This window comes from Panthera tigris, chromosome B2, assembly GCF_018350195.1.
Source record: "Panthera tigris isolate Pti1 chromosome B2, P.tigris_Pti1_mat1.1, whole genome shotgun sequence".
Taxonomy (NCBI): domain Eukaryota; kingdom Metazoa; phylum Chordata; class Mammalia; order Carnivora; family Felidae; genus Panthera; species Panthera tigris.
The window spans coordinates 31,820,414-31,889,920 of NC_056664.1; the positions used below are offsets into that span (position 1 = coordinate 31,820,414).

The 69,507-nt window shown below is 44.5% G+C and overlaps 5 protein-coding genes across 13 annotated transcripts in view; 2 read left to right on the plus strand and 3 right to left on the minus strand.

Annotated features, from left to right (window-relative positions):
* LOC102956510 (HLA class II histocompatibility antigen, DM beta chain) overlaps positions 1-4,969 on the minus strand; it is a 5,964-nt gene extending 995 nt beyond the window's left edge. Inside the window, exons 1-6 of the mRNA XM_007093246.2 lie at positions 4,682-4,969; positions 3,723-4,004; positions 2,175-2,459; positions 599-715; positions 404-439; positions 1-33 (exon numbers count right to left, since the gene is read on the minus strand). The exon at positions 1-33 is cut by the window's left edge and continues 995 nt beyond it. Of these exons, the coding sequence (XP_007093308.1) occupies positions 17-33; positions 404-439; positions 599-715; positions 2,175-2,459; positions 3,723-4,004; positions 4,682-4,736 (792 nt within the window). The 5' untranslated portion in view covers positions 4,737-4,969 and the 3' untranslated portion in view covers positions 1-16. The remainder of the gene's footprint in view (positions 34-403; positions 440-598; positions 716-2,174; positions 2,460-3,722; positions 4,005-4,681) is intronic.
* An 8,480-nt stretch (positions 4,970-13,449) lies between these two features.
* On the minus strand, positions 13,450-17,288 carry LOC102956041 (HLA class II histocompatibility antigen, DM alpha chain). 2 transcript variants are annotated; one of them, XM_015542510.2, is made up of 5 exons: positions 17,128-17,288; positions 15,328-15,612; positions 14,439-14,717; positions 14,081-14,206; positions 13,450-13,717 (listed from the first exon to the last, which is right to left on the minus strand). In XM_015542510.2, exons 1-5 carry the CDS (start codon positions 17,213-17,215, stop codon positions 13,713-13,715), a joined length of 783 nt encoding a protein of 260 aa, XP_015397996.1. In that variant the 5' UTR covers positions 17,216-17,288; the 3' UTR covers positions 13,450-13,712. The 2 variants fall into 2 exon arrangements, with proteins under 2 accessions (XP_015397996.1, XP_007093305.1); XM_007093243.2 differs by having other exon boundaries at positions 14,078-14,206.
* A 13,284-nt stretch (positions 17,289-30,572) lies between these two features.
* Positions 30,573-34,574, plus strand: LOC122238595. 6 transcript variants are annotated; one of them, XM_042986099.1, is made up of 4 exons: positions 30,573-31,045; positions 31,506-31,666; positions 32,580-32,656; positions 33,612-34,574. In XM_042986099.1, exons 2-4 carry the CDS (start codon positions 31,572-31,574, stop codon positions 34,220-34,222), a joined length of 783 nt encoding a protein of 260 aa, XP_042842033.1. In that variant the 5' UTR covers positions 30,573-31,045; positions 31,506-31,571; the 3' UTR covers positions 34,223-34,574. The 6 variants fall into 6 exon arrangements, with proteins under 6 accessions (XP_042842033.1, XP_042842034.1, XP_042842032.1 ...); XM_042986098.1 differs by lacking the exon at positions 30,573-31,045 and adding an exon at positions 31,210-31,354 and having other exon boundaries at positions 31,508-31,666; XM_042986100.1 differs by lacking the exon at positions 32,580-32,656 and having other exon boundaries at positions 30,575-31,045.
* A 270-nt stretch (positions 34,575-34,844) lies between these two features.
* BRD2 (bromodomain containing 2) lies at positions 34,845-42,689 on the plus strand. Of its 3 annotated transcripts, none has more exons than XM_007093239.3 (12): positions 34,845-34,933; positions 36,567-36,870; positions 37,483-37,620; positions 38,142-38,280; positions 38,394-38,608; positions 38,712-39,086; positions 39,602-39,730; positions 40,032-40,283; positions 40,413-40,678; positions 41,188-41,492; positions 41,715-41,837; positions 41,942-42,689. In XM_007093239.3, exons 1-12 carry the CDS (start codon positions 34,905-34,907, stop codon positions 42,079-42,081), a joined length of 2,415 nt encoding a protein of 804 aa, XP_007093301.1. In that variant the 5' UTR covers positions 34,845-34,904; the 3' UTR covers positions 42,082-42,689. The 3 variants fall into 3 exon arrangements, with proteins under 3 accessions (XP_007093301.1, XP_042842031.1, XP_007093304.1); XM_042986097.1 differs by lacking the exon at positions 34,845-34,933 and adding an exon at positions 35,116-35,204; XM_007093242.2 differs by lacking the exon at positions 34,845-34,933 and adding an exon at positions 37,130-37,221 and having other exon boundaries at positions 36,779-36,870.
* A 20,245-nt stretch (positions 42,690-62,934) lies between these two features.
* LOC102954602 (HLA class II histocompatibility antigen, DO alpha chain) lies at positions 62,935-67,632 on the minus strand. The gene is made up of 5 exons (XM_007093237.3): positions 67,503-67,632; positions 66,085-66,333; positions 65,389-65,670; positions 65,153-65,288; positions 62,935-64,914 (listed from the first exon to the last, which is right to left on the minus strand). The coding sequence occupies exons 1-5, from the start codon at positions 67,582-67,584 to the stop codon at positions 64,911-64,913; spliced, it is 753 nt and encodes a 250-aa protein (XP_007093299.1). The 5' UTR covers positions 67,585-67,632; the 3' UTR covers positions 62,935-64,910.
* Between the last annotated feature and the right edge of the window lie 1,875 nt (positions 67,633-69,507).

The window sequence follows — 69,507 nt, forward strand, 5'->3', positions numbered from 1 at the left end:
TTGTAGGACCCTGCCCCTAGGAGATGTGTTGACCTGCAGAAGAAATAAAAAGGACATAATAAGACTTTAAACCAACTTGACCCCATCATCGGTCTCTATAACCATCCATGCCAGAGCCCATAATACAGTGATACTGAAAATTCTAGATCACCAAGGACTAATACCACAAAGCCACTTTCAGTCATGTCCCCATAGATGCTCCACTGGATAGAAGACAGGGGTGTAGGCATTCCTCTTTCCTGTTCCCAATCCTAACAATGGCAGTTTAAATTATGCTCTTGGCAACATGCTGGTGGAATTTCAACCCTATGATAAGCACCATTAGCTGAGCCCAAAAGCTGAGCCCAGTGAACTCTCACCCCTCCAAAGGACCAGTAGGCAAACAGACCAATAGAGATGTTACCTTCTGGATAAATGGACCCAGGGAGGAAAATGTAGCCTAGGAGAAGAAAATATCTGATTAGAGGTCAGTCTGTGGATAAAAGTCTCTGGCAATACTCACAGCAAATGGGGTAGCAATGGGAGGACCAGTCACAAACGGAGAGTGAGCAGAAATTGGGAGCAAGACTGGCAACAGGAGATTAGGTGCAGCACTCACCAGAGGAGCTAGCTTTCCGCCAGCTGAGCAAACCAAGAGACAAAATGATGAGGCCCAGGCCCAGAGTCACTGCAGCCACCGAAACCTTCAGTGTCTGCATCGGGGACAGCCCAGGTGCTGCAAAAAATAGAAACTTACTAGAACCAATCTGTCGCTCATTCCCAGAGCAAACTTAATTTAGTGCGACCTATACCTAGTAGGTTCAAAGGTGCTTTATCCCAATGCCAAGGATCTAGCTCACACCAACCTACTCCCAAGGAAACAGACCTTCCTCAAAACCCCCATCCTGTAGCTCTCCACTCCTAGAGTAGCCCTGGGGGACCCCTGTCGCCAGAGTTATCACTCTAGCTACTCGGTCCTCTCTAATACAGTGGGACCTCTCAAGGCATCTTTTTTCCTTCCTTCACCCCCACAGGCCCTCTCACCAAAGAATAAAGGATTCCTCAGTCCCTTCTCCATTTACCCCATGGTGACAACGTTTACTCCCTTATGTGTTCTACCTGAGTATTTGTCTATTAAAATGTCTTTCCACCTTTGTTAACTCTCAATGATCCCATTCCATGAGTTATCTGATACCGATGTGTCTCCTCCTGTCCACATCCAGATTTCCAGAACATGTCTCCATCCCACTCCGTAGCTCCTGCCTCCTGGAACCCATCATACTCTGAATCTCATCACACCCAGTTTCCTTCCCCATGCTAGAATGAACATTCCATCGCCAAAGGAAACTCAGGTGCATGTTAGGAAGGAGACTTTCCCAGGAGAGCTGAGGTGTGCCTGTGGGTTCTTCTCTCTGCTCCTCATGCCCTTCTCAGCTGCCCAGCAAGACAGCACTCCCCAAAGGGGGAACCCAGTCTCAGCAGCCAGTCTGGGACTCTGTTCCCTGGCCCTTTGTAGATACCCTTCCTCTTCCTTTTCCTCATTTCTTCCTCTTCTCCTTCCCCAAATCTGTATACCAAATCTCTTGGTACCTTTAACTACTTCCAATCCTGGGCTTGCAATCCAGTGGCGATTGGTTCCTGTTCATTAGGCCCCAAGCATGTAAACCAAAGTGCCTGCCAGCCATGGCTTTTTCTTCCCTGTCAGAGCAGCCCAAATTCAGTACTCCCCCCACACCAACAGAAATTTCTCTTTCTCCTGAAACCTTTTTGATTTCCTCAATTCCCATTCCTGACCCGACAACAGAATAGTTGAAATTTGAGGATCCTAAAATATTGCATCACGATTTGGGGTCCTGAAAACATGGTTACCAAATCCACATCCTCTTTTTCAGGACAGTCACGCTGTTCCCTCCCACCCTCAGACATATGCACCACAACATCAACCATACCACCATGGCAACAACTACAGTCACTCTTTCCATTCCTGTCTCCCATTGCTCCATCTCTGGCCATCAGTCCTCCACCAGTTCCTCCAGACTCGCTCCTCATTCATAGCATCTCCCTTCCCTGCCATATACCATGGACCCGTCCACATGTCACTCCCTGTGCCAAAATGTTGCTGTTCCTTTTTCAACCATCCACTCACAATAGCTCTCTGCTTCAACCCTAATTCCTCTCACCCGCCATGCACTTACTCCAGTCCTCGCAGATGGGCTCAAGAGCCCCGATGTGATCCACCACGCAGGTGTAGGTGTCCCCGAAAGAGGGAGTTGTGGCTAAATGAGAGACGGTCTGATACGTCCAGTCTCCATTGGGCTGAGCCATCTTAGGGGCACTTCTGTGAGGGAGGACAGGCTGCCCATTCTTCCTCCATGAGATATTCACATCAGCTGGATAGAAGCCCCACACGTAGCAGGCCAGCATCACACGCTCCTTCGTGTTAAAAGGAGTGGTTTTGGCTACCTGCACAGTTGGTGGCCCTGCATAGGAGGAAAATGTGGTCGTGAAAGAGGGCCACAGACTGGCTTCTTCTCCAACCTGGTTTCTTTCCTACTTCAATTTTTCGTGGTTTTGCCAACCTGCCCTCCCCGCCCCCACTCCATGTCACCACATATCCCTTTGAAAATGAGGAGTTAGAATTTCCTCCTGCTTTGCTCTTTCTCTTCTCCCATTCCTTCACTGCCCCTTCCTTTCCTTCCTCCTCCAAAATTACATTTGATCACATTGAGTAGAAGCCAGATCTGGACTGCAAGCTGTCTCAGAAGTTGTCGTATTTATTTCAAGCATATAAGCTAACTGTTGTCGAGAGTTGTAAGTTGGGGTTTGTAAAGGTAGGAAAAGATGTCTGCCCTCAAATCTCATTTAACAAATTAAGTGGCTAAATCAAGCAACATATTTCCTTGGAGAGTTTAAGGAAACAAGCCTAACTCGCATCTAATTCTCTTAAATTTGGATTAGTCTAGTACAAATTAATGAGATTACTAATATTTCCATTCTCTACTAGTTTGTTGTCCTAGGCAACTCCCCTGCTTGCCTCTACCTTGGTGCTTTTCAAACAAAATCTTAAATAAATACCCAAGAAACTGTTAAAACTCAGATTCCCTAGGTTGCATCCTCAGATATTTTCACTGAGAGGATGTGTAGTGGCCCTCAAGGGTTTGTATTTTTAACAAGCACCTTCCCCAGGCAATTCTGAGAAAAGTGGTCCAGAGATCACATGTTAAGACATATTACTCTCTCCTATGAAGATCTTCATATTTTCTTTTACCAATCTCAAGTCATTCTCAGGGCAAGGGCTTTGGGGCAAGAAAGCATATTGAAATCCTCTGGGAGGCTTTCTAAATATCCCCATGACCAGGCCCATCCCAGACCTAGAACATCAGAACCTAGCATAAAGAGGCATGCGCATTTTGGGAAAAGGCATTCTGGTTGTTCTGACACGCTCCTGGCTGAACTTGGCTCTGCATCTTTGAGATGCCCTGCATTGGAGGAAAGCATGTTTACTTTCTCCTCAATAGCTCCCCATTGGCTCAAACATCACCTCCCCTTCTTTATCTCTGCTCCACTCCCATCAACAACCCTTTGAAGGTCAACACTCACTCTTTCTACATTTCAGGTCCACACATTTTCTGCTTCTTTCCTGCCCAAATCTCAAACCCCTTGCCTACAGAGGGATACTCCCTGGACTCCCCCCTCCTAATTGTGCTTCTTAAAATAGCCCCTTTACACCCCTCTCTTCTTACGTGTCCTGTGGGTCAGTGATCCCCAGAAGGACTGGGTATGTGTGGCACAGTCCTGGAGCCCATTAGACAAGCGCTGGAGTAGGCTTTCCTGTTGATTGAGGTAATCTGAGAAGTAATTTGCCAAGACACTCAGTACCCCAAATTCACAAGGGACCATTTTGGATGTTTGGGGATCCCAGCAGGTCAGCAAATCCTTGTTGAAGGAGACACAATATGTGAAATCCTTTGGAGTCCCATCATCATCCAACAGACAGGTGCTTTCCACATGGGCTAAAAAGCCACCTACAGAAGCCAGAGAAGGGGAGCAGCTCAGAGACGTCTTCAGGGAGCCCCAACTCCAGTTTCATCCTGTGAGTGGGGCGTAGCTTTCCCACCTCAGGAAGCAGCTACAGACCAAGCTCCTGACTGGAGTGTCTGAGAGCACTGAGTAAGGGAATAGAGGGTAGTAGCAGAGAAGATTTTAGATGCCATTTCCTCTTTACATGAGACTAAGTACGGAAACAGGAATTGCCCAAAATTATTTGCAAGTTTAAATGCAACAATTTACCCAGGACAAGACTTTCAGTGAGGCAAATTATTGAGTGAGAAAAGGGGTCAAGGGAAAGAGTCAGCTTTGTTGTATGCTGGATATTTTATTAAATATTAACTCCATATATATTTATGAAGCATACACACATATTATGTGCCACTGTGCTAGCAGCTGAGAATGCAGCAGGAAACAAGACAGATGTTGCCCTTGCCTACATTCCAGTAAGAGATCTATGTTACACAAATAATTATACAGCTAAATTATTTTAAAATTGTCATAAAGATACAAAAGGACAAAGTGCTATCAGAGTATATACCAGGGAGACAAACTGTAGCCTGGGGTGTCCAAATCCAAATGAACCCCCTTGCAGAGGAAAGGAGGAGAGGAAAGGAGCAGAGGAAAGGAAGGTCCCAAGAAAGAATGTCCTTACCTGCTCTGGTGGAGCCCAGGCTGAGGCCTAGCAGCAATGGCAGGAGTGTGTTCATGCTCTGCTCTAGGAACACACTGGGAATTCAGTCCCCTGGACCAGTTCTTCCAGGGGCCCTGGGTCCTCACCTGCTCCAGAAGCCCCAGCCTGGATAGATGATCTCCAGATCCTGCGTGGAATACAGTATTGCCCCAGTTCCTTGATCCCCACTAAATTAGTGATTTGGAGTCACCCAGCCCCTAGATACTAAACCTGTTCCTACCAGCTCTTCTAAGTCAGAGTTTCAAACTAAGAGTTGTCAGATCGGTGAAGTAGGCGGGGACAAACGTAGAGACAAATGGCTCAGTGCTTCAGCCTAGCATCATCAGTTACCAGGTAAATCTTATCCTGCCCTAGGCTTTAAACCACTCCATCTTTTAACTCTTTGCCGGTGGGAAAGACCAGTCTGTAGGTAGATTTCCCTAGATCAGTGGAGAGAATAATCCCAATATTCCCAAAACATATGTAGCCTGGAGTGCCCATTGGTTTAACAGTTTCCTTTCAAAATCCTTCCAAAAGACTGGCACTAGATAACTTCTCATGTCCCTTAGAGGGAGGTTACTTAGAAAGATGTTACAAACCCTCAGTCTGTCCCGTCATTTGGAGATGGAGATGGGATGATGGAAGGCCCTTCTAGAGCAAGTGGCTGCTGTGATGAAGGAGGCACAGGAAGAATGCAGCGTTATCTGGCATCAAACCAAGACAGTTCCACCTTAGAGGTCAGAGACAGAGCCTGGAAAATCCCTCCCTGGGATTCCATTGCTTCTTTTGTTCTAGCCAGCAAAGCTTCCTCTCATCTTTTCTGCTTTTTGGAGCCAGGAAATCCTCTCCTCCACCACTCTGAGCCATCTCTGGGCAGACTGCAGGACAACTCCCCTTAACCCTTGATAAACAGCTCATGGTGGACCAGTTCCCAAAGCTCACCTGCCTCCCCCAAATGCCACTTCTCATGTATTTTTCTCCCTCTGGTCCTACCTGTCCCCAAGCAGGTCCCTGCATTATGAAGCCACTAGAAAAATATAATAAAGCTTCTCTCCTCTTCTTCCCCAGGAAAAGACGGATTTTAAATTTCAATTCGTGCTCCTATCCCACTGTGAACTATGCAATTGGTGGCTTTTTCCATCACAATTTAAAACCCTAAATTAGCTTCTCTCTGCTCCCCATCAGGCTTCAGGGCTGTGTCTCTCCACCTCTGAGTTTCTGCAAGCTCTTGGACTTGATTTAGTAATGAGCTAAATGAGAGAGGATTAAGAGACAGCCCCTTGACACCACACTTATCTATCAATATTTGTGAAGAAAAAAGAAGCATGTGCCAAAAGTGAAGACAAAGATGAATATTAGAAACAAAAGACTTGTTTCATGTAATGAGTTGAGATTAATTGAAGTTCTGCCCATGTTTCCCAGCCACCCTTACTCTCAACCCCACCCTGATTATAAGATGCTTCTATACTCTACCTCCTCTAATGGGCCATCAGGTGAGCTGGAATGGGCAGAAAATCGGGCAGTAAGTCCAAAATTTGTTGATCTTCTGCTTTGAAAGAGATACTATACTAGGTAGGCCCTTTCCATGGTATCTCATATAATCTTAAAAGACCTGTTAAGTGTCCTCATTTTACAGTTTTGAAAACAGATCCAAATATTCACACCCAAGATCTAGAGGTACACACACACATACACACACACACGCACGCGCGCGCGCGCACGCACACACACATCATATACACAAACATAGACACAGGTGCACACGTGCACACACGAGCCTGTCCGCACCCTCACTACATCCTGGGGCTGAGATGACCCACAGAAAGGTAGCTAGTGGCGGCCTCTGTTGAAAAAAAGATAAAGGGAAGAACCAATCCATCCATCCAAGTCTTAGCTTCCCTGTTCTCAGAACTCCTTCTGTTCTTAGAACCTGTGTCTCCTTGCTTTCTTTTTTTTAAATTTTTTTAATGTTTATTTATTTTTGAGACAGAGACAGAGCATGAGTGGGGGAGGGGCAGAGAGCGAAGGAGGGACAGAATCTGAATGAGCCTCCAGGCTCTGAGCTGTCAGCACAGAGCCCAACGCGGGGCTTGAACTCACGGACCATGAAATCAGGACCTGAGCCAAAGTCGGACACTTAAAGGACTAAGCCACACAGGTGCCCCTCCTTGCTTTCTCTTTTGACAGTTTCAAAACTGTAAACTCTCTGCCACACACACACACACACACACACACACACACACACTTCCCCTTTACATCCTTCCCCTTTCCCCTACGTAGGTAGTGAGCCTAACCTTGTAGGCACCAGGGCTTGGGATCCTCTTCAATGTCTACAAAGCCTGCCTGGGCACAGGAACGGTGGCGGTGTGGTCACGTGCCTGTGCAGGGGTGGTGGCCGCCAGCGTGCTGAGCCCCCCGCCCCACGGAGTTCCCTCTCGTGTCTGGGCCTGTACTCTGGCAGCCAAAGGAGACGTGAAACCCCCCGTGAGGCAGCAGCAGGAAATGCAGAAAATTTCACTTCTCTATTAATGAGAAGACTGAAGGTGCTTTTTAGACTAAAGCAGGACAGAAAACCCAGAAACCTGTGCTCAGCGAAGAGGCTTCTTCCTTCCCCTCCCCTCCTAATTTTACATAGAGCTGTGTCCCCCACCTCCCATCAACCCAAAAGAACATTTTAAGTGCACTGTCCATTGTGATTGTATAACTATTTCTGTAGCACCAGGACTGAAGGAGTGAGGGAGTCACAGCCACATACCCACATGCTGTCCCTTTTTTTACTGCCACTACCCAAGCCCAGAGCACAAGTCCTCTCCTTCCACACTGCCTCTCCCTCTAGGCTGGCCACCATGCACCACAAGTAGACTGACCACAGCATTTCCGTGCAGACTATTACAGGCAATGCCCAGCTAGAAGATAAGGATTCAGCCCCCATGTCATTTGATTTTAGGTCAGTTGGGGAGTGAGAACAAACATCTGTAAAGAGAAGAATTTATGTTAAATCAAGTAAGCAATAAGGCCATTGTACTTCAAAGAGAAAAGAGAAATCATTGAGGGCATGGTGGACAAGGAGTCCTCCCCATCTGAGGACGCCTGGAGGTGAGCACTGAATACTGGTCTGGAGTCATGTTCAGAAGAGCAAGGCAGTTGGCACCACAGTCCTGGCATATAACTCCACAAGTTTGGTAATGTTATGAGGTGCTGTTGGGGGTCTATCAGGAGCCCGACCTGGCTAAAACAAAAACAGACCACAATAACATCGCTGTCATCACACACTGAAGGAAGTCACAAATGTGGTCTCACGCTGTTCCTGAGAGTATGACCATAATAATAAATCACATCTTGGTACTTCCTTATGTTGCTCCCTGTAAGCTCTCAGGTTCCTCTTCTGGACAGATGTTTTAACTCAAGCCTCAATTTTATAAACTCAAAAATTGCGCAACCCACCAATCATTTGCAATAGAAAACCAAAAGCATGAGACCACATTTGTGACGTCTTTCAATGTCTTCTCAAAACTACACACACCTGCACCCTGCCAGGATTGCTAATATTACTTCCCAGTCTGTCCAACCTCGCCTCTACCCAGCCCCACCTCACCTCTGCCCTCCTACTCCATCTTCGACCTTAAATTCACTGCTCCAGACCCTAACCTTGGGGTTACTGTTGCTGTACCTAGCCCATCATCTTTTCATCCTGCGGCCAAATTACTTGAACAGCTAGGGGATATTCTATGTCATTTGTCACCACAGCTCCTGAAAAATGTTACTATCTCCATCTTAACAATGAGAAAATGGAGGCAGAGGGAGGCTGGTGACGGTCCAGATTTACCCAAAACCGTGACTTGAATGGAGGATTTATGATTCTAAATCCTATACTCCTCCTAATCAGTTAGAAAATAATTGAACATTGCTAACCATTTATAATAGCGATAAAAACTGTAACGTGTAACAGTTACCATTAAAAAGTATAAGAACTTTATGGATAAAAGGGAAAACTTTATTAAGATCCATATGAACACCTCAGAAAATGAAAAGACATATTCACAGATGGGGCATCCTAACTTAATGAAGAAGCCAATTTCTCCCCATATCACTAACCTAAATGCTGTCCTAACCAAATCATAGCAGGATTTGGGGAGAATTTGATAAAGTGATTCTAAAAGTACACAGAAATCAAACCATGAGCATCTTAGACAATTTTAGTAAAGAAGAGCAAAATGGGGTTTTTAGAGAGGTGAAGTTATAAAGAAATGGAAAACAGCCCTGCCAAATATTAAGACATATGAAAAGCCATAATAATTAAAACAATATGATACTGACATAGGAACTGACAAACCAGTGGACCAAATAATTCAGAGACAAATCCATGAACATAGGGAAACTTGGAATAAAATCCCCGGGAATAAATAGAATGTTTAGTAAATGATATTAAGAAGATCAATTTACTCTTTGGAGGAAAAGAAAGTTGTATCCTTATTCACATCATATAGAAAAATTCCAGATCAGTAAAGATATAAATGTTAAAGGAAAACAATAACACTAATAGAAGAAAGCATAGTGAAATTCATACATGGCCAGATAAATATAAGGCAAGTTTTTCTACCCAAAATTACTCATCAGGTAAAAGGGAATTACTTTATACACAAGTCCTTAGGTTCTTTTGTTTTCAAATTATGGCCACTCTTTCAAAGCTGTTTGGAGAAGATACATTATCCCAAAATGAGGTTAATAAATACAAGGGCCTCCATACTGTTTTCAATAGTGGCTACACCAATTTACTGTCCTGCCAGCAGTGCACCACCAGTGTGGAGGTTGCTCAAAAAGTTAAAAATAGAACTACCATTTGATCCACCAACTCCACTTTTGAGTATTTATCCAAAGAAAATGAAAACACTAACTCAAAAAGATATATGCACCCCATGTTGATTCAGCATTGTTTACAATAGCCAAGGCATGGAAACAACCCAAGTGTCCATTAATGGCTGGATGGGTAAAGAAATTGTGGTTGGGGTGTGTGTGTGTGTGTGTGTGTGTGTGTGTGTGTACAATGAAATGTTAATATTATTCAGCTATTAAAAAAAAAAGGAAACCTTTCCATTTGTGGCAACATGAATAGATCCCAAGGGCATTATGCAAAGTGAAATAAGTCAGACAGAGAAAGAAAGATAACATATAATCTCTCTTATATGTGGAATCTAAAAAAGTAAAACATAAAAATAAAAAAAAGTATTCATAGACACAGAGAACAGATTGGTGGTTGAGAGATTGGAGGAAGAAATTAATGAAATGTTTTTGATGTCTATTTTAGTTTAAATAGATCATTTTTTAAAATAAACAAAAGAATTTGGAAGTCATTCACATAATCAAAAAATACATTAAAAATAAATTTAAAATTGTTTTATAAAATGTTAATGATGGCTGCAGCAACTTTCTACTCAACACGTCTCTGGAGGTAAGGGAAACAAAAGCAAAAATGAACTATTGGGACCTCATCAAAATAAAAAGCTTCTGCACAGTGAAGGAAACAATCAGCAAAACTAAAAGGCAACCGACAGAATGGGAGAAGATATTTGCAAATGATACATTAGATAAAGGGTTAGTATCCAAAATGTATAAAGAACTTATCAAACTCAACACCCAAAAAACAAATAATCTAGTGAAGAAATTGCAAAAGACATGAATAAACACTTCTCCAAAGAAGACATCCAGATGGCCAACCGACACATGAAAAAATGCTCAACATCACTCATCAAGGAAATACAAATCAAAACCACACTGAGATACCACCTCACACCTGTCAGAAACATTAACAACTCAGGCAACAACAGATGTTGGCGAGGATGCAGAAAGAGAGGATCACTTTTGCACTGCTGGCGGGAATGCAAACTGGTGTAGCCACTCTGGAAAACAGTACAAAGGTCCCTAAAAAATTAAAAATAGAACTACCCTATGACCCAGCAATTGCACTACTAGGTATTTATCCAAGGGATACAGGTGTGCTGTTTTGAAGGGGCACATGCACCCCAAAGGTTATAGCAGCACTATCAACAATAGCCAAAGTATGGAAAGAGCCCAAATTTCCATCCACAGATGAATGGATAAAGACGATGTGGTATGTATATACAATGGAGTATTACTCGGCAATCAAAAAGAATGAAATCTTGCCATTTGCAACTACAAGGATGGACCTAGAGGGTATTATGCTAAGTGAAATTAGTCAGTCAGAGGGGCGCCTGGGTGGCTCAGTCGGTGAAGCGTCCGATTTCGGCTCAGGTCATGATCTCGCGGTCCATGATTTCGAGCCCGACTGTGCTGACAGCTCAGAGCTTGGAGTCTGTTTCGGATTCTGTGTCTCCCCCTCTCTCTCTGACCCTCCCCCATGCATGCTCTGTCTCTCTCTGTCTCAAAAATAAAAAAATAAATAAACGTTAAAAAAATAATTAAAAAAAAAAGAAATTAGTCAGAGAAAAAAAAATATCATATGACTTCACTCATATGAGGACTTTAAGAGACAAAACAGATGAACATAAGGGAAGGGAAGCAAAAATAATATAAAAACAGGGAGGGGGACAAAACAGAAGAGACTCTTAAATGTGGAAAACAAACAAAGGGTTACTGGAGGGGTTGTGGGAGGGGGGATGGGCTAAATGGGTAAGGGGCATTAAGGAATCTACTCCTGAAGTCATTGTTGCACTATGTGCTAACCAACTTGGATGTAAATTTAAATAAATAAATAAATAAATAAATAAATAAATAAATAAAATGTGAATGGAAACAGTTAATATCCCTACATTAATATATCATGTTATAAAACATGTTATTTTAATTTTGTGAGTTAGTAACTAAATAAAGGTAGCTAGCAGACATTTGACTATTTCCCTATAACTTTTATATCCCTCAAACTTTATATATTGAAATTGGTCAAAAACTTCTAAAATATTCCAATCAAGAAAACTGAGTATCATTTTATCACTTTACATTCCAGTGAAAATTGTGACTTTACTGCCTTGGGGTTGGAAAGAATTTCTTAAGATCACAAAACACAAACCATGAGGGTTCTGACTGTCAAAATTAAATAATTCTATTCAGGGAAAGAATATATACGAATTTAACTGAAGAGCAGCAAACTAGAAGGCATTGCAATATTTATACTGACGTAAAATTATTACATAGACTATATAAGAAATCCCCACAAATTCACAAGAAGACAATGCAATTTTAAAAATAGACAAAAGATATGAATCAGCAATTCACAGAGAGAAACCTATGAAAAGATGACCAACTTCAGTAGTAACACGAGAAAGGCAAATTAAAAGGAAATACCACTTTACATCCACCCTATTGCCAACATTTGAAAGTCTCGTAATTTCAAGTGTTAGTGATGATAAAGGAAAATGAGAACCACCTTGCTACATTGTCTCAAAAATAAATAAACGTTAAAAAAAAAAGAAATGAGATGGTTTAGGGGCACCTGGGTGGCTCAGTTGGTTGAGCATCTGACTCCGGCTCAGGTCACAATCTCATGGTTCATGGGTTTGAGCCCCACGTAGGTCTCTGTGCTGGGAGCTTAGAGCCTGCTTCAGATTCTGTGTCTCCCGCTCTCTCTCTGCCTCTCCTCTGCTCACTCTGTTTCTCTCTCTCTCTCTCTCTCTCTCTCTCTCTCTCTCTCTCTCTCTCAAAAATAAAATAAACATTTTTAAAAATTTTTTAAAGAAGTGAGATGGTTTAGGGACGCCTGGGTGGCTCAGTCAGTTAAGCGTCCAACTCTTGATTTCAGCTCAGGTCATGATCTCACGGTTTGTGAGTTCGAGCCCCTTGTCAAGCTCTGTGCTGACAGCACTGAGCCTGCTTGAGATTCTCTCTCTCTCCCTCTCTCCCTGCCCCTCCCCTACTCATACACACACTCTCTCAAAATAAATAAATAAACTTTTGTTAAAAAAAAAAAGGAAAAAAGAAAAGAAAGAAATGAGATGATTTAGAGGAGGTGCCAACTCCTGGGAATTGGATATTTTCCCCTAGATTAGATGCTGGTACAATGTGAAGAAGAGACTCTCTCACCAATACCAAAGTAATTTCACTCTTGACTTTCATGCCACCCCCTCGTCCAAAGCAACTCCCAGACCCTAAGGAAAGCAAGATGCAAAGTCTTATGACAGTAAGAAAGCATATGCAAAGGAATTTACCACCAGTAGTCACGTGTCCCTCGCCCCCACTACCTGCTCAGGGCAGCACTACCACAGTTCTCCTTGGATGATCCACTCAGGCCAAAGAACAATCGTTGGAGGGACACATGAGTTGCGGGCCCTTCCAAGCTAGCTGTTCATACTTCACTTCAGGAGCCTGAATATACTGTTTTCACAGAACCGACACAACTGAATTAGAATAGCATTTAAAAACTGATTTTTCCCACTCCTGAGCTCCTGTTTTCCCAGCTATGGTGAAGGGTTGAAGGGAGTTACATATTTCTCAAGACAGCCAATACTAGCCATAAGCATTTTCATAAACAGTAAAATGAAAAAGAAAAAAATCCGCAATCAGCTTTCTCCACTATTTTGTGAGCAGATTATCAGAAAGTAGCTTTGCCTTCATTTGTCACATATTTCGCACAAACTGATAGGAGTGAAAGCCATCATACGCTGCTGAGACCAGGGAACAGGAGTTGGCTGAGGAGTTAGGGGTTTTCCCATTCCCCTCCCTAATGAGGGCAACCTTTGTTTACATTAAGGCATGTTGAATTTGAAATGACAACCCACTCAGTATTAAGAAATAAGATTTATTGCCCTGAAGTGGGAAGGAATGTGGCCGTGACAGCAAAGCCACTCTGGGTTCCCCTGGGTGCAAGCCCCGGGACAGCAGATCTTCCAGCTGAGAAACCTGTACATGCCCACACGTCCCTCAGGGGCATCCCAGGGACTTCTGCTCTGAGGAGGAGAGATCCTGTGCAGGATGTGGGAAGCCTGAGCTTCCCCCGCATGCATGGTTGACACTGTTGGCACCAGACTCTGGTCAGGAAGAATCAATCTGAGGAGAGAGAAAGATGGAGGAAAGCCATCAGGGGACCCCCCCTTTCCCAAAAGCCCCTCCCTGCCTGCCACATATCCCACAGAAGTTGACCTCTCTTTGGCCCCAAGTCATCTCCAAGCACCCCTCCTACAACTCCCCATATCACCCCTCTCCCACTCAGTCATGCCTGTGACTTGTAACTGTGTGTGTGTGTGTGTGTGTGTGTGTGTGTGTGTGTGTGTGTAACCGGGACCCCATGTCCGTGGTGCCCGATACAGGCCTCCCCACCCAACCACAAGATGACTCTGGCATGTCCCCACAAGAGCACTGTATGCGGCTCCCATGGCTCTCCCACCCACTCCAGATGCCCCGACGTACCACCTGAGCAAGGCTTTCGGAAGTAGATGATGAGGACTAAGCCAACAATGATGCCCAGCACACCCAGGCCAAAGGCCACACCACACAGCACATTCTCCAGAAGATCAGAGGGCAGCGCATTATGGGGCACTAGGGGAAAAGGGGAGTGTGTCAGCCTGGAGACTTGATTGGTGAGGCCCCCACCCGGGGGAATTACTTGGGCGTCTGGGGTGAAAAGGGAGGAACCGAGGCATGAAAAGTTGAGGTTGCTCAGAGTGAGAATGGATTTAAACAAGATCCAAGTGGAGAAAGAAGGCCCTCCCATGGGTCCATCATTTTTTGCCCCCAAAAGGAACCAGGCTTCCAGGAGGAAGTTTCTCACCCCAAAAGGCAATTGCGGTGTAGCTGTCAATCTCATGAGTTACCATGCAGGAGTAAAGGTCAGAGGGTACTGGTGTGAAGTTTAAGTAAGAAAAGGCCTGGAAGCTGAGTCCATCCACAGCTGACACAAAAGTGGGCCTGACTCCTTCCACAGGGTCCAAATGATGCTGCCAGTTCACCGTCAACGTGGGTGGGAAGAGATTACTGACAAAACAGACCAGCGTGTTGGGCTTTCCAAACTCCAGGGGCTTCAGCGTGAACACCTCAACAACAGGTAACCCTGGTGGGAGGATTGAGGTGTGAGGGAAGGAAGTAACTAGTTTAGATGGTACCCCTGAGTTTGGAAGGGAAGTGGCATACAGAGGGGAGGGCAGAGACAGAGTAGGGGACGGGCTTTGGGGGGAAAGGTGAGGGAGGAGATGGGGCTCTGAAGGAGGTCTTCTTCCAGGTAAGACCCAGACCTGAACTTAGAGGCAGAGCCAGACCCAGGCCACCCTGGGACCCTCCACCCTGATTTCCTGTGGCACTTCCTGTCTAGACCTCACACAGGCATCTAATCACATGCTGTCTTCTTGTTGAAACACAGGCACATCATCAGATACTTTCTTTCTTCCCTTCCATCCTACTGAGCATAGCAATACAAGCTCTAATATTCAGTAGGCATCAATTGGTCCCTCTTGCATTCATCAAGTTCAATAGTTTTGACCCCCTACTATGTCCTAGGCACATGCCTTTGCCCCAAAACAAAAACAGAGTACAGACTATAGTTGGTAAGGGGAGATCCAGAAGGCATTGGATAGGCAAACTGATGTGAAAGGGAATAATTCACTGTACATGTTGAGGAGGTTAAGAATGCAGCCCCTACCCCCGCCCCCAGAGACACCCCTGACCTCTAGACACAGGGATTTTCCCTTCAAGTTTTGGCCCTATTTCCCGGATCATAGCCTGGCAGAATGCTTTGTCAAATAAAATGGCAGAAGTATCTCCAAGCTTCTGAGCCCAGTCAGCAAATTCAGGTAGGCGAGGCACTCGGGTATTCTGGGAAAAGTCGAAGGAGAAAAGCTGGTCTCCATCATAAGTTTCAGAGAGTCCAATGTTGGGACTCCAGTCCTGGCAGTACATCGTATGCAGGAACGTGTGGTTTTGCAGTTCATCCTGCCACACTGGGGTAGGAGCTGCAAAGGAGACAGAGAAAGTCAGGGAGGTGAGAGTCTCCTCCTCCTCTTTAGCTTAGAAAACAGCAAGGCATGCCTTAGGTGGAGGAGGTAGGGTTGGGGTATAACCCCTTCTTGTGTCTCTTATTAAGGCTCTCCCTCCCAATGGGGGTAAAGAAGAAATTACAGGACCTCTCCAAATCTTCCCTTGCCCATAAAAATGACAACTGTCTAAAGTTGTAAAAAATAAAATAGGTGTATTTTCTAAAGTGACAGATTCATTTGGGGCACCTGGGGGCTCAGTTGGTTAAGCCTCCAACTTCAGCTCAGGTCATGATCTCATGGTTTGTGGGTTTGAGCCCCATGTTGGGCTCTGTGCTGACAGCTCAGAGCCTGCTTCCGATGCTGTGTCTCCCTCTCTCTCTGCCCTCCCCCACTCACACTCTCTATTAAAAATAAATAAGCATTTAAAAAAATTTTTTTGATTAAATGACAGATTCAGAGTCACAGTGTTAGTTGTGTGTTTGTGTACTGCACAGAGGCATCTGGCCAAGGAAGTAATTGGAAGCTGAAATCTAGCCTGCACTCTGGTCACCAAGCCATGCATCCTGGCACAGGCATGCATCCTCCCAAAAAAGATACCTTCGTCTAATTCACAGAAGGCCATCAATATTTACTTGTAAAGGGCCTGGGTGGGTTCTCTAGTCTTTGAGGGGAGGGTAAAGGAATGGTCATGGCCTCCCCAAGCGACAGATAACACTGCCCCATCCTACCCCCAGACAACATGGTAAACCGAAAAACCAATCTCCAGACTTCTCTTCAGCCACTTCATCAGCACAAAACCTCTCTGAAAACATCCTCACCCCTCCCTCAACCCTCCAGCCCCTGCAGTGTGACAGAACTGGAGGACTGGAGAGCTGCAAAAAATAATCCCTGTTCTTGGAGGCCCCCGGCTAGAATTCCTAGACACACACACACACACACACACACTAGCAGGAAACTTTCTACCCAGTACCTAATACCTAGAATAAAAGACATTTAGAGTAAGAGGGATCTTCCAGATTATTCTTCCATTCTGTCCCATCCTTTACAGAGAAGGAAACTAAGGATGAATAAAGTTAAGAAAATTTCAAGAATCACAGTGTGAGTTGATGACAGAATGCAGAGTAGAGGCCTAAATAGAACAGTGAATAATCAAATCCCAGCTCGGCCACTTTCCAAGTGTGTGAATTTGAACAAGTTACTTAAACTCTCTGAGTCTCATTTTTTTTTCATCTGTAAAATGGATATTGTAAGCTCTGCTTCAAGAGATTGTCTTAAGTGGAAATATATAAAGCACCAGACATTGTTTGCCATCCATCCATCCATCCACAGTTGATGTCTTTCCCAACTCTGTGATCATTTCCATTACTCCATAATGCTTCCCACCACTTACAAAGCACAGGGCTTCAAATGCAAAGAAGACTTCAAATGCTCTGGGTGGCTCCCTAGGCTCTAACCCGTCAGGACTGAAGTAAATGAGAGGTACTGTCATACCTTCAGGGGCGGTCCAGGAGTGGGGCAGCAGCCACAGGAGGTGTAAAAACCTTAGCAGTGCAGCTCCCTGCCTCTGCTCATGATCCATATCTTCACACCACACAGTGTGCTACGAGCTACCAACCAGCTGACCCAGGTCCCAGACTCCTTCCCCAGATCATGTTCCGCCAGCTACTTCCACAGTTGCCCTTGTCATTTGGCCAAACCAATCACAGAAGCGTAGGGTTTAACATCATCAGTTGCTGGGGAGAGACGTGGTTCCAGCAACCTCCTGAAGACTTGGTGTTTTCACCAGGGCAGAGTGGGGTGTGTAACTGGACTGGGAGGACAATGGAGGAATGTCTGCCTCCTGCTGGGGATCCCTCTTTAGCATCAAGCTATCAGCCTCAGCCAAGAAACCTAAGCAATGGGCTCTTCAGAGCAGCACCACCTCCTGGCAGAATGCTGTGGTGGAGAAGCTCCTCTTCTCTCAAGCAAACCCCCAGGGCTCTTCAGACCCCACCTCCTCCTCCCTCCAGCCTTCCCTCCTTTTTCTCAAAGAGGTATTCTTCGGGCATTAGCTCCAATTCATTCTGCAGAAATACATGGAGAGGTGCCTGGGTGGCTCAGTCAGTTGAGCATTTGGCTCTTGATTTCAGCTCGGGTCACGAGCTCATGGTGGTGAGATCTAGTCCCCTGTAGCGCTCAGCACTGAGCATGGAGCCTGCTTGGGATTCTCATTCTCCCTGTCTCTCTGCCCCTCCCTCACCAGTGTCTCTCCACCCCCACACACACCACACAAATAAATAAACATTTTTTAAAAAGAGAAATACATGAAAAATTTAATAAATGCTGGTATTAGGCCCAGTGCTAAAAATACAAAGATAAATAAAGGGTATTTCTGCCTTCAAAGAGCTTAAAGTCTAGTGGTGGGATCAAGAATGGGCCAAGCGTTTTGAAAGTAGTAACTTTTTGAGGATGGAGGAATAGGTGGAAGATAATCAAGACCTTCTAAGAATCTTAAAGGAAAGACAATTTGACCAGCAGAACATGAGGGAAGAGAAAACCATTCCAGGGCAAGAGGTAGGCAGGTCTGTGGAGGTCAAAGGCATTCAGAGCTCCTTCCTTTGGTTGGATGTGAGTGTTGTAGAGGCTAGTCATTGTGTCCCTGTTTGGTAGTGGGGTGTGGGGGAGTGTCAAGATGAGCTAGAAATTCAAGCAAGGGTCAGATCACACAAGCCGTGTGAGACCACAAAGAGGGTCTGGCTTTCAGAGATATTAAAACTGAGAAGTGACACAATTATTTTAACTTTTAGAAAAATTGGTCTGACATTTCAAAAGAAGGACTGGAGGTTGGGAAAAAATTGAGACAAAACTGCTGGTCAGAGTCTATATAGTATAGTACATCAAAATAAAAAGTTGCACACCCACACACCCACACACCCACACACCACCTTTTTTTTTTTTAGCAATATAACAATAATTTAGGTGAGAAATGATAAGAGCCTGAATTAAATCATGAACAGAGGAGACAGAGGGAATAGAATATTGGGCAATTAGGAGGTAGAATCTAAAGGGCTTGGCTACTGATTAGCCCAATGGAAGGATCAAGAATAACACTAACAGTTTCTAGATTGGGTGTCTGGGTGGGTGTAGTGATGGCCTACACTGAAACAGAAATGAATGCCTTAGAAGCAGATTTGATGAAGAAGAGAATGACTTCAGAAATGGACGGCTCAGTTGGTTAATTGTCTGACTCTTGACTTCAGCTCAGGTCATTATCTCATGGTTGGTGGGATCGAGTGACAGCTCCACAGTGACAGCATGGAAGCCTGCTTAGGATTCTCTCTCTCCCTCTCTCTCTGACCCTCCCCTGCAGGCTGGCATACACACACGCGCGCGCACACACACACACACACACACACTCTCAAAATAAACATTTAAAAATATTTTTAAAAAAGAAAAGATTGAGTTCAGTGTTGTACATGTTGAATCTGAGATGCCAGTGGTAGAGCCACACAGGAGGCATGAGGTATATCAATGGATCTCAGGTATGGGCTAAAAAACCTTGATTTTGGAGTCATCAGCACAAATGTTGAAGCAGAAGCAGTGGATAAGATCACGCAAGTAGGCTGTGCAGATGGAGTGGGAAGTGACACAAGGACATAAGTCTGCATAGGTTCCAACCCCACCCTCTTACAAGTTATCATCCAGGATCTAGTCAGGAACATGGAACCACTCTAGGTATTTCATACTGATGGAGTTTAATACGGAGAATTGGTCCCAAAGATGTTAAAAGGGCAAGAAGTGCAAAAGAAAAAAGTGTGTGTCTGGAGGCCCAAATAGAAAAGAGGAATACCTAGAAATCAGAAGATACTATTGCCCCTCACATGGAATCCATGTCTACATCTGCTGTTGCCCTGGCACAGACACCATTACAGTTGGTTCTGGATCTACTGAAAAGGTTCCATTTTTGTCAAGGCCAGATCATTGAAAAGGTACTTTCTCTACCTCTAAGGCTGGAGTCCAGAATCACCCATTTTTGCTGCTGCCATATCTACCAGCAACTGCCACTCTGTTAGTAACTAAAGCACGAAGCTTCTTGGTTTCTCTTGCCTTCTTATCTCCCACCAGTACCTCCTATTGAGAGACTCTAACAGGAAGCCAACTGGCTAGGACATGCCTTGGGAATTATGTACCTTACAGATGCCTAGGCTGAAAAGTCCAGAACACAGTATAGGAGGGCATGGCACTGACACCAGAAAATAACCAGTACACTGAAATGGATTCATTTGTAGGAATCTAGTGACACCAGCAGCATCAAGATAGCTACAAAAGCAAAAAGGAGAGCAAGGAAGAAACAGATTCAGAAAAGTAGAGGTGTTCCATGCAGAAGGACAAGGTCAGTATAATAAAATGCTACCCAGAAGTCAAGGAAGGACTGAAGTGTCCTTAGATTTGGTAATTATGAAACAGTTGACAAATGTATTGAGAGCAGTTTCAGTGTTGCAGTGGGAGTTGACTCCAGATTGTGGTGGGCTAAGAAGTAAGTGGGAGGTGAGGAAGAAACTGTCACTGTATATGCTGGAAGTCTAATAGAGAAGAAAAGGAGAGAAAGACAGAAGGGGTGGGGGAAGAGGCAGCGAGAAAGATTTAATGTGGCAATTAAGTAATCTTAGAAATTAATCTATGCGAGTATGGTCCATCAGTATTTTTCAGACTTTCAAAATCCAAACTCCCTTTTGAAAAATAAATAACAGCAGCAATAATAGCCAAAATCAAGAACAACCCTATTATGACCTCCTGGATATCCTGAAACACTAACACATATATTGTACGTGAGCACACTTGTGAATGTGTGTGGTGGGGGAGGGTGGAGTGCCAGGCTTGGGATAGGGTTTGGAAATCATTGTGTTACACTCCAAAAACCAGGGCATTTTCCCAGTGCCCCACTCTTTACGGGCTAACACATCAGCAGTTCCTGTGGTGGGAGAGTCAGGCCCTTGGGGGAAGCAGAAAGGAAGTTTATAACATCACCAGGACTATAGGGGGAGACATGTAGCACACAGCCACCTAGAGTCTAAGCCAGGGGTCTGCAAACTTTTTCCAAAAAGGACCAGAAAGTAAATATTTTAGGCTTTGTGGGCAACTCATCTCTGTCTCGTGTGCTCAGCTGCAGCACGAAAACAGCCACAGGCAACATGTAAATGAAACAGCATGGCTATGCTCCCGGTTTCCTCCCAGCTTTTCCTCTCACTTCCTGGGCATCTCCTTCTCAGTCTCCTTCGTGGACCACTTTGTTCCAGTCACTCTTTAAACACTGGTGTTCCCTGGAGTTTTGTTCTTAACTTTCTTTTTGCCTACAGACACGGAAATTTTAATTTCATATAATTTTCATGACATGATTCTTCTTTTGCTTTTTTTCCCCCAACCATTTAAAAATGTAATAATTGTTCTTAGATCTTGGGCCATGTAAAATATGGCAGGCTGGCTTTTGCTTCCATACCACAGTATTCTGAGCACTGCTCTATGTGTGTGGTCAGAATTGTGATGGGGAGCCTCACAATAAACCAAAAAAGAGCTCCATTCCCCCTTGGGGATGGCAATTGGTTAATGAATACATTGTGGCCCAGATACAACAGATTGTTTGGGAGGAGATTTGAGGGGAAACAGGAGGAAGAAGACTGGGTGGGAGGGCTAGGAACAGGTACAGCAGACATTGGAACTACTCTGGGTGGGAGGAAAGAAGCAACAGGGTCCAAGTTCTCCACAGACTAGAGTGTGGACAAGATCAGGATGAGCAGAAATATAACCACCCATCATCAAGACTCTGGAGAGATGCAGTTAACTCCTTTCTCTCCCAGTATAAATAGTACCAAGTTCAAATAGTTATGACTACCCTCCCCTCTATGCAATCCTTCTTCCTGTCAGGACTCTCCAACAAGTTCCATAACAGATATTTCAAAGAGAGTCTGTAATTAGTCTGGGAAGGGGTGCCTGTGTGGCTCAGTCCGTTAAGCGTCTGACTCTTGATCTCATCCCAGGTCTTAATGTAATTAGTCTGGGAAGTGGTAATTAAGGGTAAGAGGAGCAAGGTAGCCAGTTCTGTATTCTAGTAACTCACTGTCTCTTTTGGTCATTGGATAGGAATGTCCCTGCCATAATGGCACCTGTAAATCCAGCAGGCCATGGTTTTCTAACAGCTCTCCCATCCCTTTTTAGTACTGCTCCATTTATTTTTCCTGGCAAGGTGGAATTTCCTGAAAAAGGTGTGGGTTACCATCTTTCCACTTTCACACTTGCCATTTAATCCGTAACCCTCAACAAAGGATTGTTCACCAGTATTTTTGTGTAGCTAAATCAAATGGATTCTTGGTAACATTTGACACTGTTGGCCATGCCCTCCTTCTTCAAATGGTCTATTTTTTGGCATCCTGAATGGCACTCTCCTAATTTTTCCTCCCACTTCTCTGGCGTCCTCTTCTCCATCTTCTTTGTGGACTCTTTTCTTAAGACTTGCTGTTCCCTGGAGTTTTATCCTCAACCTTTTCTCTTCTTACATTACATTTGTCCTGGATGGCATGCTTTAGTAGCCACCCATTTTCTGATATCTCCCAAATTTACCCCTTGAACTCAGATCTTGGCCTGAGTTCCATACTACCCATATAGTTAACTTTTAGCTTTTTGGACATTTCCACTTGAACTCCACAGCAGTTCTCAAACTGTATTCTCCACAAAAGTCCCATGCAGGACTTCATCTCACAAACCCTGAGATCATGACCTGAACTGAAATCAAGAGCTGAACATTCAACCAACTGAGCCACCCAGGCACCCCTAACTTAACTTTTAAGTTTGTTTGTTTGTTTGTTTGTTTGTTTGTTTTGAGAGAGAGAGAGAGAGAGAGCACAAGCAGGGGAAGGGCAGAGAGAGAGAGGGAGAGCAGGTGCAAGGAGAGATGGAGCAAGCAGGCTCTGCACCATCAGTGCAGAGACGGACACAGGGCTTGAACTCATGAACCGTGAGATGGTGACCTGAGCCGAAACCAAGGGTAGGATGCTCAACCCACTGAGCCACCCAGGCACTCTTTCCCTAACTTAACTTTTAAAATGGCAATTTATTGGAAGGATACTGAACTAGCTCATGAAATCGAAAGAAGACTGAATAAGCTAGCCTCAGGAAGGGGAGCTTCATGGGCCTTAGCAGCAAGGGTTGAGCTGCCATTAATATGCCTCACTTTTAAAGACCTCCAGCCTCCATCTCTCAAGTTTCACATTGCTGGGAGAGACAATCTGACTGGCTCAGCTGGTATTAAGTGTGTATCTCTAGATCCAATTAGCTGTGGCCAGGCACACTATCACCTCTATGTATCAGAGTTATTTCCAGAGAAGGGAGAGTCATCATGAACCAAAAACCACCTCAATACAGCTATCTTCCATATATGGCATCCTTGACACTTGCCTGAGATCATCTGAGGCATAAACATGAGGTTAAATCTATGTATTAATGCATAGATATCATTTCCTAACTGCCTGGGTAAATCTGTGTATTAATGCACAGATAGTTTTTCCTAACTGCCAGATATATATGTCATCTACTTGATGATCTCTGGCCTGTCACAAGATTGCCACAAATTCAAAATATGCTAATATGATTCAATGTTGATTTATTAATAATAAAAATATTTATATTGCACTAACTGATTTCCTTTGGATCTATGACTAAAGGAAGTTTGTGTTTATTTGTTTGTTTGTTTGTTTACTGTGAGGGGCTCCTGGGAGGTTCAGTCCATTAAGCGACTGACTCTTGATCTCAGCTCAGGTCGTGATCTCACAGTTCATGGGACGGAGCCCCACATCGGGCTCTGTGCTGATAGCATGGAGCAGGCCTGGAATATAAGTTAATAAACTTAAAAATAAATTTTAGGGGCGCCTGGGTGGCTTGGTCAGTTAAGCATCCGACTTCGGCTCAGGTCATGATCTCACGGCCCGTGAGTTCGAGCCCTGAGTCGGGCTCTGTGCTGACCCCTCAGAGCCTGCAGCCTGTTTCAGATTCTGTGTCTCCCTCTGTCTCTGCCCCTCCCCTGTTCATGCTCTGTCTCTCTCTGTCTCAAAAATAAATAAACGTTGAAAAAAAATTTTTTTAATTAAAAAAATAAATTTTAAAAATAAAAATAAATAAATAAAATCTTTTTAAATAAATAAATAAATTTTACTGTGAAAAATATCAAACATACATGAAAGAGAAGAATCTAATAAATCCCTATGTACTCTCATGAGTTTCAATACTTTTCAACCTTCTAAAACTCTTCCATCCTTGTTTCATCTATTCTCCCGTCCCACATCCTTTTTTGTTTTCACCCCCTGGGGTATCTTAAACAAATTCTGTCATTACATGTCACCAGGAAATATTTCTAAGAAATATTTCCAAGAAAATAACTTTTCTTTTAATATAATACACTACTATCACCACAACCAACAAAATTAAAAACAAATGCTTAACTTCATTTAAACCAATCTGTGTTCATTTTTCCCCAATTATCTCACAAATGTCTAAGATCAAGAAATTTTCTTTTCTTTTTTTTTAAGTTTATTTATTTATTTTGAGAGAGAGAGAGCTGGGGAGGGGCAGAAAGAGAGAGAGGGAGAGAGAGAGAATCTCAAGCAGGCTCCATGCTCAGAGTGGAGCCCAGTGCAGGGCTCGATCTCACATACCATGAGATCATGACCCGAGCCAAAATCAAGAGCTGGATGCTCAACTGACTGAGTGACCCAGGCACCCCTAAGAGAAAATTTTAAATGAAAAGCAGTGTCTTATGGTTTCCAAACTGCATTCATTTCAAAAGTATTGGTGAGTTTTCTATTTTACATTATGTCTTATAAACCCGTTAATGGTTTAGTAATGAATTCTATCAGGTGAATTAAGTTTAGCAGTTACTATTTTGAATGCACCTCCATCTCAAAATTTACGAAACTAAACTCATCACCTTCCCTTCCCAACAAGTTTCCACTCCTATATTCAAGATCTCAATAAATAATTTGACTATCCAATCAGTCATCCAAGCTACAAATTTGTGAGTCAACCTTGACAACTTCATCTTCCTCAAACCTTCTCATCTAATTGTTTACCAACTCCTATCAACTTGACCTTGTTAATATATTTTGAATCTGTCCTTTTCTTCCCATTCCCAGTGGGTCAGGCCTTCATTGATTTGCTTGCTTTTTCCTGGATTACTTATTCTTGATCTGTCTCTTGTCTTATTTTCCAGTGCTGCCAAAGGAATCTTTTTATTATACATATTTGATCACATCATACTTTTATATAAAAAACCTTTGATGATTCTCTGTAATCTGTTTGCCTTAGTACGATGCTTAATGACCTGGATCCTATTTAACCTACTTCTATATGTCCTTTGAGATGAAATCTCACCTCCTTCAGGAAGCTTTGGAACATAGAGTGGAGATTAGTAGCCTCTTCAGCATGCTTCCACAGCACCCTGTGCCTGCCATTACCATCATTTTTATTGTATTATTCTATTTGTATATTTGCTTCATGGTCACCTCACCCTCACTGCAGGATCCTTAAGGAATCATGTCCTATTCTTTCTTTTTACATTCTTAGCATCCACCAAGAAGGTCTACCAAGTAACTACTCACTGGACGAATGAGCTATCACTAAGGATGTTGAAACTGACCCTGAAGAGCCTTCAAGCGTTAGATGAATGATAGATAATCCCTTCCAGTACAGATACTTCACAGTAGGTCTTCCCAGGCATGCCTATGGGCTACTCTGCAAATACTCCCTCCTCCCAACTGCCTTCCCTGTGCATCCCACTTTTCTCCCCACTTTTCCCATTTCATTCGAGGTCCTTCCCAAGCTCCTTGCCAACTGTCACTTTCTTCCTACTCCCTTCTACCTCCTATTTCAGAGCCTGAACCTAGCCATCCAGCTCTCATTTACCCTCATTCCCAGCTCAATGTATCTCTTCACACCCATATTCATTCTTTGCTTTAGCCACCTTATTAGGATGTAGCAATTCTGTCAACTACTCTACAAGGTTGGAATTTATTATTCCATATATAAACAAGAAAACCAGGGCTCAAAGAGGTTTATTTATTTATTTATTTATTTATTTATTTATTTATTTATTTAGCAAATATGTACTGACCACCCTCTATATGCCTGGCAGTATGCTGACACCAGACATCTACCGTCAACAAACTTATAATCTAGTAAAAACAGAGACACTGATCAAGTAAACAAACTTATAAAAACAAATTCTAAAAGGCACTATGAAGGAAAAGAACTGAGATCTGTAAGACTAACTGGAGTGGGGAACCACTGATACTGAGTAGGAGTTAGTCAGGCAGAGTGGGAAGAATGCTCCCATGGAGGGAACAGCGTGTGTAAGGCCCTAAGACAGGCAAGAGACTGGCTCATTCAAGGACATGAAGGAAGATCAGTGTGGTTGGAGCATAATCAGTGAGTAGGAAGAGACACTAGTTGAGGCCAGAGGCAGGCAGAAAAGCAAGACCACATGGGATCTTGTGGACCACAGGGAAGGCTTGGGCCCTCTTCTAACCACAGTTAGTCCTGAGACTGTGACTGCTTTATTCCTTATCTCACGTGTGAATGCATACTAAGATTTCTAGCTGATCTACCTCCAGTATCTCAGAAGCCAATCCATGTGCACACTGTTGCCAAATAAATCTTCCAATAAAGGTAGCTCTCACTTCCCCTCTCAGAAACGTAAATAGCTCCTTTCTTTCTACTATATTTTAGTCTGCATTACTTGGCCTGGGTTTTCAGGTCTCCCATACTCTGCATTCTATCCCCAGACTACAGAAACTGCTCTCCATTATCAGTAATGACTCCTAGTGCGTTTTTCCCCTTTGTTCCCTTACACTTATTGGCAGAATCTCATTTGTTCATTCAATCAGAACAAGGTTCTTAACCTAAGGTCCACATGCCACAAAATTCAAGGGTCCATGAGCTTGGATGCAATTTTTTTTATTTTCAATAACATCTAATTGAAATTTAATTTTGTGAATGTAGAAAATAAATCTTTGTAGTGCTGGCAGTACCTTTAATGTTGTCATCAATAGAAATCATCAATTAATATTTTCATATCACATATACAGACATCTCAAACTATCTCAAAATATGAGCTGTTAGACCTGCCAATAAATCATTTTTATGTGTTAAGAACCACATGTATTATATTAATATGGAAGCATATATTACTGGATCATCACACATTTCTTTAAACATTCTGATAACTGTATATTTCATTTATCTATTTACAAAGAGTATTGTCAGACAAGGTCCAAAGGCTTCACCACACTGCCAAAAATGTTCATAGCACAAATAAGCATGACAACCCCTGATTAGTCATTCATTTAACAAATGAAGTCCTTACTGGAGCCCTCTCTTGTTCTGGCCCCTGTTCACATTCTGTCGTTCTGCTTTTCCTTCTTGTCTGATGCTCTTTCATTGGTTCCACTTCCCATTCTGTTCCCTGCATGAGGATCTAACCCAAAGCTCAATCTTTGGCTCACAACTAAATTCTGTTTCATACTTCCTCCCTTGGAAATCTCACCTACCTACATGACTGATTCAAACATCAATTCAAAGATGACTCCCAAATCAACCTTTCCTAATCTTTTTTCCTCCAACTTCAATCCTAGATTTTAAACTACCTGCTGTGTCGAGCAACCAGAAAAACAGACCTGTTCCTATTCACAGGCAGACTGCCTGGGGTTCAAATCCCAGCTCTGATCACTTACTAAAAGTGTGGCGCAAGTAAATTATCTAACATCTGTTGCTCCAGTTGCTTCATTTGATAAATGGGGGTGATAATAATAGTATCTACTTTATTAGGTTATATGAATTAAGGGTTAACATATGTATAGCACTTATGACATTTCAAGTACTCAATAAATGTGAGCTATCACTGGTCTCATCTCCTTTCAACCCCTGACACTCGTATTTGGTGTTTATTAAAAGGTGCAGTGCTAGCCATTGGGAATATAAAGATAGAGTTCTTACCTCATGACATAACATTGATCAAGTCATTTCTCCAAAACTTTCAGTGACTCCTCAGCTGGTCCAAACTTAATGGCACTCGAAATCCTTTACAATAGTGTCTCAAATAAATTTAGCTTCCAGTCTTCTCTCCTCTGACTCTACTTCTTATATATTCATATATATTTTACTCTGGCCAGATTGGACCACACTTCTCTCTGTGAAGATGACCTGGCTGTCCTGCTTCTGTCCTTCCCTCACACCATTCCAATGTCTAAATTATGAGCTTGACAGCAATGATTATGTCTTACTACAATTATTTCCCCAATACTATGAATGATGCCCTGTAAACACGCACATTACAATCTTATCTAAGTTACACATTTAAGAGACAATTTCCTTCCACATTTGCTCACTTTGTGAGCACTTACATTGGCCAGTTGCTGTGCCAGGAGCTGTGGGTATTTTGAAAAAAAGAATACAAGATGTCCCCGTTCTCAAGATCAAAGCCTAGTAAGGGAATCATGTAATCACATAAATGCCATTCACCATGAAAGGTGCAATCATAAGAGCAAGGGACCCCAAAGAATGAGCAGTCAGCTCAATTTGGAAGGCAAAAGTAGGCTTTTCAGATGATGGATTTGGGGCTTAGATGGATTGGAGAAGAGCTTATTCTGTGTAAGAGAGCAGTATGTGTCAAATACAGAGACATAAAACAAAATGGTTGTCTGGGGAACAGTTCATTTATGGCTGGAGTATAAGGCCCAAGGGGAAGTGGCTAGACAGAAAGCTGGTGAACTTTCTGGTAAGCATAGGCATTTGGACTTTATCACATGGGCAACGAAGAATCAATATAGGGTTTAAACAGTAGCATATGGCCAGAGCTGTATTTTGGAAAGCTCACTCCTGGCAGTATTGTGGCAGAGGCAGAGAAGAAAATCTAAAGCAGTACTGTTCAACAGAACTTTCTGCAATGATGGAAATGTTCTATCATTTCTGCTGTCCAATATGACAGCCACTAGCCACATGTGGTTAACGAGAATTTGGAATGCAGCTAGTGCAACCAAGGAACTGAGGAATTTAATATTAATTTAAATAGTAACATGTGCCTAGTGGCCATGTATTGGACAGTACAGCTTTAGAGATAGAGAAATCAGTTAGGAACCTGTTGATGTAGCTCAGGTGATGGGTCTATGACAGAATGTGATTCAGTAAATACTTTAGAGGCAAAATGATAAGTCTAGTGGATATAAAGTTGTGGGGAAAAAAATCAAGAATGGGCTCCCAGATTCCAGGCTTTGTGACTGAATAGCTACAATTGGCCAGGATAATACAGAAGATCTAGCATGCACAGATTGCATCAATCTGGAACTTGCTGACATCTCTGAGGGTTATCCAAGTGGTAATATTTAGTAGCAAGTTTAGTTCAGGAGTCTTCTGAACTCTGTAAAGATACACATTTGAGAGGCTTAGAGCCATTAAGTGAGATTACTCAGAGAAGATGAACAGAACTAGAAGCAAACTGAGGCAAAATCCTCACAAAAATCAACCCATAGGAAGAGGCTGAAGAAGAGTCCACAAAGGAGACCAGAGAGGAGCAGTTGAACAAGTAGGAAAAGAAACAGGTGAGACTGGTAACAGAAATCAAGGGTGTAGAGAATTTCAGGAAGTATGATCAAATGTCAAATGTCTCATAGGACAAGTAAGGTGAGAACTGAAAAGTGCATCCCGACTTTGCCAATTAGGACGTTCTTGGTGACATCTGCCAGAAGTTTCAATAATGGAAGAAATGGGCTGAAGAGTGGGAATGGGGCTGAAACGGGAAAATTTAGATGATATTTTCAGGTCTTGACTGTGCAGAGTAGCTCAGAGGCAAATAGTCTACAAGACAGATATTGATAAGGTTTTCTTTCCTTTTTTTTTTTTTTTTTTTTTTTTTTTTGAGGCTGACAAACCAGTAGAAGGGAGACGTTAAAAATGCCAATGGGAATGAAAGATACCTTTAGAATAACAGATAAGGTGGACCAGGTCTAAAGAAAAAGCATTCTCCTGCAGGAGAAAGTTCTCCTGCAGGTTGGCTCTTCTGTTCTGTTCTATCGGTAGAGAATAGGGGTTACGAAGATTTGAACCCACACATTGAGGGTCAAGGGGGAAATTACTGGCTACAAACAAATAAAAGGGCTGCTTTAGGTGGCAACAGAATCACCGTAACATCCTTGATTCAACATTGAGAGAATAGAGGACAAAGCCTTAGGAAAAAGTAGAAGAGTTTTAACTTAAATGGTAGAGCATGGTAGATCATGCAAGAAGTGCACGAATGGTAGATCAAGAAGAATGTGATCAGAGAGCTGGTAAGTTTTGTAGGAGGCAAGGAGTGGAGATTGGCAGGTCTCAGTGAAACGATGAAGTCTCGGTAGGTTCAGGGGAAATCAGAGGCTGTAAAGCTGCCGAACAAAATGCCCACATTCACAGTCCGCACTTCATCTCCGTGCCCACATTCACAGTCCGCACTTCATCTCCCACCGGAGGCACCAAGGTGATAAACTCCCTTTCCCCTGGTCGAACTACTCTACACCCGGGGAAGGGCCCCACCCTGCAAGCCCTCACATCTCCAGGTCCAAGTTCCCACCGTCCTTCACGGACAACAGCCTGGCGGCGCGCGTTTCCGCTGGACTCTGTCCAGGACGAACTAAGCGGCACTTTACACCTGCCTAAAAGGAACCAAGTCAGGCCGCCCCGGGGCGCCCGGTGAGGCGGCCAGCAACGAGGGAGGAGCCGCCGAGGGAAGGGATTTGCGCGCCGCACCCGTTTCCGCTCCACCCACAGTGCGCGCTCCCAGCACAGGCTAGGGAGCAGCCGTGCCTGCGGACGCATGCGCTCTGCTGCTCCCTCCCGCGGTCTCCCGCGCTCCTTTCCCCTCCCCCAATCCGATCGCACCCTTGCGCCTGCGCAGTGGACGATCCCGGCTGCGGCAGCCATGCTGAACCCGTACGGAGAGGCTAGTGGGGGGGACAAGGTCGACGACAGCGGGATAGGAAGATGGGGATATGGAGAAGCAGCGGCATTAGAACACCATGGGTCTCTGGAGCTAGGCCAAGGCCATGGGGCCTCCTTGGTCCCTGGCGCGACCCCCAGAAACCTTCGGAAAACTGGTCCTCGTGGAGGGGGGCAAAGGGGGATGGCTGGCACGTGACCTGGGTCAGCCAATCTGGGTGTTGCTGACGTGGCGGCGCGGTCCCGATCATCTCCCCACCCCCCAGCTCCGTCGGGAAGGGAGGGGCTGGGGGTTACGCCCCCTCCCCCAACACAGCTTCAGTTTCCCGGGGGGGTGACACCCCGGATTACATCCTCCTTCCCCCTCCCCCCGCATCAAGCCGAGGGGAACGTGGGCTCCCCCCTGGAAGATTCCAGGTTCCAGGTGAGAAGGGGCCCTTGGGGGGCGGGGATGTTGCTGGTTATTTAAATGCTTAACCAATGGTGGGGAGTCGGGGGGGGGTAATTCTTGGGGTTCAGAGAAGAACCTGAGGGTGGGAGGGTTTGTCCTTCAAACAGTTTACAGCCAATGGGAGCTTGGAGGGGGGGGGCGAGAGCGGGAGAGGGCCCCTCATATGGGGGAGGGGAATGGCCAACCTCATGCCTCCATACCAGTTGGAGGGCAAAGGGGCGTGGGGGCGGTGTGTCCCCCCCAAACCATTCGTCCCCTGGGGGTAGAGGAGTCCAGAGCCAGGTGAGGCTTCCTTTTGACGGCCGGAGGGAGGGGTGACCTAGTGGGCTGAGGTGTGGGAGTGGTGAATGTATTTCCTACTCTTGGGATGTGAGTGGGCAACCCGGGTTGTGAACTGAGATTGTTTCCGGGCGCCCACTCCCTTTCTCTCCAGAGACTCTGGAAGGAGCATTTCTGTGCTTTTGTGTCAGCGGTAGGAAGCTCGCAGTCATCACATGGCATGCTGGAGGTTACGCTTCGAGTCGCTTATCGAATTTGTGTGCATTCACGTGGACACGGCCTGTGGAGCCTTCTGCACAAACCTTCGTTGCCTCGGTGGGGTCTTAGCTCAGCATGTTGCCCCAGGCTGGGGAGGGCTTACAGGCTGAAAGCTTGGGGTTCGCTTGAGAGCAGAAACCCAAACCCTAGGTGGGTGCTGGGAGGGCGGTAGAAAGCGTGGTCTGAGACAGGAGGGGAGTGAGGCTTAGGACCTGGAATGATTTCACAGCTCACAAGGTTTCGGGTTTCTCCAGGGTGGCGTCTTTTGCCTCCTTCGTCCCTTCCCCCATTCCTGAACAGTTCTCTCCTTGTGTACTGCGGGGGAGGGAACGGAAAGGAGGGAAGAGTTACTTTTCCAAATTCCTGACTAGCTGTTAGCCTCCCCTGTGACTCATGTGGGGGAAGGGAGGATTGGGAGGGAGTGGGGAGCAGTGATTTTCCGGAATGCAGGAAAGTAAGCCAGTCGCTTTCGAAGACCCAGAATCTTCGCGACCTCCTAAATTTTTCTTCTCGGCTGGCCCCCTAATGGGCCTCTGCAAACTTGCGAGGCCTCGGCCGGAAAACTGCAGATTTAGGAGGCTGGGCCACTAGGGGGAGGGGAATGGGGGGGAGGGGAGAAGGCCTCTCAAAGTTGCTGTGTCATTGCCCTCCCTGCTGCAGCCACCCGCGCCAGCCCGCATGTACTTGTGGGGCCGAAGCCTGATCCCTGCGTGGGGGAGGGCGGTAGTAATAGGGGAAGAGGCTTTCTTCCCGGTGTGCACTTCCCCCCGCAGGGTTTGCCCGACTCGGGTGGTCGAGAAGACGTGAGATTGGCGGCCATTTTAGACGCAGTAACCGAGGTTAGGGCTCAAGAGCTACTGCGAAAGGAGGGAGGGTGATGTGGTTGGAGCGCAAGGACCTAGGCCCTCACGAGCTTTTCCGGGGTGGTGGCCTCTTATGTTCGTTGATTTACATTAATTTCTTTTCTCAGATATGCAGTCTGTTTTCTATCTTGGTATCCAGAGAAGGGGAGATGGAGGGAGAGGGAGACCTCCCGCTCCAGCCCAGGTTGGGGATAATTCACTCCCATAAGGGGACGAGGGTGGGTGGGCCCAGAGATGGCTTGAGAGATCTTGGCCTCATTGTAATTCTGGCTCTTTATTCCTAAGTAGTCTAACCTTATTCAGGTAACTAGTGTGGGGAAGACTTGGTGGGTGGGTTGGGGGAGGGGGCGAGACTGAGCTCCCAAAATGGCTCCTGCCCCTCCTCGGAGGCGGACGGCCCAGGGGGGAGGGGAGGAGGGGAGAGAAAGAGGGGGAGGGCTAGTCTGAGCCGCTGCCGCCGCCTCCTCCGCTCGCCCTCCTCCCTGGCGCTGACCGATGGACCAGCCGCTCCGTGGGGAGGACTCCGGACCCTGGTGGGGGGATGGGGGAGCCCTGCCGCCCCCATGGCGGTGGGACCCTAATAGGGGGGTGTGGGCCTGCCCTCGGGGTTGGGGAGGGCCGGGAGCTTGGGGAAAGGTCTGAGCTCGCCAGGAGGGGGAGGGTGTTCACCCTGATTCGCCCCTCACAGGACTTGCTTTTTCCGCTCTGAGCCAGGCACCGGAATGAAGTTTAGGGAGGAGGTGGGTTTCGATTTCTAGAGTATATCGGTATGTTTGGAGCTCTTTCTTCCACTAAGGGCTGCCGGGATTTTGTCGAGCAGGCAGATACTTAATAGTTAACTGAAGGTATGAGCAGGGAGGGATTGGAGAGGTGCTTGGGTGCAAGTTTTGGGAACGTGTTCTAGATTTGGTTGTGTTGATAAGCCTTTGGGAGCCCAGATTGTTAGTGTTTTGCCTTTGTTTTTCGATTTTTTGAACTGGGGAAAGACGGGGAGGCTTTTAATAATGCGGCAGGCCTGTATTTTTGATTGTGGAGTATGGGAACGGTAGATCCCTTCTTTGTTACTTCTGGGAACCCTTAGTTATTTGCCAGAGAAGCAGGCCGCGCGTTCTAAGATGGCGTCTTCTTCCTCGTTTCAGATTCTTCACTGCAGCGGCGCCTCTGCCGAGAACAACAACCCGCCGGGCGTCTTGCGGCCACACCCTGGCGGGCTCAGGCTGGTTACGCCCACGCGGCCCCCTCCGGTCCGGTCGGTGTGGCCAATGGAGGAGCTACGAATGGCACGACCTGCCCGAGCTTGGCAGTCGCCGGTGGTACCGGGCTTGGACGCCTGGGAAGACTTTGTTGGAAGGGGAGGCGGGGAGAGGGTGCTGCACCCATGCCAACCTCTCTGTTTCCCTGGAGTCGCCGAACCACAGCGCAGCCAATTGGCTCAAAGATGTGGCGGGTTGCCTGTTCCCTATGGGTCTATGCGGCACTCTTCTGCCTAGTGACTGACACCTTGGAAATGAAGCTTATGACGTCATCGCTCCAGTCAACCAATAGAAAGCGCTCCCGCGGAGAGGTGTTCCTCCCCTTTCGACTCTGCTTCTTCACGCGCGTGAGCGAGCGTGCGCGCGCGGAGGGGGTGGGGGAAATCTCGAGCACGGTGGCGCGCATGAGCGACGAAGCTCCTCCTCCCTGCCTATATATAAAGGGCTGGCGCGGGGCTCGGCGGCGCCATTTCGCGCTGGAGTGGAGCAGCCTCTAGAACGAGCTGGAGGATTCTGCCTACTGATAGAGAGCCTTCGAGTCGTCGGGGGCCGCCATTGCAATCCACGTCCATCCGTTTGGAAATGGCCTTCGTCTCGGCCTATGACCGGCCCCGGCGGACAGTGCAGACCCCATAGAAGCCCCCGACGCTCCCCTTTTTCGGGCCCCGCCCAATCCTCGGAGTCTGTCCACCCCCTCTACTCCGCCCTCAAGAGGATTTCAAAGATGGAGGCGGCGGCTCCCTAAACCACTTTTCGTGTTCATCCGCCTCCATCCGAGATCGAAACGGGACCTCGTCCGCTGCGGGCAGTCCCAGCAGGAAGAGGGGATCCTTGCAGATGAACAACGGGCAATATTGACGACGGTGTCCGGGATTGGGGGCCGTCCTAGTGTTTGAGGAGTCTGTCCCCCCTCGCTCGCCCGCCTCTGCTGAGGCCGCCGCCATTTTCTCACCGTCCGCCTCCCGCGGAGCGCGCCAAGCTGCTGGGAGCTCCTCGAGAAGCAGCGAAGAAGACTGTTTTCGCGCCGGCCCGGCGGGGGGGTTATCGCCTGGAGGGCCAAGGGCAGCGGCCCTCCACCCCCCCCGCACTTCCCGGGTTATGCTGGACCGGGCGGTAAGGGGAACCGAGGCCATCCGGACTTTTCGCGGCTGAGGGCAGTGCCGGTTCCCCGTCGTCAAGATGCTGCAAAACGTGACTCCCCACAGCAAGTACGTCCCCGCGATCCGCGTGTGGGAAGGGGACGTTGGGTTGCGGCACGGGAATGTGGGACGTCGGGTTCTGAGGGAGGACGGAACCGACTCTGGCGCGATGCTGGTTCGCGGCGCGACTGTTAGCTCTCGGGGGCTCGCGGGGGGGGGGGTGGCGGTTTGGGAACGGTGGTAGACGGCCAGACACTGCGTATGGCGGGACTATAGGTTGTCCATTTATACGTTAGTTTTCCCGCCGTGGTCCAATCGTGATGTAGCCCGGCAGAGCTAGGTTGGCAGCGTAACGTAATGGGAAAAGACGTTGAGTGGGTTGCCGGTCCTGCGGGTGGTGGGTCTGTCGTCTAACAACGGTTTGTCATAGGTCTTTTGGGGTGTTTCGTGGCCACATCTGATCTTATAGGGTTGCCATGGTGATAGAGCCTCAGCCTGGCTACGGAGATTCCCACAGTAGGGTAGAGGCATTACTTTTGGCTATGGGTTGTTCTGCCCAGACTAGGTCATTGAATTTGTCTTTAAGTGACCGGGTCAGTTTTGGGTCGGGGGGTTGCGTGCGTTTTGTTTGGAGGGGATGTTTTTGATAGCTTTGAGAGTTTCGTTTGGGCAAGAGGGTGGAGCTAAGGATTTTTTAGTCCAGCTCTGCGGATGTAAACAATGAGATCTCGGTGTAATGTCTACAGTCTTAGGTCCTAGGGAAACACCGGGTCCTGAGGAGTACCAAAGAGTGTAAATTTGAATCGCTCTTGGCCACTGATTTCCAGAGTCTGGTGCTAGAGTGGGAGCCGTTAATTTTATTTTTTGGCGGGGTCAGGCGTGTTCTATCACTCTTGGGCTGGAACTTGCTGACCTTGACTGGGGATTGGGCCGGCTCTGTATTTGAGTTCTTTGGGGGAAGGAGATGAATTTGAATAATTCTGGGGTCTGGTAGCTGTGTTTTTCCAGACTATGAAGTCTGACAAATGCTCCCCCTTCCTTGTCGGAAATTTTAAGTTGGTAAGGTTTTCCGTTAGATTTTTGGTTCATTTTCTGCTTTAAACTAAGCAGAGCTTGTGGGGAGGATGGTGATCTCTTGTGCCCAGATGGATTCTTAGGTGTTTCATCAGCATTTTATGAAATTTTCTCCCTGTTTTGTTCCCTTCCTCTTTTCTCTTTTCACCCGTTTCCCTCAGGCTCTACCACCATGGCAACCACCTAGCCCCTAGTGAGGAGGAAGCTTGGGTTTTGAGCTTCTCAGCCCCACCCATTTTGCTTAAGTCCCATCCCCTAAAGCTTGTGGTGTTCAAATGCTATGCTGTGCTTTATCAGAAACCATTGGGAAGGGGTTTTTTTTTCTCGTTTAAGTGGAAGTGCAGATGATAAGAGTTTTTCAAGAGTCCAGAAGGGGGGGCTGGGAATAGGTGTACTAAAAATGGAGGAACTAGAGGGGGGTGGGGGGGGTGGGGCAAGAACAAAAGCTCCACAGACTGTTTGGATATTGGTTGTGGTAAAGAATAATTTCCATAAGTTTGATTACCTCTCACTAAGTTCCAAGCCTGGATTTATTGGGTGTATAGTGTAACTGGCTGTACTGGGTTTTGTTTTGTTTTGTTTTTTTTCCATGAAATTATCACATCTAATTATGTTTCCCATTTCACAGGCTCCCTGGGGAGGGGAATGCAGGGTTACTGGGGCTGGGCCCAGAGGCAGCAGCACCAGGGAAAAGGATTCGAAAGCCCTCCCTGTTGTATGAGGGATTTGAGAGCCCCACAATGGCTTCAGTGCCGGCTTTACAACTGACCCCTGCCAACCCACCACCCCCGGAGGTGTCCAATCCCAAAAAGCCAGGACGGGTTACCAACCAGCTGCAATACCTGCACAAGGTGGTGATGAAGGCTCTGTGGAAACATCAGTTTGCATGGCCTTTCAGGCAGCCTGTGGATGCAGTCAAACTGGGTCTGCCGGTGAGTAGGGATGGGATATTGGAGTGGGGGGAGGCATTGGGAATGAAAAAGAATGTGTGTGAGTGGAGGTGGGCTGCTTAGTGTAGGTGCTGCGGCCCCTAGGGAGTTCCCATCTCTCTCCTGTAGGGCAGATAGCCACCAAATTTCTGGATTCTTGGTCCTTTGTGATTATTGATCCAACAGCTTGCTATCTTGGCATCTCTCATTGTGCCCTCCATGTGTCCTTCCTTAACTTTTGTGCCCTGGCTCCATTTTACAGATTCCCACCCCAGGTTGGGAGAGGACCACGGTGGCCAAAATTCTTAGCTTCTTCCTCTCCCTCATGCAGCCCATGGATAGCCAGCCCCAGAGGTAATGTCACAGGATGGGAAACCTTCCAGAGTTGGGAGGGAGGTGGGTGGTTAGAGAAGGGCACTAGGGGCCTCCCAACGGGTGCTAAGAATCCCATTCCATTATTTTTCTGTCCTTAGTTTAATTGGGGCCGCAGTTTAGGGGACTACATACTTTGATGCATAAGGGGTGTGTATGTGCGTGTTTGCTGGGGTCAGTGGTTTGCCTAGGAAAACCAGCATTTATTTTTCGTTGGTTCTGACCTAGCATTTCTTTCTTTAGGATTATCACAAAATTATAAAGCAACCTATGGATATGGGTACTATTAAGAGGAGACTTGAAAACAACTATTACTGGGCTGCCTCAGAGTGTATGCAGGATTTTAACACCATGTTCACCAATTGTTACATCTACAACAAGGTGAGTTTTTCTGTGTGTTTATTAGTAGATGGAGAGAGAATGATTCTGATATTGCTAGATACTTTGCTGGCATAATGTTTGTTTTTTACTGTGGAAGGTATTTTCAGAGTAGGGAGGATCTAGAAAATCTGAACTCTAAAGGATAGCACTGAACACAAGTGATGTGGCTTCAGAGATCTATAGTGGTAAAGGTTATTTAAGTAGAACATTTTCATACTTGGGGATGGTGGCCCTGTTTCTCAAAGAGAAACCTCCAGAGAGCTGAGTTGAGCAGAATCTATTCTCCTTGACGTTCTCATTCCCTTATTTTTTGAATTTTTTTTCTTTACTGCATTTTGAGGGACAGAATTGGGGAAGAACATGGAAATAAGTGGCCCAGTGTAGGTAATTTTCAGTACTTGATGACAGAGATGTCTGTCTGAGCAGATGGGTAGTTTTGATACTTGGGTCTAGGAATTCCTCTCAAGAAAATGGTTTGTCTTTAGCTGGCATTTGAACCTTTCTGTTTGTGTTCCCTGTAGCCCACTGATGATATTGTCCTGATGGCACAAACATTAGAAAAGATCTTTCTACAGAAAGTAGCATCGATGCCACAAGAGGAACAAGAGCTTGTGGTGACCATCCCTAAGAACAGCCACAAGAAGGGGGCCAAATTGGCAGGTAGGAAGAGTGGCAGGCAGTTTTGCTAATGGAGACCAAAAGATGGAAAAGGTAATAGAACTAATCTTTTTTTTTTTTTTTTTACTTTCTTTTTTTTTTTTTTTTTTTTTTAGCACTCCAGGGCAGTATTACAAGTGCCCATCAGGTGCCTGCTGTTTCTTCTGTGTCTCACACAGCCCTATATACTCCACCACCTGAGATACCTACCACTGTTCTCAACATTCCCCATCCGTCGGTCATCTCTTCTCCCCTTCTCAAGTCTTTACACTCTGCTGGACCCCCACTCCTTGCAGTCTCTGCAGCTCCCCCAGCCCAGCCCCTTGCCAAGGTAACAGATCTGTGGATTTCTTTTGGGCGTTGGGAAGGGAAAAGACTCGGATGAGGTGGACCCTGGAGTAAAAGGCTCCCATCTTGTGTGTTTTTTTCTGCAGAAAAAAGGCGTAAAGCGGAAAGCAGATACTACCACACCTACTCCTACAGCCATCCTGGCTCCTGGTTCCCCAGCTAGCCCCCCTGGGAGTCTGGAGCCTAAGGCAGCACGTCTTCCCCCTATGCGTAGAGAGAGTGGCCGCCCTATCAAGCCCCCACGCAAAGACTTACCTGACTCTCAGCAACAACACCAGAGTTCCAAGAAAGGAAAGCTGTCAGAACAGTTAAAACATTGCAATGGCATTTTGAAAGAGTTGCTCTCTAAGAAGCATGCTGCCTATGCCTGGCCTTTCTATAAACCAGTGGACGCTTCTGCTCTTGGCCTGCATGACTACCATGACATCATTAAGCACCCCATGGACCTCAGCACTGTCAAGGTACCCACTGCATGGGGCAGATGGGATGCTCAGGCAGTGATTGGAACTTTGGGCTCAATAAAACAATCGGTCACTTATGGGCATACAGCAGTCTTGATTCTTGGTATTTTATTTTTTACAAAATGGTAATGGAGCAGAAGGCTAAGTACTTGATAATTAAGTTTGTATTTCTTGGAGTTTCAAACTGTATGGTGAGTTCTGTCTTTAGATCAATCCTATCCATGTACGTTTAAGTCCTACTTTGGAGCATTGGGTTAGGGGAGTATGGGGTTGGAAGGATAGTATAGTCAGAGGCCACTCACCCCTATCACTTAGAAATGGTTTTTTTTCTAGATGTAGATATTTCTTCAACCCACCCAAATTTCTTTGACTTCAAACTTGAACCCCAGGGCATAGATCTTTAAGGTCATCCCTATTGTGCTCTCAAGAGAGGGCTACTCTTGTGGTGTCTGGGGTTGGCAGGGAAAGGTGAGTCTCCCTGCCTGTGCAGCTTCTGATGCTGCCTCCTTCTGCAGCGGAAGATGGAGAATCGTGATTACCGAGATGCACAGGAGTTCGCTGCTGATGTGCGGCTTATGTTCTCCAACTGCTATAAGTACAATCCCCCAGACCACGATGTTGTGGCCATGGCACGAAAGCTGCAGGTGAGTGGCACAGTTGAAATTTGAAGAACAAATGGGTCTGGGCAGAGGTTTTGTCATTTGCTACACAATCTCATTATGAGGATCTCTCAGTATGCATTGTTAACAAACTGGAACTATACCAACTACATCACTAATGGGCTGGGTATAATCGGGGCACAATTTGCTGACTGAGTGGAGTCTGCTTGGAATTCTCTTTCCTCTCTGCCCCTCCCTCACGTGTGCCTTCTCTCTCAAATATACTCAAAAAAATACCAAGGCACAACTCACTAGCATGGTTTTGAATGTGCTTTTTTACTCCTAGGATGTATTTGAGTTCCGTTATGCCAAGATGCCAGATGAACCACTGGAACCAGGGCCTTTACCAGTCTCTACTGCCTTGCCACCTGGGTTGGCCAAATCCTCTTCAGAGTCCTCCAGCGAAGAAAGTAGCAGTGAGAGCTCTTCTGAGGAAGAAGAGGAAGAAGATGAGGAGGATGAAGAGGAAGAAGAAGAGAGTGAAAGCTCAGACTCTGAGGAAGAAAGGGCTCATAGATTGGCTGAACTACAGGAACAGGTATTTTGTCACTATAATCAGTTTATTTTGTAAGACATTGGTGCCCTGTTTTTGCCCTTTTTTTTCTCTAACTCCTTTTGATTCTACTTTATTTTTCCCATGGTGCACCTGATTTCTTTTTTTCTCCAGCTCCGGGCAGTACATGAACAACTGGCTGCCCTGTCCCAAGGCCCAATATCCAAGCCAAAGCGGAAGAGAGAAAAAAAAGAGAAAAAGAAGAAACGGAAGGCAGAGAAGCATCGCGGCCGAGCTGGGGTTGATGAAGAGGACAAGGGAACTCGGGCACCTCGCCCATCTCAGCCCAAGAAGTCCAAGAAAGCAAGTGGCAGTGGGGGTGGCAGTGCTGCTACACTAGGTCCCCCTGGCTTTGGACCTTCTGGAGGAAGTGGCACCAAGTAAGTTCTGAGAGGGTGAGAAGCACAGATGGGCTTGGCTATTTCTGTAATCTCCAGGGGAGGATGCTTTCTCCCACTCTTGCCGAGTTTTATCTAACCCAGAGGGCAGCACAGCTTTTCTGTAAGTGGTCAGGTGTAACAGATTTTTGTCTGGTGTCATGCAGAAGCAGCAGCCAAAGACCACATGGAAGCATAGGTATGACTGCGCCAATAAAAGTTTACTTGCACAAAACAGTTGGCAGGCCTGATTTGTTCCCTAGTTTGTTCCTTTTCTCCATACCAGTCTATACAATTCTTGTTTTCCACAGTGGGGTGGGTTAGTAGCGTTTTAGGGAGCAAAAAGATGGATTCGGGCCAGTATACCAATGTCTAGTTCTCAAAGCCCAGATTAAATGTAAAATGCTTGGCCTGTATAATTCCGAAAGAGAGTTTGGATTACTGAATTGGACAGTGGGAATGTGTTGGGAGTTAGTGATGCTTCTCTAATTGACAATTTTTTTTGCCTGTAGACTGCCCAAAAAGGCCACAAAGACCGCTCCACCTGCCCTGCCTACAGGCTATGATTCAGAGGAAGAAGAAGAAAGCAGACCCATGAGTTACGATGAAAAACGGCAGTTGAGTTTGGACATCAACAAATTACCTGGGGAGAAACTGGGTCGAGTTGTGCACATAATCCAGGCCAGGGAGCCTTCTTTACGTGACTCAAACCCAGAAGAGATTGAGATTGATTTTGAAACCCTCAAGCCATCCACACTTCGAGAGCTTGAGCGCTATGTCCTTTCCTGCCTAAGAAAGAAACCTCGGAAGCCCTATAGTGAGTATGAAATAAATTGTACCACATTAATCTAGTAATTCTCATGTAGTTGGAGAAGGGGTAGTGAGCCGGGGATGCTTGATGCACTCATGATTGTCCACTTCCAGGGAGGCGGGATATGTTTGTCACTTCCTGCTCTTCAAGAAAGGAACTTGAGAACAACACTAGGTGCACTACAACTAGGTACTTGCAATCTTAGGCCTGAAATGTTTCTTTTTCTAGCCATTAAGAAACCTGTGGGAAAGACAAAGGAGGAGCTGGCTTTGGAAAAGAAGCGGGAACTAGAAAAGAGGTTACAGGATGTTAGTGGGCAGCTCAATTCCACCAAAAAGCCCCCCAAGAAAGGTGAGTATCCTGAAAGCTAGCACAAATTTGCTATATTTCCCTCTAGTCTTCTTGATAAATGGAGATCAGACTTCTACTTTTTAACCTTCAACCTTATTCTGCAGCAAGTGAGAAAACGGAGTCCTCATCGTCGGCACAGCAAGTAGCAGTGTCACGCCTCAGCGCTTCCAGCTCCAGCTCAGATTCCAGTTCCTCCTCATCATCATCCTCTTCTTCAGACACCAGTGATTCAGACTCAGGCTAAGGGGCCAGGCCAGATGGGGCAGGAGGCTCCGCAGGACCGGACCCCTAGACCACCCTGCCCCACCCTTTCCCCCCCTTGCTGTGACACTTCCTCATCTCATCCCCCTCCCCCCCACTGTAGGAGAGCTGGCTCTGCACGGGGGAGGGGTGCAGGGACATTTACTGAAGGAGGGACATAAATGGACAAAATAAGATTGAGTTCCCAGCCACATTGAGAGTGACCTCTTGGGCTTAGAGCCCCATTCAAAATGACTGGGGTGGGGCAGGGGTACAGGGTGGGAGTGGGCAAAGGCCCTGATATGGGGTTACCTGAGGCCATAGCTGCCCTGTTCACTTGTAAAGGCCCTGTTTTGAGGTTGTTTGTTCTAATTTATTTTAAGCTAGGTAAGGCTGAGGGGTGTGGGGCCATGGTCCCCTCAGCCTCCATGGGGAGGGAAAAAGGGGGAGCTCTTTTTTTACGTTGACTTTTTTTTTTCTACTCTGTTTTCCCTTTTCCTTCTGCTCCATTTGGGGCCCCTGGGGGTTTCAGTCATCTCCCCATTTGGTCCCCTGGATTGTCTTTCTTTGTCTGTTGATTCTAACTTGTAAATAAAGAAAATATTATTCAAATTTTGAGTTACCTTAATAGCGTTTGCTTTTGTAGTGTTACAAAAGGAGCATGATATAATTGAGAAATTTGAGGGAAATATTCCTGAGGCGACAAAACAGAAGAGCCCTCCTATAGTTGGATTGTCTCTTAGTTTTTAAACCAGGTTGGCTGTTCCTGTGGTAAATTCATCTGCTTTTTGTAAAGTAATCCTTAGAAATAATCTTCATAGGTTTAGAACTCAAGATAGGTTCTGAGGTTTTCCTCTTTAGTGCTCTATGTAGATTATTTCCTGAACACACAAACCAAATGTAAACAGAATGGATGGTAGCCAATGGCAGGTATTTTTTTTATGTTCTGCATCTAACTTGAGAAGGCAGTTGTGCTTGCTTTTGAAATTTGCTCCTTACCCTCAAATTCCAGATTTACAGAGCCCTGCAGTTTATTAATAAAATGCAATCCAGCAATTTTTGCCAAATTCAGATGATAAAAACTCATCTTCAGGGCACCTGGGTGGCTCAGTCAGTTGGCCATCCAACTTCAGCTCACATCATGGTCTCCTGGTTCATGGGTTCAAGCCCCATGTAGTCCACTTCAGATTCTGTCTCCCTTTCTGACCCTTCCCCACGTGGCATGCACTACTACCCACCCCCCCCCCCCAAAAAAAAAAAAACATTAAACCTCCATAAATTTAATGCCCTGTCTTAACGAGAGGCTGTATATATAGTTCAGGGTACTGTGATACATGGGTTCTGGAACTGGGGACTAACCACAAAAGTAAAAGACCTTTATAGCTTAGTATAACAGACCATCATAGCAAACTTGATGTAAAGTCTGGAAATTGTTAATGTAGAGAAAATGGTCTATTCTGCCATAAGTGTTGCCAGAAACAAGGTGTAGGGTATAATCTCGTTTGGAGAAGGTAGAGAAGATTTTGGAAGCAAATTCTATAGCAAGGGGTTTTCCACCCTTACCACCTACTACTGTCTCCAGTAAAGCTTTCTTAAAATACTGTTAATAATTTCGGGATACTGTCTTTATGAATTCTCATTAAATTGGGGTTTGGGCAATGTTTGGAAGTTCAGGAGACAGTGATGCACAAGTTAGGGTTGAGAACCACTTTTTAAGATTTTTGGAAAGCCTTTAGTTTAAAGGAGAGGAGACCCCTGATTTGGCCTTTAGCCAACTTAATTGTGGAACTCAGTAACTCTGGATTTCTTTGAGCTCTGGTCCTCATGAGGAGTGATAGAAAAGATTTGGGAAATTTGGACACTTGTTTTTTAATGTTTATTGTGAGAACATGAGCAGGGGAAGGACAGAATCCCCAGCAGGCTCTCGTGCTCCTGGTGTGGAGCCTGAAATGGGGCTTGATCTCATGAACTGAGATCATGATCTGAGAACCAAAATCAAGAGTTGGAACTTAACCAACTGAGCCACCCAGGCGCCCCTGGACATACTTTTTTAATTGGCTTATTTTTGAGAGGAAGTGGGGGAGGGGCAGAGGGGGAGACAGAATCCCAAAGCAGGTTCCATGCTGTGCTGTCAGTGCAGAGCCCAACATGGTGCTTGAACTACGAGATCATCACCAAAGCCAAAATCCAGAGCAGGACACAACTGATAGAGCCACCCAGGAAACTGAATGTTCTAATAAAGTTTGTTGTAGAGGTAGGATAGGAATTAAATCTAAGAAGGAATAAATAAACATTGAGATGATGCATGTCTATATGTGCAAGATTACATCTTGTTTCAAAAATACAAGGTTTGAGTTGGATTAGTTTGGGGGAGGCTAGTTGCAGAATCTTTTTTTTTTTTTTTTTTTAATGTTTATTCATTTTTGAGAGACAGAGTGAGAGCGGGGGAGAGGTAGAGAGAGAGGGAGACACAGAATCCGAAGCAGCTCCAGGCTCCAAGCTGTCAGCACAGAGCCCGATGCGGGGCTCGAACTCAATGAACCGTGAGATCATGACCTGAGCTGAGGTCAGACGCCCAACCGACTGAGCCACCCAGGCGCCCCCAGAATCTTAAGGCAGTATGGCTGCATCCCCTTCTGTGCATGCACTCCTAAGACTTTTATTATAGTCTGGGAAAATGAATTTTAACCATCAAAAGGTGAGTTTCCAATGTAGTGTCTTTGGTGGTACCTTAGTATACCTCAACCTAAACTGAGAACACCACTAAAGGCAGTTAAGCAAAGGTGAGGGAGCTCATTGCCTTGATTGCAGAACAGCCAGAGATAGACCTGTGTTAACACCTCCCACCCTGCCACATTGGGCCATTTGCAAATGTGTATGGATTCCCCAAGACTCAGGTTTTTGGTAATCCTTGCTGTGGTCCCTGACCTTTGCTTCAGTTTGGGCCATTCTGTCCTTTGATTTACTTTTAACCTTAGATTAATTTACTGATCCAGGCCCCGGGTGTACTCTATCCCATAGTACCCTTTCAGCATGTTATTAAATTTCAGGAGTCAGATTGAGTGCTACCTTGGTTGAAATTCCTGTCTTCCAGCATAACCAATCTCCAGCCTGACTAGAGGGACACAAACGTGGAGACTTCCTGTGGGTGTTCCTCCCGTGCTCTTCCCAGTTCTTGAAGCCATGGGTTCTACTGCCTCTAATGGCTCCTGTGGGAGCTTTTATTCAGTCAACATTTTCTGGACTCCCCGGCTTGCCTCTTATTTTTCAATAAACTATTAGGTCAATAGACCTAGACACTGCCAAAGTCGGGTGATGTGGGGTGAAAATAGAGAACAAGCCCTGCCTGCCTTCACGAAGCTTGCTCTGTCAATAGAGTTGAATTACTAACTCTCATGGTACATGGTGCTAATGGGCTCCAAGATAAGGGCATGACAGTCGTCCCAGACACTTAATCCTTACTGTATGCCACTGGTAGGGAACTGATCTGATGTTTCGATGATCTCACATCTTTGCTTCTTTCCCCTTTCCTGGATCGTAAGCTTAGTTCAAGCTCTGCAAAATCCTGCTAGCTGATCTCCAGCACTGAATGGGATAGCTTGCTAGCCCCCTAGTTTATGGGGGTGGGGACAACATTAGGCAACAAATGAGGTTTGTTTTTTGTTTTTTTTTTTTTTAATGTTTGTTTTTGAGAGTGCAAGCAGGGGAGGGGTGGAGAGAGGGAGACAGAGGATCTGAAGCAGGCTCTGCGCTGACAGGCTGACAGCAGGGAGCCTGACGTGGGGTTTGAACTCAAACCGCAAGATCGTGACCTGAGCTGAAGTCGGATGCTCAACCAACTGAGCCACCCAGGTGCCCCCAATCACAGTTTTTAAGAAAAACCATAAGTACTTCTAGCCCCACAATATGCAAAGATTTGTAAAAAGCCTAAAAGGTGTTTATCTGAGAGATCTCTTAGCTCAGATCCATTCTGACATCTCAGAAGGATGAGAAGTGTTGTGCTGTTTCCAGGAGGAGGGGAAACAGGCAGAACATTGCCCGCAGAAAAAATAGTGGAGATAAACTGCAGAATGCTGAAGCAGCATGAATGAAAGGGTGAGTGCTTCCAGGTAAGACCAGAAGGCAGAGCTAGACCAACAGGCAGAGCATTTAGGCCACAATAAAGATGTGAAATTTTATCCTAAAGGCTTTAATTATAGCTCACATTTATTGAACACTCACTATGCCAAACAGTATACACTGAAAACAACTCATTTTGTCTTCATTAGGTCCTATGAAGTAAGTCTAATCTCCATTTAACAGATGAAGAAATGAGGCACAGACGGCTTAAGGAACTTGCCCTAAGTTGCAGCATGAGATAGTGAGTGCTGAGGTGGGAATTGAACCCAGCAATCTCTGGCTCCAGGAACTACGAGACACGTCTTTTGAATAAATTGCAGCAGGAAGAACCATGTTGGGTGGGTGGGGCATCGAGAAGGAATGAAGAGTGATTATTTAGAAAGCAGTTCCTATAAGAAGATAGAGGTTTGGAGTGGAGAGACGGCAATGCAGATGAAGAGAGTGGAAAAATGTGAAAACTATGTAGAAGATAAAAATGGATGGGATCGTTCTCCACACACCACAGGAAGAGCAGAGTCGTGGAAGTTTGATAGTTCGTTGACTAAAGGCATGCCACCTGGCTGACTGACAGGAGTGAAGGAAACCAACAAGGCTGCCCCAGCAGCTGGAGTTCAGAGGCACTTGTTGCCAGTCACGGAGGGTCTTTGGCGCCCCCTGGTGAGCATGATACCCATGACTTACTCCTGGATATTTCAGGTATTCTTGTGGCCACCCTCCCATCTTTCTGTTCTTTCCTTCTTACTTTCCTATACTTCAGGTCTTGAAACATGAACTACACCTTATGACACAGAGGTCCTTGTCTCTCTTGACCTCTGAAGCCTCCCATGTGGCTTCCCCTGGCTCTCCTACATTTCAGACAGCTCCTCTTTTCTTCTCAAAAGCCTACCTCAGCCAACAACTGAGAAGCTGTTGTTCGTCACATTACCTTGCTTGGTCCTCTTCTCCTTTATTTGCACAACATTTCTAGGCAATTTTACCCATTCTTCTGGAGGCAATTCCCACCCATAAAATCTGTTTCTGTCCAGACCTTGCTCCAAAATTCCAAGTCTGTTCTCAGCTGCCAAATGGCAATGTCCTGGGGGGCTCCTGGCACTTGGTACATGTTCCAAAGAGATCCCATCTTTTCCCACACACGCGCCTCTGTGAGTTATCTATTTATGTATCAAGCACTCATAGAGAACTCACTAATGTGCCAGGCACTTACGAGTGCCTTTACGGTCAAGTCCTCACAAGAACACCATGAGTTAGGTACCCATCACCCTTTCGTAGATGAGGACACTGAGGCTCAGAGCTACTCAGGAACAGTTGCACAGTAAATAAGTAACAGAGCCAGGATTATTAATGTACCATCATTCTCCCGGTCACTGGAGCCAGAGCCCAGTGATCTAGATCTAGATCTAGATCTAGATTTCTCCCCCTCACTCTCCTCCTCTGTTCATCCGTCAAGGCCTGTTGATCCTTCCTCCATCACTTCTCTCCTATCAGTGCCCCTGTGAGGCTGATCTGTCACAACTCTCTGCTCACTGGTTTTCTGTCCACAGTCTCATTTTCATCGTATCCATCCCCCACACTGTAGCTGCCAGAGAGATCTTTCAGAAAAGAAATCTGATCGTGTTGCTTATTATTACCCTTCAGGTTTAAACTCCTTTGCAAGGCCTCTATCTAACCCTTGTGACCTCTACAAGGTTATATTTCTCATTTTCCCTTCCTTGAACTCTGCACTCAACTCAGAGCAAAAGATAGGCCTTCCCAGATTCTCCCATGCTGCTTAGCGCCATCGGGCCTTGACACATGCTGTCTTCTCTGCCCGGAATATCCTCTTTCCCCCATCAGCAAATCACACATAATTTCGAAGAGCAACTTCTTCCCTCCGCTATAAAGACCTTTCTGACTGTCCCTCCACCTCCCATGATACATATACACAATTTCCAAAGGACCTCATTGAGCTTCTAACTGTATACTACCCACCTCCAATCCAACCACAGCCCTGTCTCCAGACTCCAGTGGGAGTGTCTAGCATTGAGTTAAAGTGGCCTCTCTATTGTAGCTGATCTGCTCATCAGCCTTGGAGGGAGGACTCTCCCTATGAACAATTAGACAACTTCAGTTTTTCAGTTCACACTTAAGCGCTTCCTTCCTCGTCAGTTTTACCTCCTATGTCTCTTACATCTCCTTTGTGAGGTGGGAACTGTGTCTTGTTTTTTGTTTGTTTGTTTGTTTGTTTGTTTGTTTGTTTGTTTGTTTTAAGTAAGCTTCACACCTAATGCAGAGCCCAATGGGAGGCTCGAACTCACGACCCTGAGATCAAGACCTGAGCTGAGATCAGGAATCAGACACTTAACCACCTGAGTCACCCAGGCGCCCCTGTGTCTTGTTCTTTATAACCTTAACCTGCCCAGTGCCTGGGGAAATAATTTAAATATAAGCATAAATGATGGTTAAACTACCTCTTGGCATTTGCATCCATCCCAGGTACCTCAGCACAGATCCCAACAAGAGGATCATCGGCTCTGCCGTGGGGCTGGCAGGCCTGGGAGCTGAGGTTGAGACGGGCGTATCACCAAGGTGTGGTAAAAGTAGGGTAACCAGCCACCCCTGGCTTATCCAGGACTGAGGAGTTTTAGCTATAAATAGGGGGAAATCTCAGGCAAATTGGGACAAGTGGTCACCTCATAAATGGGAGACAAAATCACTCTGGCCATACAGGGAGATAGTAAGAGCTAACATACTCTAGGCATTTTCTATTTTCCGAGCCCTGTGCTTATTACATTACATACATTGTCTCATGATTCCTACAACATATAATGCTTTATCATTAGATTCTATTATGCCCACTTAATAGAAGAGAAAGCAGAGGCTCACAGAGCCTGAACTTGGCCTGAATCATGGGTTCCAAAGTCCACGTTTCTCTGCTATACCGTGTTGTCTCGGGATTCCATCAACCACCTTCTCCCCTCATGCCCTGCCCTCTGCCCACCGTGCCAGCAGACCCCTCTCCCTGAGGTACCAGGCCTGTCACTTGCAGTGAGGCCTCACGTCAACCTAAGGTGGCCAAGATAAGCGTAGTTCCTTGTGCAAGTGAGAAGAGCTAGGAAACATTCATACATAATATTCCTCGCTTGTGTTTACCAAACAAGGACATAGCTACTCTCATCAGGTAGGCTAATGTAGGATTTGAGGTTGGAGTAGAAAAGGAATTTATTCTCCAGGGATAAGAATTTTTGCCAGGTGTTGGTTTGAAAAAGGAGTGTTGCTAAAGTACTCTTCTATCAGTTCAACTGTCAGACCTCAGAGAGTCAGCTTCTGTTACGATTTCTGAGACCACGACAATGTAACAGGATTCAATCAATGAATACTTTGTCCTCTTCTGCCCCAGGCAGTGTGTATGTTGGAACTGGCTTCCCCATTCAGGCAGGTTGTAGAGACAGAGAGTTCCTCTGAAAATGATTATTACCTCTCCTCCTGCCTAGTCTTTGCTTCTCACCCAGAGGTGCTACAAAAAGGAGACAGTTTTGCTCATCCCTTTTCTTCTTTCTCTCAAGACAAAAACAAAGACAAACCCAGTTTTTAAGGTTTCCTAAGTTTGCATGTATGCTTTTTTTTTAAAATTTTTTTAAATCTTTATTTTTGAGAGAGAGACAGAGTGTGAGTGGGGGAGGGGCTAAGAAAGAGGGAGACACAGAATCTGAAGCAGGCTCCAGGCTCTGAGCTGTCGGCACAGAGCCTGGCGTGGGGCTCGAACTCATGAGCCGTGAGATCATGACCTGAGCTGAAGTCGGATGCATGTATGCTTTTAACTCCAACTCCAGGGAAATGAGAGCTGAAAAGTTACTAGGAGAGGGCCAGCAAGTCCTGCATCCCTGTCAGAGGGGACCTTCATGCCCTTTAATGGGACACAGAATGATGGGTGTTCTCCCAGATCCGTGGTTACCATGACATTGTGTTCTATGTTCTTGATTTGAGAAAGAACAAACACTACTCAATCCCCCTACACCCTTTGGTTTCTGTGTCAGGTTTCTGGTTCACCTACTGCCTTCCATAAAGAGTTCTCCTTACTTGGCCCCCAGTTCCCTGGGATCTAGTCAGCGACCTGGTGCTGAGACTGGCCATGACCCTCTGCTTAGATTTCTTCCCCTTAAAATTCTGCATCCTTTTCTGGACTTCATTCCAACCACAGCGACCAAAGCCACTGACCTGCTGTTCTTGAATGCATCTCCCCCCACTCAGCCTGATTCCCCAGTATCCTCCTGCTTTTCCATCATTGTCTGGTCTTGCAAATAGACCCTGCAGAACCCCACAGTGATTTCACCAAAGATTTGGCCATAATTAAAAGTTGAGTGCAGAGAGAACACTGAGCAGCAAAGGGGCAACTTGGGGGTGGAGAGGCTGGTTCTGAGAGCAGTTCTGTGGGTAGGGGGGTCTGCTTCCAAATGTGGGAGAAAAACAAAACAGAAAAAAACTTGCTTCTACAGAGTCTGTGAGAAAGCCAGGGAAGGGAAATTGACACTTGCTGGCTCTTGCTAACTGCCAGGTATTTTGACAGGTACTTCCCTTGTCAGTCCCCACAACATCTCTATCATACTTGCATTATTGTTCTTATTTTAGAGATGAGGAAACTCTGACTTAATGTGAAGAAGATCACATTAGCTAGTGAGACAGGATAAGGCTAATTTCAAAGTTTATGTTCTTTCTTCTATACCAAAGGATTGGGGTTATAGTCTGGATATAAGCAAGAAAGGAATTCACAGGTGAAATTTAGAAAACATCCAGAAAAAACATCCAGATAGTAACTCCACCAATCTAAACTGAAGAGAGGTACACACACACACACACACACACACACACACACACACACCACACACCACACAAACACACAAATTTCTATCTATCTACCTGTCTATCTATATCTATATATCTATATCTATAGCTATAGCTATATCTATCATCTATCATATCTGTATCTTTTTCAATGTAGCTTTTCCCCAGTGTTTCTCCATGAGGTAGAAAATTAATTTTTTCACCAAACCCAAGTAATTGAGTTTAACTCAAGAATTACTAGGAAGTGTGAAGACACCCAGACGAAATGAAACCACCTTGTTCCACAAGTATAGATGAGGGAATTCCCAGTGATAGCTTTTTCTGTGTGAAGAGGAACCAGGCTGAGTAGAAATCTTTCACTCTGGGCTGAGTAGTATCTGGTGTCCTGAAGCCACCCCCTCAGGCTTGGCTTAAGTATTGGTACCTTGATGAAGGACGAGGTCTATGGGAACCAGAAGGTAGATGATGGAGGACATGGATGCTGTGACAAGATGGACAGGTCCACAAAAGGAAAGTGTGAGGTGGGGAATATCTGGGGTTGTACTGACCAAGTAAGGACAGAAAAAGGATAACAAAAATTAAAGACCAGGAATAAGAATTATGAGAACTTGTTTAGGGTTTTAGAAACTTTGCACGGTCTCCATTTTTACTATTTTTTATTAATCTTGTCTATTTTCTGATTGGAATTGTCAGTAATATCTCAACCATGGATAAAAGTACAAAATTACAAATCATTCTAATATTTTACAGTTCAATTTATTCTTGGTGTTCCTGATTTGACTATAGACACCACTGTAGTAACCTCCGACTACAGAACATGTTTTTTAAAGGACAAGACATTGATGAAGCCATTGCAGGACTCCAGAGATAAAATGACACTGTGCTTTGAACCCACCAATGAAAAAGTGGCTAGAAGAAATGATCAAATTTTATGTAGGTATTTAAATAACCATGTAATGAACAGAAAATTAAAGGCATTACACCATGTTTATTTCATTTTAGTTAAAATCATAGAACAAAATATTAAAATTGTTCATACTTAAATTTATAAAATATCTATTCCAGAGCAGTAATTATTCAGTAGGTGACATACATTAACTCATGAGTTCAGGAATCCGGTACGTCTCATTTAATTTTCCACCGCTTTCAAATATAGCATAGCATCACAAACACGCATACGCACACACACATACACGTCTTATTATGAAAATTCTAAACATACAGAAAAGCTGGGAAAAAACACAAAGAATACTTGAACCTAGATTCAACATCCATCAAGATTTTACCATATCTGTTTTAATTATGTGTGCGGTGTAGGGTGGGTATCTGAATCCATTTCAATATAAAGACCTCACGGCATTTCATCTCTAAATGCTTTAGCACAAAGAGGTTTTGCTATGTAACCACAGTACTACAATCATAGTGAACAAAACTGAAAATAATTTTCTAATATCATTGATTACCATGTCTATATTCAAACTTCCCCATTTGTCTCTAGAATGTTTTATATATGTTTTTCCCTAAAGATGTTGTCAAGAATCACCCACTAAATCTGACTGTAATGTCTCTTGGGTCTCTCCTGATACTCCCCAAACCCCCATCTTTTTTCCACATTGTCTTTTTAAAGAGACCAGGCCAGTTGTCTTGTAGAATATTCCACAGCCTGAGTTTGTATGATTGTTTCTTCATGGTTTCATTTGACTTATTCCTCTAATCCAACGTATCTTCTATAAACTAGAACTTTGAACTAAAGGCTTGGTTATATTCAGATTAAAGATTTTTGGCAATACTTCTTCATAGGTGATGCCACATACCTCCTCAGGAGGTATATATGATTACTGTCTTGTTATCCCATTGTTGACGGAGGCAAGTTTGATCACTGAGTTGAAATGGTGACAGCCAGATCTCTCTCCTCTGTAAAGGTATTTTCTCCCTTTTGTCAATAGCAAACAACCTATGGGCATGATACTTCATTCATCATGATGTGACTCATTAGTTCTCCATCATCTGTTCCCCTAATGATTTTAACATCAGTGATGCCTTCCCTGAATCAATGATCAAATTAGAGTTGTAAAACATTAATTTTTGAATTCTATTTCTTCTACACTTATTGTCTGGCAGTCACACAAAAGGGACAACTTTTCTCATCAAGGAAACCATAGTTTCTTCCGAAAATCAGGGTATATTCTTGTTTTCAAGTACCAATTTTCCAAGTTAGGAATTAGAATATCACATCCAGTGATAACAGAAACGTTTTGTTGTTTGTTTATTTTAGCTTTATCTGATTATTATAAGGGCCTTGTGGGTTTTTAAATATTTGACATGTTTGATTACCGTCATTTTTTGATACTTAAATTGTCCCAGATTTGGCCAATGGGAGCCCCTTCAAGCTGGCTGCTCTTTCCTTTTGACAAGCCCCTATTAGTCTTTGAACACTTACTTGTTTTCTGAAACAAGTTTGCTTTGTATTTTCCCTAACCCAGACCTGAAATCAATCACTTCTCTAAGAAGCTCCATTTCCTTTCATTGGGTATTTAGAAAACACAATCTGTGCACTTGGGATGCTCATTACTACTGAGGTATCGTTGCATTCAGTCTCTTTCATTCACTGGAACTAAGAGATACATATATTTACAAATCATTAATTAAAATTGGCATTTCTAACTAAAATGCAACATTAGTGATTTAATTCAGATGCTTTTTTACATTAACTCATTCATAATTAATTAAATTTAATTCAGATACATTAAAAGTCTTGGTTCCTAAAAAAACAAATCTTGGTTCCTAATTACATGACAACAGTAATTACTGATTTGTTTCATCCTATAATATACATAACATAGTTTCAAAATAATAATATAATCTTACTATTAACGATAAAACTACTGAATGACATTCAAGGTTTTGGTAATTCTTTTTGTCCTTAGGATATGTTCTACTAAGAATATACAGTACTGTCTTCTAATATTAATTAAACTCTTCTTTGTGTAGTATGTTTCTGTTTGTTTTAAATTTTAGGGGTTTTTTTGTTCAATTTTTATAAAAAGTGTAAAGTATTTATATATTTCAAAAGTCAATATTCATTTTTATCCTTATTTTCTCAGACTCATTCCCTCAATTCTATTCTCCTCTCCCAACCCCATTTTCATCAATTTTTAGCTTATCCTTCCAGTATAGCTTTTTTCAAATACATACCTCTCTTCTTTCTTACCCCAAAGGCAGCACATACTATATATAATGCCTTTATATCTTGCATTCTCCACAAAATCCTAGAGATCCCTCCATATCAGCTCAAAGAGATCTTCCTCATTCTTCTAACAGCTTTATGTTACCCCATTGTGTGGAAGTACCATTGCTTTTCAACCCTTACTAGACATGTTACCGATCTTTTGCTATTACAAAAAATGACATGACAGTCTTAAAAGGCAGATGACTATATAATAAAGACTACATGTTTGACATTTCCTTACGCATATTAAAGCATGTTTTCAGGGCTCCTGGTGGCTTATTGGTTAAACATCCGACTTCGGCTCAGATCAGGATCTTAGAGTTCAGGAGTTCGAGCCCCACATCCGGCTCTGTGCTGACAGCTCAGAGCCTGGAGTCTGCATCAGATTCTGTGTCTCCCTCTCTCTCTGCCCCTCCCCCACCCACATTCTGTCTCTCTCTCAAAAATAAATAAATATTAAAAAAATTTTTAAGTATATTTTATGTACACTACCAAAACTGAAACAGGAAGAAATAGAAAATTTGAACAGACCCATAACCTGTAAGGAAATCGAATTAGTAATCAAAAATCTGCCAAAAAACAAGAGTCCAGGGCCAGATGCCTTGCCAGGAGAATTCTACCAAACATTTAAGGAAGAGTTAACACCTATTCTCTTGAAACTGTCCCAAAAAATAGAAATGGAAGGAAAACATCCAAACTCTTTCTATGAAGCCAGCATTACCTTGATTCCAAAACCAGACAGAGACCACACTAAAAAGGAGAACTATAGACCAATTTCCCTGATGAACATGGATGCAAAAATCCTCAACAAGATATTAGCCAACTGGATCCAACAATACATTAAAAAAATTATTCACCACGACCAAGCGGGATTTATACCTGGGATGCAGGGCTGGTTCAATATCTGCAAAACAATTAACGTGATTCATCACATCAATAAAAGAAAGGACAAGAACCATATGATCCTCTCAATAGATTCAGAGAAAGCATTTGACAAAATAAAACATCCTTTCTTGATAAAAACCCTCAAGAAAGTAGAGACAGAAGGAGCATACCTCAAGATTATAAAAGCCATATATGGACGACCCAACGCTAATATCATCCTCAATGGGGAAAAACTGACAGCTTTCCCCCTAAGGTCAGGTCCACTCTCACCACTGTTATTCAACATAGTATTGGAAATCTTAGCCTCTGCAATCAGACAACACAAAGAAATAAAAGGCATTCAAATCAGCCAGGAGGAGGTCAAACTTTCACTCTTCACAGATGACATGATAGTCTATATGGAAAACCCAAAAAATTCCACCAAAAAACTGCTAGAATTGATTCATGAATTCAGCAAAGTTGCAGGTTATAAAATCAATGCACAGAAATAGGTTGCATTCCTATACACCAACAATGAACCGACAGAAAGAGAAATCAAGGAATCGATCCCATTTACAGTTGCACAAAAAACCCATAAAATACCTAGGAATAAATCTAACTAAAGAGGTGAAAAATCTATACACTGAAAACTATAGAAAGCTTACGAAAGAAATTGAAGAAGACACAAAAAATGGAAAAAGATTCCATGCTCCTGGATAGGAAAAACAAATATTGTTAAAATGTCGATACTACCCAAAGCAATCTACATATTCAATGCAATCCCTATCAAAGTAACACCATCATTCTTCACAGAGCTAGAACAAATAAATCATCCTAAAATTTTTATGGAACCAGAAAAGACCCTGAATAGCCAAAGCAATCTTGAAAAAAAAAAAAAAAAACCCAAAGCAGGAGGCATCACAATCCCAGACTTCAAACTACAAAACTGTAATCATCAAAACAGTATGGTACTGGCACGAGAAGAGACACTCAGATCAATGGAACAGAATAGAGAACCCAGAAATGGACCCACAAACGTATGGCAACTAATCTTTGACAAAGCAGGAAAGAATATCCAATGGAATAAAGACAGTCTCTTCAGCAAATGGTGCTGGGAAAACTGGACAGCGACATGCAGAAGAATGAATCTGGACCACTTTCTAACACGATACACAAAAATAAAAATAGATGAAAGACCTCAATGTAAGATAGGAAGCCATCAAAATCCTTGAGGAGCTGGGGCGCCTGGGTGGCACAGTCGGTGAAGCGTCCGACTTCAGCCAGGTCACGATCTCGCGGTCCGTGAGTTTGAGCCCCGCGTCAGGCTCTGGGCTGATGGCTCGGAGCCTGGAGCCTGTTTCCGATTCTGTGTCTCCCTCTCTCTCTGACCCTCCCCCGTTCATGCTCTGTCTCTCTCTGTCCCAAAATAAATAAAAAACGTTGAAAAAAAAAATCCTTGAGGAGAAAGCAGGCAAAAACCTCTTTGATCTTGCCTGCAGCAACTTCTTACTCAACACGTCTCCAGAGGCAAGGGAAACAAAAGCAAAAATGAACTACTGAGACCTCATCAAAATAAAAAGCTTCTGAAAAAAAAAATCTTCTGCACAGCGAAGAAAACAATCAATAAAACTAAAAGGCAACCGACAGAATGGGAGAAGATGTTTGCAAATGACATAACAGATAAACGGTTGGTATCCAAAATCTATAAAGAACTTCTCAAACTCAACACCCAAAATCAAATATTCCAGTGAAGAAATGGGCAAAAGACATGAATAGACACTCTCCAAAGAAGACATCCAGATGGCCAACCGACACATGAAAAAATGTTCAACATCACTCATCATCATGGAAATAGAAATCAAAACCACAATGAGATACCACCTTACACCTGTCAGAATGGCTAACGTTAACAACTCAGGCAACAACAGATGTTGGCAAGGATGCGGAGAAAGAGGATCTCTTTTGCATTGTTAGTGGCAATGCAAGCTGGTGCAGCCACTCTGGAAAACAGTATGGAGGTTCCTCAAAAAACTAAAAATAGAACTACCCTATGACCCAGCAATTGCACTACTAGGCATTTATCCAAGGGATACAGGTATGCTGTTTCGAAGGGGCACATGCACCCCCATGTTGGTAGCAGCACTATCAACAATAGCCAAAGTATGGAAAGAGCCTAAATGGCCAGCGATGGATGAATGGATAAAGAAGATGTGGTGTATATATACAGTGGAGTATTACTTGGCAATCAAAAAGAATGAAATCTTGCCATTTGCAACTACGTGGATGGAACTGGAGGGGATTATGCTAAGTGAAATTAGTCAGTCAGAGAAAGACAAAAATCATATGACTTCACTCATATGAGGACTTTAAGAGACAAAACAGATGAACATAAGGGAAGGGAAACAAAAATAATATAAAAACAGGGAGGGGGACAAAACAGAAGAGACTCGTAAATATGGAGACACACTGAGCGTTGCTGGAGAGGTTGTGGGAGGAGGGATGGACTAAATGGGTAAGGGGCATTAAGGAATCTACTTCTGAAATCATTGTTTCACTATATGCTAACTAATTTGGATGTAAATTTTAAAAATAAATACATAAATACATAAATAAATAATAAAATTTTAAAATAAAAAATAAAAAACAATTTAAGTATATTTTAGAAAAAAAATATTACTTGTATTTATTCATTTTTGGTTCAGTGATTAGCATTCTTTGCAATACTTGTTTCATGGAACAATTTAAGAAATGCTAGGTGTACTTCATGATGAGTGTGCAGACTATTGGATTTGACAAATGTAAGATGTTCAGACTAGTGCATGGCACATTGGCAGTGTCCAATAAATGAAAGACAATAATCATAATAAAACTAATAGTGTTATTAACAGCAGAAAAAGTTTAATTACAGGCTAGCTTCCATTAGCTCCTGAGTAGTGATGGTGCGATAGAAAGAATTTGGGCTCCAGCATCATATAGACCTCCCCAGCCACCTTCTAAATGTCTGACCTTGGGCCAAGTTGTATAATTTCAACCCCTGTTTCCCCCTCAGTAAAATGGGTATAATTATTCTAAGCTTTCAAGTTGACTGTAAGAGAGAAATGAAATAATGCATGGTGGCAAAATATTGCTTTTCTTTTCTTTTCTTTTCTTTTCTTTTCTTTTCTTTTCTTTTCTTTTCTCTGTACTCAATTTTGTGATATAGAGCCATGTCAGGTGTCATCATCAAGACTCTTCCTAACTTCCAGCTTTGAATCCTTAAAGCCTGAAGCATGCTTGATATTACCCCAGGTATCCCAGACATTATTCTAGGGAGAGAATAATGCCTTTGAGAGGCAGTAAGGCAAGCCAGAGAGAGGAGATTCTCCCAAACTGTGGAAAGCACAATTATCTGTGGGTCCTAAGAGAGCCCCGTTCCCTTGCAGCACCCAAAGCAGGTGGGGAGGCCTCTGGGGAAAAGGAAAGGTGTCCCACGTGGTGCATTTATCCAGTCCTGCTCCCGTGCACTGGGGCTCACTCCTCCCCAAAAATTTCTCTATCCCCCGCCTGATGCAAAACAGCAAGGCTGCCACTGTGAAAGACCATGTAGGCTAAGACCCAGGCATCCTAGAGAGAGCCAGTCTGGACATATGCAAGAAGACAGAAGGGGCTTATCTAATGTTCCAGTGTGGTGTCAACGCCTTAGAACAACCATGAAAGAGGGAAGCCCCAATAATATCTGAGGCTGGATTTACCAACTATTTAATGAGGGAGAGGCTTGGTTTTGAGTACAATTTAAGACTTTTTTAAAAAAAATTTACTACTTGCAGGGCATCTGGGTGGCTCAGTAGGTTAAGCGTCTGACTCTGGCTCAGGTCATGATCTCACAGTTTGTGAGTTCCAGCCCCTCCTTGGGCTCTGTGCTGACAGCTCGGAGCCTGGAGCCTGCTTCAGATTCTGAGTCTGCCTCTCACTCTGCCCCACCCCCACTCATGCTCTCCCTCTCTCTCACACAAAAATAAATAAACATTAATTTTTTTAATTTATTACTTGCATTTTCTGCATGATTTTCTAGATTTTGTGGACCACAATTCAAACTCACTATGTATGAAAAAGCATTTATATAAAGGCCTGGCACATTATTTTCTCTAATGGGTAGCCACTGTTATTAACACCAGTTGCAGAACAGTGGGATAAGGCTCAATCTGCAGCAAATAAAATGGAATTTAGTAGGAGTCCACAAGTGTTTTAATGCCTTGTATGTTCCAGATAATAGGACAGGTGTTGGAAATATGAGATACCGACTTACCTTGTTGAAGTGAAGCAGCAAAGGAAGACACACAACACAGCTAGCTCTGACACGTGGGAGAATGTCGTAGGTCCTAGTGAGAGAATGGGCAAAATATTGTGGCCTGGGATTGGAAAGGCTTCACAGAAACTGCATTTAATTGGGACCTGGGGAAGGACAGGTAAAATGTTGATTGATTGGCAGAGGAAGACAGGTCTAGCACAGAGATTAGTATGTGCAAATGCAGGGAGGTGTAAACATATCTTGAGAATTCTGTGTGACTTCACACTGACTGTTTTCAGGGGAGCTATTAGGAATAAGGTTAAAAATGTACATCAGGGACAGTTTAAGAAGGATCTTCTTCACCCTGTGGGTAATAGAGCATCCATGGAATTTAAAGCTGAAGGAAGAGAAAAGAAAATATCTGAGAAGCTTCTAGAGAGAAAAAACAACACATCATCACATACAAATTCCAGGATTATGAATATCTTTTGGCTTCTCAACAATAATGTTAGAAGCTAAAAGACTACGGAGAAGTGACCTAAAATTTCTGAAGAAATGATTTTGAATCTTGAATTTTACACGCAACTGCTATCATTCAAGTGTTTGAGTAGAATAAATATATTTTCTGACATGAAAAGCATAAAAATTTGCTTCATATGTACTCTTTCTCAGGAAGCTAAAAGAGGGTGTGCCTCTCTAAAACAAAGCATTAGACCACAAAAGGGTAATTACTGGATTTAAGAAACAGAAGGCCCAACACAGAGGACAGGTAAATCCTGACAAGGATGGTGAAGGGTGATCCCAGGATGACAGCTGTGTCATTGAGGGCATCTGGTTAGCAATGGAGCAGACAGAAGGTCGTGGGAGAGTTTTATCTGACAATAAAATAGACTGATTGTATTGTAAGGAAATTTGTGACACACTAATAATAAGTACAAATAAAACCAAGCAAAGAGAATACAGGACAATTATTCGCTCCCAGGAAAACAAAAAATTGTCTAGGAAAGGAAGAGCGTGATTTACTCTATGGTTTGGCTGTGAGTAACTTTTACATGGTCACAATAACATAAAGACTGAACACTGACATGGCCAAAGTAACAATATAACTGTATTAAAGATGAGGACATGGGAAGAGGGCATGTGTGTGGTATGAAGACGAAAATCCTCATCTTCCACAATGGGAAGTAAAAGAGATGAAGCCTAAAGCTGAAAAATCAAGACAGAGCAACACAAACATGTTATTTAGAGACAAGAGTTAATACCAATAGAATCAGTTCAAAACAGTTGAAAGTTACCACTGCTGGGGGTGAGGACATTGTAGGAGAGGGGGCTGGAGACAGGACATTTGGGGGAAATCTTACATAGAACTATTTGACAGTTCAAACTATATGTGACATAACTTTGTTAAAAATTAAAATTATTCAGTATTATCTGAAGAAAATGAAAACATTAATTCAAAAAGATATGTGCACCCCAGGTTCATTGCAGCATTGCTTACAATAGCCAAGATATAGAAATGGCCTAAGTGTCCACCAATGGATGAATGGAAAAATGAATTGTGAGATATATATATATATATATATATATATATATATATACATATATATATATACACATATGTATATATATATATAGTGATATATGAATGGAAAAATAAATTGTGAGATATGGATATAGATATAGATATAGATATAGATATAGATATAGATATAGATATAGATATATGCAATGGAATACTATTTCACCATTAAAAAGGTTGAAATCTTGCCATTTGTGACAACATGGATGGATCTCTGGGGCATTATGTAAAGTGAAATAAGTCAGACAAAGACAAACGCTGTATGATTTCACTTCTGTGTGGAATCTGAAAAAAAAAAACCAACAAATTCATAAATACAGAGAACAGATTAATGGTTGCCGGAGGTAGGGGTGAGTGGGAGAGAAATGAGTGAAGGGGGTCAAAAGGTAAAAAAAAAAAAAAAAAAAAAAAAAAAAAGAATAGAATAGTAAGCAGATGAATAATGCATTTAGTTATAAGGAACAAAACTGCAGTCATGTGGAAGAGAAGAAGCAAAGTTCTGGGTAAAGTAGCATTGCTTAACTCTCCCCTTGTGAGCCCAAGAGTTTGTTCTGCCCTTAGGACCACAGTGCTTCTTTCTTACAGAAACACTCGTTCCTCAGATCTCCGCCTGTCGGTCTTCGTAAATAACATCTCAGTTCTGGTGTCACCTCCTGAAGTAGGATTCCAGCCCTTCTTCAGCCACTCTTTATCAGATCCTTTATTCTGCTTCATTTTCTTCATAGAACTCAACACAACTTTCAGGCCTCATATTTCTCATTAAATATCCTTTTTTGCTGGTTGTTTGTACGTTTCCTTCACTAAGTATAAGCTTTTGGCAGTAGAGACTATGTCTGGCTTTTTCACTCCTGCCCCCCAATCCCACAGCTAGAGCAACACAAGAGGTGCTCACTCAGTATCTGATTGGACGGATTGATATGTAATGTAGTCAAGCGATTTTCTTGACTACAATGGGTCTGTTTCATTAAACATAAATTAGAGCTATGAGTATCTTCTCAAGCTCCCTTTGCAACACTATACAGACATTCCTAACATTAGGAAGTCAAAATGAATAACTGCATTCAGCTCTTAGTCTTGTGAAAATTCTGAGTATGTCCATATTTGCCCTGCCACCTCCTGGTCCATGCAGTGCATCATTTATCTGCAGTGAACCTGATAAAACATGAAGGGCATGGGCTTTGGGCTCAAACAGACTTGAATTCTGTTCCCTGCTGTGACACTTACAGTTGTGCTACTTGGAACAAGTTAGTGAATTTGTTCAAGCCTCAGTTTCCTCTTATTTAAAAATGGAATGATATTAGTGTTTACCAGATCAGATTACTGGGGATTAGAAAATAAAATGTATGTGCACTATATGATACAAGCTCAGTGGGGGGCGGGGGGGAGTAGGATAGAAAGAGAGAGGGAGGATGAGTAGAGGGAATCTGGAGGCAGCCCACACAGAATACTCTTCCAGAGAAAGTGACTGAGGGTAACTTGGAGGAGTGGGGAGGCTGGGGTATAGGACAAAGAGGCGACTTGATGCCCTCAACAGATGAGAAACATGATGTGTTCATCATCTGTAGAGGCAACCCTGAAAAGAAGGAGAGTATGAAAATACAGAAGAGGATATGCCTAATATCTATTCTAAAAGACACAGAAAGGGATCATTCAATATAGGAGGACAATGTTTTTAGTGAGAGACTGTTTACTTTGAACTAGAAGGAAAAAATATGATTATGAAGGCAGATACATAAATCTGAACGATTTGGAATTGTTCCTAAAAGTTCCAATGACTTCTGTGTAATATATGCATAGTGAAAAAAGCACACTTCTGGTCAAAAGAAAACACTTTATCTACTTATTTATTTATTTAGAGAGACAGAGAGCATCCGCAGGGGAGAGGCAGAGAGAGAGGGAAAGAGAGAATCCCAAGCAGGCTCCAGGCTGTTAGCACAGAGCCTGACGTCGGGCTCCATCCCATGAACTGTCAGATCATGACCTGAGCCGAAATCCAGAGTGGGACGCCTAACCAACTGAGCCACACAGGTGTCCCAAAATGAAACTTTTAATGACCTTATTAAACACTAGGGCAGAGATCAGAGAAGCATCTTTCTGAGGATGATCAAGTTAACTTTTGAAAAGCAAAAGATCAGCAGAGATCAGGGCATGTTGGGGACAAACTTATGTTGAGATGTCTTCTGAGAACCAACCCATTCTTCTTTCTCTGAGAATGATCCAACCCCTCTCCTCAGAGGTGGGTGCTCGGTAGCCACGTTTGTACTGTGGATCTTATGCCTCTGGTTACAGTACTTCGGACTGGGATGGGCAACTGCCTCAAATGTGGACATCCGTTTGTTTTTTTAATAATTTAAAATTGTTACTGGGAGATAGTGGTGGATGGGTAGAGCTGAGGTGATGTACAAACTCAGGAACTGCAGGTGAACATATTAGCTGAAAAGGGTAGTCCACAGAGAGAGAAGAATATGGCTAATATGGCTAACATTAGAGGGATAACACAGACCATATGGCCCAGAGAGAGAGCAAGAGAGATTGTTCTAGATTCTACTGGCTTTTCAGTCTGAGTTCTGTTCCCTTAGGCTTGGCTAAAACCCACCCTTGGTTCAGGCACCACTCCTGTATCTTTATTGTAAACATCCTCTCCTTATGTCTGTGATCATTTTAAGAGGGATTATACTACTGGAAAACAAAAGTCTTGATTAGGACAACCCTCCCCCACTTCCAATAGGGTCTTCTTCTGGCCACTGATTTCTTTCAATTTATTGTCTCTTGGAAAGTCTACATGATCTCTTGGTTTCTTTCTTCTCCAGGACTAATGTTCACAATGCCAATCCCCATCTTGCCCTACTTACTTGTATCTGCCTCAACTTTTATGCCCTAAATGACTTAGGTTCTCCAGAAAGGTTTCCTGGACAACCTCAGACCTCAAGGATCCCCTCTTCCAATAGCATCAGGCTATGTCAGTGGGTCTCATGTACCAGACCACAGTCTAAGTCTAGGATGGCTGCATCAGCATCATCTGGAACTTGTTAAAAATTACAGACTGTTACCACTCTCTCCACCTCTAAGATATTAATTCAGTAGATCTGGGTGAGGCCTGCGCTTATTAAAAGGCCCCCAACTGATTCTTACATACATTCCAGTTTGAAAACCACTAAAAGAGAGATCCACTTGAACTTTCTCTAAATATGTGGCCAGGTCTTCTACTAATATGATTGACCCCAGGTTAAGGAAGTAACCATGTTATCCAAGCCACCTGGGATTCTAGGGGATTTGGAAAAAGGAGATGACACTGTAGATTATGCCTGGACACCAAAGGCCTCTTCATTATGGAGTAAATCCAGACAAGAGTAGAATTCTCATGAACCTTTCCTCTCCTGGCAACTCCTTTGAGGGCAAATCTGAATTCAGAAGGTAAATTTCATGAAGTCCTCGTGAAATGGCCCATTCACAAGTAACACACGACAGGCCCCAAACGGATGAGTCAAATGGAACAAGATATAGCTGGACTGGCCTGAGGATGGCTGCCAACCCCAAGTATGAAATGGTTGTGCTAAATGGTCATCACCTGGAATCCCCTCTTGTAGGTCCTAGTATCCTTCACACCCTGAGAGAACTGGCCAAGACCTGGTAGAAAGCATATAGTCCAAACACAATTAAAAAATTTACTGCTGCTAGCCAGAGCTTTGAGTAGAGCAAGATGTGTGTGTGTGTGTGTGTGTGTGTGTGTGTGTGTGCTGGGGTGAGAAGGGGCACTGGTTGCTGCCCCACAAGTCCTGCAGTGAGTACCAGATCCAAAAGAGGAGACCTACAGGACAGAGGCTGATCCCATCCAAAGTCAGCACAGTGGTGATATACTTAGCAGACGGAGGCACTGAGTACACAAAGGCTGGCAGAAACTTGCGAGGAGTCCATCGGTTGTCTATCTCCTACAATCTGTTTTTCTCAGAAGGTTCGTTACCTAAAGTGTGAAAACCATATGACCAAGGTCGTTCGAGCTCACAATGCTGGGGTCCTGTCTGATTGCCCACCTCCCCCCAGACCTCACCCCCTCACTCACCTCTACTCTTCTATTCCCTGCCCACTACTTGTCTGTGCCACCCTTCTCTGAACTTCTTGCTCCCCAGAGAATGATCCTCCACCCCATCCTGTTCAGAGTCACCCATTCCCCTGCCCCCAGACTCCCGGGGCCTCTGTACCTGGGGGCACTGGACAAGCATGTGCCTCTGATGATGAGAGTGGTGCCCACAAGAAAGCCCACCAGGCCGAGGGCCAGGCCGAGGGCACAGACCAGAGTCTCAGTGGTGTCTGGCAGCGGGATAGGCATCTGGGGCTCTGGGGGAGAGAGAGGAAGGGTCAGGGGGTGCAGTGAAAGGATTCTAGAGTAAAGGAAACATGGGTCTGTGAAGAGTGAGCTGGGGAGGGGGTTCCATACCCCAGTGCCTGAAGAGCGGCTCGTCCAGGCCCCAGTGCTCCACCTTGCAGTCATACATGTCATCTGCTGAAGGCACGAAGGTCAGGTAGTAGAACTTGCGGAACAGATGGTCAGGCTGGGAATAGAAGCTGGTCTGGGCCACCCCCTCGGTGATTATTTGACCATTGCGCAGCCAGGTGATATTGATCACAGGGGGGAAGATGTTGTCCACCATGCAGATGAGGACGTTGGGCTGGCCCAGCTCCACTCGAAACTTGGGGAATACAGTCACCCTCGGAGGCACTAGGAGGAATGAGGCCCTGAATCCCAAAGGCTCATCCCTGCAGCTGGGCCTGACTAGGACTGGGATTCAGGGACACTTCCTCCTATTTGGGATTTGCAGGCAGGGGATTCTCTGGGACATAACTGCAGGGGTGGGAGGGAGGCAGAGGGAGAAGAGGCTGAGGAGGGCAGTGGGGACACCAGGGGCTCCTGTATCTGACAGGTTCCTGAGGGGGAGTCCAGGCGGGAGGGTCAGTCTTCAAGAAAGAAGAGGGCACTGAAGGGATCTAGATCTAGAGCCTCCTGGAAGAGACACGGGCTGAGAGAGAGGTGTGCCAAAGTAGATGGAGGCCTACGAGGTGGGAAGAAGCTTCTCTGGGCCTCCCGTGCCTACAGAGGTGGGGCAGAGGGAGTGAGGAGAGGAAAGGCCAGTACCGTTGGTGGCTCTGGTGCGGTTGGAGCGTTCCACCAAGACATCCAGATGGGCTTTGATCACCGCGATGCTGGCCAGCCCATTCTGTGGGTCAAAGTAGGCGAAGTTGCCAAACTCAGGCAAACGCCACACAGCCTCCCTCTTCTTCAGCTCCACAGAGAACAGCTGTTCCCCATCAAATTCATAGGCAAACTGACCCGAGGCACCATAGGATTGGTAGAAGGCTGGTCCATAGGAGCCCATGTGATCAGCTGTATTGGGTAAGTTCAGGGTCAGAGACAGAAAAGAAAATCTATCAATCTCACCTAAAACATGTGCCCCATCCTGGGTTCTCTGTGGGGACAGATTTGAGCTGTTAAGACAGTCCTTGGACAGTGGGAGGGTTGCTGGGGGCTAACAGAGGGAAACAGGCACGTGCCCAACACACTGCCAGGAAGAGAGACACAAGTGCGTCTGGCATACCAGGTTGGGAAGAAGAGAGGCCACCTAAAATCATGCTTGGGATTCCCAGAGTTAAATGGTAGCTGTGATCATTTGCCTTAGTTGTGCTATCGGGTCCTGTGTGTGACATGAGTGGTGGGGGAGGGCGGGGTGAGGGAAAATGATTAGGATGTGTCTAAGTGGAGCCTTGGGCACAGAGCTGCGGTATAGGTGGGCATGAGGACAGAAGGTGATGGCTGGCAGAAGTAAGAATTAAGATTTGTGACAGAGACCAAACAGATAGCAAAAGGCAGCCTGAGGTATCGCAGAGAGCACTGGAAAAGGAGTCCAAAGTTCAAGTCAAGATCATGCCCTAACTCTTCCACCTCAATGGATTATGATCAAACGTGTCTCTTTCCAAAACTGAAGCTCAGTTTTCTGAAAATTCAGGTTAGATTTTAATGGGTAAGGGACCTTTCGAATTCTATGAAATTATATGTTCAACAGTCATTGAGGCACTACTATGTACCCAGCACGATGCCAGGCCCCAAGGAAATACAGCTAAACCAGCTGTGGATCCCTCACACACATACACAAGGAGCTCATGTCTAGAGCAGGATTAAGACAGAAAAACAGTTAACTATCCACATGGTGATAAATACTGCAATAGAACTGGACTCGAATGGGTACACTCCAAGCCAGGAAGTGGCACAGAAGTCACGGTGCTAGGTGACAGTAGGATGGAGGTTTGGATCTCAGAAAGAAGGAAGGAATTGGGCATGCACTTGAACCTGACAAAGTCTGAACATGCAGCTGGCATAGCTGGACTGAGCTGCACCTGTATTTTAGATCCACAGTGGACATGACAGAGGTGAAAGAGACCGGAGACCCCTTGGTAAAGGAAGTTGCCCATAAACCAGAGAAGAACAATGCAGGCTCTATACTGTCTCTCGTGTAACCCTAGATCTTCTCTCCTCACCCGATCCCCCTCAGCACTCACCCTTGATGGCCCCGGCTTTGTGGGGGCTCAGGAGGCTCATCAAGGTGTGGAGTCCCAGGACTAGCCCCCCACTGAGGACCATTGCCCTTATGCTTTAACCAAGTAAGTTTTGGTGTGGGGCTGTGGTAGGTCTTAAAGGAAGGAGGCAGAGGTAAAGAGGAAGAAAACAGATTCCAGGAGGTGCTGTATTCAGCCAATCAGAGACATTCCCTGAGTTAATGCAGCTGTTGCTGGGTAAAGAAGTACCAAGCCTAGGTGAAAGGTGGAAGAATGCATTGGGCCCTCATGCACCGAGGAGGCTTGACCCACAGGGGAGTCAAAAGGAGGTTTCTGTTTGGGAGGTGGCAGGGGCCTAGATGAACCGTTACTACAAACTCCAAGAAAAGAACCTCTGGAAGGAGAGAACAGGCCATCAGAGAACCACACAGCTGAGCTCAAAGGCTCTAGACTGATCTCTGGCATAGAGAATCCCAGTCTCTCTGCAAGTTTCTACAGACAACTTTGGAGTTAAAAAGTAATATACACCATACTAAGAAACTTTAAAAGGGACATATTGGAATCACAGTAGAATCAAAATCCTTTAAACCTTTAAATTACTTTGGAAAATGTTACTTTATTTCATTGTGTGAGGAAAAAGATGTGTAATTGTCAGAGATGTCTAGAGTAGGGAGCTTCAGTGGACTATTGTGAGGAGGACAGAGGGTGCTGGATAACCTCCATTTGTCCGTGGGCACCCTTCTCCATGCTGCCTGCGGGCTGACCCATGTGGACAGCATCTCCCTTCCCTCTGGCTTCTGCTTGGGCTCGGCATTGGCAGAATTTAGTCCAACATAAAATAATACATATATAAAGATAGATATTTTCCAGATAAGGAAAAGTCTAACCAAATATCTAAAGGCAGTTTCTGAAAGATCATGAAATAAATGATTTTCAATTTGGAACGGAACTAAGAAATCATCTGAGTCTATGACTCCAAACCTGGCTACACAGGAGAATCACCCAGGGAGCTTGTTAAAAATACCGATTCCTGACCTGAGTTAGAGCAGCCTTTCCAAGGGTAGGACCAGGAGACGTGGGTTTGCAGCATGCTCCCTGGGTGAGCGACATCACTACTGAAAAAAAGAACTATGTTTCCAGCCTTGCACACAAGACAGAGCCTGCGGAAGGCACACCTGATCTGATGGCTCTGGACCAGAAACCACATGCCATTTGTACTCACATTCCATTGGCAAGAATTAAATAATGACCCTGCCTGGGCACAACAGGGCTAGAAAAAGGTATTTTAGCTGTGTGTTCACGAAAATAGTGGTTTGGCAAACATGTGGCACTATCTCTGGACCATCCCAGCTCTATTAACCATGATTATTGACACATTCGAACTTGTTTCTAATATTTTACTTATTTCAATATTTCTGTTTTTTAAGTTTCTGTTTTTAGTCTTCATCATCTTTAAAAAAGTGTTATCTAGGGGCGCCTGGGTGGCTCAGTCAGTTAAGTGTCCGACTTCGGCTCAGGTCATGATCTCGTGGTCTGTGAGTTCGAGCCCCACATCAGGCTCTGTGCTGACCGCTCAGAGCCTGGAGCCTGCTCCAGATTCTGTGTCTCCTCCTCTCTCCGCCCCTCCCATGCTCATGCTCTGTCTCTCTGTCTCTCAATAATAAATAAACGTTAAAAAATAAATAAATAAATAAATAAATAAATAAATAAATAAATAAAGTGTTATCTATACCTTATCTATCTTCCCTCTTACCAGATAAGAACTTTAGCATGCTTTCAAATTATTCATAGACTTCCTCTCTTCCTCACCAAGGTGTTTGATCAATGTTACTACTTCTGGTCCTTTTTGTGGTACCTCCTGACATTTTTTCTCTTATTGGAATAGAGAAACTTCACTTCTTCCAAAAATGTTTGAAGCATGAGTAGTTGCGTGGCAAATCTCCTGAAACTTTGTATGCTTGAGAATATTTTTATTATATCATCACTTTTGAATAATGTTTAGCTATGT

Bases quoted from the DNA above. Each gene is read 5' to 3' on its own strand.
- LOC122238595 (XM_042986098.1), top strand. From the start codon at position 31,236: ATGGGGGAGGGGAATGGCCAACCTCATGCCTCCATACCAGTTGGAGGG. The intron at 31,355-31,507 runs GTGAGGCTTCCT...TTCTCTCCAGAG, and splicing joins GTAGAGGAGTCCAGAGCCAG to ACTCTGGAAGGAGCATTTCT. The intron at 32,657-33,611 runs GTTGGGGATAAT...TCCTCGTTTCAG, and splicing joins GACCTCCCGCTCCAGCCCAG to ATTCTTCACTGCAGCGGCGC.
- LOC102954602 (XM_007093237.3), bottom strand. From the start codon at position 67,584: ATGGTCCTCAGTGGGGGGCTAGTCCTGGGACTCCACACCTTGATGAGC. The intron at 65,671-66,084 runs GTACTGGCCTTT...CATTCCTCCTAG, and splicing joins CCGCACCAGAGCCACCAACG to TGCCTCCGAGGGTGACTGTA. The intron at 65,289-65,388 runs GTATGGAACCCC...TCTCTCCCCCAG, and splicing joins GCCGCTCTTCAGGCACTGGG to AGCCCCAGATGCCTATCCCG.
- BRD2 (XM_007093239.3), top strand. From the start codon at position 34,905: ATGCTGCAAAACGTGACTCCCCACAGCAA. The intron at 36,871-37,482 runs GTGAGTAGGGAT...TTCTTTCTTTAG, and splicing joins CAGTCAAACTGGGTCTGCCG to GATTATCACAAAATTATAAA. The intron at 37,621-38,141 runs GTGAGTTTTTCT...TGTTCCCTGTAG, and splicing joins ATTGTTACATCTACAACAAG to CCCACTGATGATATTGTCCT.
- LOC102956041 (XM_007093243.2), bottom strand. From the start codon at position 17,215: ATGGATCATGAGCAGAGGCAGGGAGCTGCACTGCTAAGGTTTTTACAC. The intron at 14,718-15,327 runs GTCAGGGGTGTC...TCCTCCCACCAG, and splicing joins GAAAATCCCTGTGTCTAGAG to GGTTACCTGTTGTTGAGGTG. The intron at 14,207-14,438 runs GTGAGAAACTTC...CTTTTCCCCTAG, and splicing joins CACCGCAATTGCCTTTTGGG to TGCCCCATAATGCGCTGCCC.